Here is a 72,089-nt window from a genome sequence, read left to right as displayed (position 1 = left end):
CTTTTGGCAAGTTATTGAGGATTGCAGTCATTAAATATTAGCAGACATTTAGTTTCAGACTTTATATCCCTCAGTAAGTTTATACTGATGCAAATCCTATTATTCTAACATTTTCTAAGTGGTTAAAATCAATATTTAAATCTATCTCTGATGTTGCACATTAATTACCAAATTAATAACAATCTTATTGTTTAAATTATAGTTCAAGTTGGTGATATTAAAGTTTAAAGTGGCTGACTTATATTTACTGTTTATTTATACATATGTGCTAGTCTGAGCATAAAGTAAGGATTAGCTACTTTTAAATTGTTAAATTCATCTACATGTTCTCTTTCTCCTTCACATATTTAACCACTGCTGACACTGTGGGAAGGAAAAACAATTTTCTACAAATAAGATATGCCATCAAGAAATGTAGTGAAAATGGGGAGCATGATTGATCAAGGACAGGTACTATTTTATTATCTTTCAACTGGAACTACTGGACTGTCTGAAGACCTTCCACAGTGAAGTACTAAGAGGGTCAAGCTAACAAATATTAGATTTGGCAGTGTCAGACATCCAGTCTGTACCCAAAAATAATAAAAGGTTGGTTTAAACCCTGCAGGTGTTCATTTCATCTCTGTTGGGTATTCCTCATCAGTCAAGCCAGCTGGGATTGATCACATTGCAAGCACAGAGTGTAGATAAATATTTAACAAGTTTCCCTGAAGCCTACAACCAGGAAGGGCTGGCAAGACTGTTTGATATGAGCATTAAACAAAGGGTTTGCATTGTGTGCTTGAGGCTTGTAATGAGACAGAGGAGGTAAATGAAGACGTTGCAGTCAGAAGGGGAATTTCATTCCCCAACCTGATATTAGCTGTTGATATTACCAACACAGTTAGTACTTCTCAGTTAGGGGCTGATGGGAATGATCAGGTCATAGAACAGAACCCTTTGGTAGTGCATGTCAACAAGGTTCAGCAGTTACATGCCATATCCCTCCTTCAGTTAAAGAAAACATTGTAGAAGTGATTAGTTAGACATATTTGATTTAACTGATGCAGATAGGATTCAAAGGATACCAGATGCTGATGAACCAGGAGCCAGGATATTGTTTCTGCACTTGTAGCCCTAGGCATGCATCACACTACCAAAAGTAGGTCAATATCATGGAACAATTGAGTATTTGGCTGTGTACATTTTATGGCAATGAAAACTGAGAAGCATCTATCAAAAGCTCTACCCATGTTGCAACCCTTTCTAATAATCAGGGATATGTATTATCTGCAAGAGACCTAGCTTGGCTTTAGTACAACAAAAGTTTAGGAAACTCAGGGTGGTTAACAGAGATCTAAAATGGGTAGAACTGTATGTAGATTCATGTTTGGTGTTTATGATCAACTGGTCAACAGCATTGACTGATTCAATGGATCACTTGGCAGGAACAATGTTTAAATAAATTTGGGCTTTTAACATAGGGCATTGCCCTTCAACATTATTTCCCCATGCCTGTTCTCAATGAGTTAGAGGACATACAACTGTAAGATGCTGGTTTAATAATACAAGGATCCACACAGGCTCCCCTGCAAGGGATTCTAAATGAGACAAGTCATCTTTTTACAGGTTTATGGGAATCAATTATTTTCTTGACCTGTTTAATGAATGTTTGAAAGTCTGTCCATATCAAAAATGTGCATAAAAAATTACAGATGGTTTCTCTTCAGTTTTATTTTCATTAAATCAGTAGATTCTCCTGTTTTTATTTCCTATAAGAATTTATGGCCTATCCAAGGTAATAAAAGAATAGTGTTTCAATTATTGCACAAAGAGATTGGTGAAGGGGTAATTGCAAGCCTTTTTCAGTCTTCCTGTATGACACCTTCATAGTTTCTGTATTAAATCTGGTCCCTAAAAAGGAAAGTGAGAGTTTTAGTTAGTTCATCACCTTTCATTTCCTCATAAGTCAGTAAACAGGATATCAAAGTACAATACTAAAGTATTATTTGACAATTTAAGGACCCATAGCTGGCTAAATCTGAAGCTGAGTCAACCTTTCAACTCCTTCCCATCTATAGGCACAACTGGTATTTCATGCCCATGTTTTTCAAGGATAACTATTACCTTGTAATGGCTACACCCATAGGCTTTGTAGTGGTATGTGCACTTTTAAAAAATTTAGCACAGTATAATAGGGTTGTTTGGAGCAAACATAATTTATATCTTATGGAGAATAAAGATATCTCCATACATTTATCAATATCTATCTTGCCTCTAAACCCTTTTAATTGTGGTATATATCATCTCTGCATCCTTTTCAATCTTTCAGTTTGTAATGAATTAAACATGCAAAGATTCCCAGCATATTTTACCACAGGTCTTACTATGGTTTTAAATATTGGGACCAAAAGTCCCCCTATCCCTACATACTAAAGTTCTAAAAAATTCTTAATCACTAGATAGCTTCTTCTAATAATATTCATTCAAAATTAAAGTTACAGTCAACTTTTAACATTATTTGCTATGTCCAAAGTGATGTTACTCGATGCATAAAAACAGAACTTATTGTCACTACTAATATGAAATATCTTTTTTCATATTAAATTCCATATTATTAGCTGATGACCACATGTACAACTTATCCAAGTGACCCTGGAACTTTACTGTGAGCCTGAGCTGTAGCTGATGTAACTAATTGATTTTTCATTTGTGATTTGGGAATCCAACAAAGAGAAAATTAACCAAGGAGGCTCACATCTAGGGTTGAGTTCTCATTTTTAGAATGCCTTTATTGAAATTGGCTTTATGGCTCTTTCCCTCTGTGATTCTCTCACATTCTCATGAGACAGTGGAAAAACTCCAAGCTTCTTATTGGTGAGGGACACATGCACAAAGACATGACAGAACTTCTGAAGGACATAGTATGATGCACTCTATGAGTGGCTTTAAACACACATACACACACACACACACACACACACACACACACACACACACACACACACACACATGCACTCTCTCGCATTGCTTATATCAGTCATGTAGACAAAATCTACACAGAGAAAACACAATGAACACTTTAAAACAATAGCAAGTACATCTAGTTTACAAGTCCAGCAAACCATATGTTGTTTAGGGTTCCTATTACATTATCAAAAAGGCATAATATTGAACAGGTTTTCATTGAAATGGAAAAGTCGAAAGCTGAAAATAGCTAAAATGCATATGAGCAAATTCTTTCCCTGGGAAAGAAACCGCTTGACCATCCTTGTGAGTTTGCCCTTTTCCGCACTGTAGTGTGATCTTGTAGTTGGTATATTTAGTTAGGGAGGTGCAGGAGGCCCCCCACATTGGGGGGGGCTGAAGCCCCCCATTTTGTTATCTTTAGATTACTGTGTAGTTGGTGGTAGGGCTAGCGATTTCTTTCCCAGGGAAAGAATTTACTCATTCATGTTTTTGCTATTCTCAGCTTTCATCTTTTCCGGTTCGATGAAAAGCCATTCAATATTACGGCTTTTTGACAAGGTAATATAGACCCTGTTGTATATGCTACTGCCACCAACCTCTACAAACTGGAAAAGGAACAGATAGGTAATGGCAATTTTCCTCAACATGCCAAGGAGAAACAATGACTCTAAGCATCATGCAAGCAATAATGCTGAACAGGTTGTCTGTTAATGTGCATTTAATGCCTGCCCAGTGGTGCTGTGAGGCCCAACGCTGCAGGTGGAGGACTTCTACACCCCAAAAAGGGTATTAATTACATATTAACACACACCCTGAAGAGCACTGTTGCACTTAGAAAATTTGTTTTCTGCAAAATTGCTGTGTTTTACTTACGTATTTATTTTGTTAATTGGGAATGTCCGACTTGGAACAAAGCCAATTTTCAGTGGAGGCACAGGGAGAAATTCTCCAGGTGCATGGCTTTGTAACATGGGAGGAAACCGGAGCACCCAGGAGAAACCTATATAAATGCAGGGAGGACATGCAGACTCCACACAGAAGGCACCCCAGCCGGGAATCGAACCGGAGAACCTCTTGTTATGCGGTGACAATGCTGTCACTGCACCACGGCACTGTCCATGTATATTTTGTATTACTATATTATTTTTTTTTACATATTTTGGATGTAAACTAGTTTGTCCCCCTAATGTTTCAGAGTTGATGTAGTATATGTAAATGGTTTTAGATGAAGCATTTTACATGCAAAATATATCATTTTGAAAAAAATATCTAGATATTTCCTTTATTTTTTGTCTTTTACTGCTAAAATGGTTTCCTGACAGTTATTGTGTATTGAAGTCACTAAATAATGATATACATTTGACTTTCATACTTTATTTCCCCCGCGCTAGTGGTGCTGCGGTAGTGTTGTCACCTCACAGCAAGACATTGTCGCTTTCGATTCTCAGCTAGAGCATCTTCTGTGTGGAGGCATGCGTGAATGGGCGTGCCTTCGTTGAAGGTTGTTCGTCAGGGCTGGTAACTCGGCATGTAAAAATCCACTATCAAACATTAGCAGACCGGAGTTCTGCTGTGGTGACCCCTAACCGATAGAATAAAGACACAACAACTTTATTTCCTTCAAACAATTCATGTTAACACAAATCCTGTTATTTAACTTACTTTTTGTTTTTTTTTTAAGTATAACATTTAAAATCTGTTCCTATTTTGGAGCCTTTGTAACCCCTTTATTTAAGGCTGTATCCACATTTCATAAGCTAAAACGTCAAGAGGTATGCAAACCTCTTATCTCCTGCTGCCAGTGGTCCATCAGTTTCACTGTCTCTAGCCACTAATAAGTATACAGTATTGGTTAGTTCAGAGCACACTCAGAAAAAGAGGAGTGGCTATTTTATGGAATAAAAGTATGCCCATTCCTAAAACCATTAAGTCTTATCAGGATGACAAAGGAATGTTTTGTATGGTTACAATACAAATTAATGGGAAGACTTTCACTCTAATTAATGTATATTGGATACCTGGAATTGGTATTAATACAGTGAAACATCATATTGATAAGATCATATCATTCTCTGTAGGGGATATTATTTTAGCTGGTGATTTTAATTGTATGCTACATGAAAGTGATACTACCACTATAAAGAAAAGAAGAATTACATCTAATGCAAAACATTTAAATGATTTTGCTAATTCTTATCATTTGAATGATATTAATAATCAGATAGAGTCAAAATCATTACCATACACCTTTTTTCTAACAGATACAACACTTATTCAAAAATAGATAGGGTCTTTATTTCTAACCAGATGGTAACATATTTAATTAATTCCAAAATCATTTCATGTCCTATATCTGATCATAACTCAATTGTTTTGAATTCATGATAAAAATACTCATAATGTTCAGATCAAAAGGATACCAGCATACTTAACTCAGCTAAAAGACTATAAAGAATATATACTTTCAGAAGTACAACATTTTCTAGACATAAATAATACTCCTGAAGTCTCCATTGTCTATGTTTGGGATGCCTTAAAATCATATCTATATGGACAAAGTATCAGATGGTATAATAACAAAAGGAAATCTTGGGATAAGGAATTGTTAGATATTCAAAGTAAACTAGACTCTTATAAACATAATAATAAAGAAAATATTATGGACAAGAAAGTTATTGAAGAAATAAATATTCAATAAGCCCCAAATACTTACATAGACTTAAAAATAAAACAAAAAGATTGAATAAACAAAACCATATCAAAGAAATCTTTTCTCTAAGGAAAAAGAAGAATGTTTCTAGTATACCAGAAATACTGGATGAATTTAGAAATCACTTTCACAAGATTAACCATAACAACATTAACATGGAACCTAAAGATAAAATAAAGGAGTTTATAACCACAAACATGAATAAAAAGCTTAATAAACAACAGATTAAACTATTGGACAAGAGTATTTCATATACAGAAGTTATTACACAAATAAATAAGCTTAAATCAAACAAAGCACCGGGTAATGATGGTATTATACCAGAGATATATAAAATCCTTTCTAAAACTACATATTCATTAATACATAAGGTTTTTATTCTGGCCCAAACTGAGTTAATAACCCCCCCCATCTTGGCAATATACATTTATTTCACCAATTTTAAAACCTAATAAAGATCCAACTAGATGTTCTTCATATCAACCCATCTCATTACTTAATGTTGATTATAAAATGTTTATGAGTATTTTTGCTGATAGTTTGAAGACAATTATCCCGGCATTATAGACATAGATCAGGCTTCATTGTAAATAGAAATACTTTTGATAATATAAGAAGAACTTTAACATTAATTGATTTTGCAAATAGGAAAAAGAAAGATTTAACACTTATTAGTCTTGATATAGGTTCAGCATTTGATTCAGTAAGTTGGGACTATCTGTTTACCTTACTGAAATGCACAAATTTCTCTGATGCATTTGTAAATTTAATTGAGCATTTATACAAAGGAACTGGCTTATATTAAGGTAGGAACATATGTTTCACAAAAATACCCATTCTTAAAGGTACAAAGCAAGGATGTCCACTTTCTCCACTATTATTCACTTTAGTAATGGAGCCTTGGGCTAATTTGATTAGAAACAGTACTGACATAGAGGGTTTTGAAATAGAAGAAAATACAACATCAAAATTCAACTTTTGCAGATGATGTTCTAATTACATCAGCAGGATCTAATTCTTCTATGCAGTCTTTATTTGATAAAATGATGAATTTTAAAAGTATTTCTGGTTTAATATTCAATGAAGAAAAACTAAAATACTACCTATATATACACTCGAAAAAAATACTCTCATTAGTGATTTTACTAAATATGTACCCAACTCAGGTCAGATAACTTATTTAGGTATAATACTATCTAAAGATATTAAATCTATTATATATAATAACTATAATACCTGTTTTCTTAATATACAAAATATTTTTAATACCTGGAATAATATGTTTTTACTATGGAGGAGAGACTTACAATTATTAAAATGATAATATTCCCCAAGATTTTATACTTAATACAATCAATAATACTTTCACCTACAAAAATAACTATCAAGAAACTGAATACACTAATGTTAAATTTCTTATGGGCACCTAATAGACCTAGGATTGCATTAAAGAAACATACTAATAGCTGGTCTCAAGGGTATTTCTTTTCCAGACTTTAATTTATATATTATCTCTTCTATTATAAAAGTTATTACTTTATTAATAGATCGGTCATATGTCAAAATGGAAAGATTATTGGGAGCTAATTAGTATGCACTTCATGAAAATCTCCTTAACACATAAAAATATGATTATAAATAACTCCATGTTGTGGTTGCTAAAGGAATTTTGTACTTCACCTATTACACCTAAACATATAGTCTGTTACCCATTAAATATTATTATTAGTTATCGTAACTTTATATTCATGCACCCTAAGTATAGGGAATGGAATTTTATTGTATTCCTATAATTTATACTCAGGGTATGCTTATGTCATCTACTTCTGAAGGAGCTCATTTAGCTATAGATAATAATCTAAAGTACTGGTATCAGCTGATATCTGATAATAAAGTAAAAATCTAGATTTCTTAAAACAAGAATTTGATCTAAGAGAAACTTGCTGGTTAGAGGTTCAGATCTTTAGACAACATCTCATTGATAGAATAGATCTAATGTCTATAACAGTTAAAGAATCTATTCCAAAACTGATTGATTACTTGATAATAAATTTACAGCATAAAGTTTCTGATAAAGGTAAACTTTCATATATACATAAAATTATCAGACAAGAAACTTTTTACAATGTAGATTCATACTGGAATTATTTCACCTCTATTAATGGGGACCCACCAACTCAACAAGATAAACAATATATATTGGAATCTGCTTATAGAACTACATCTTCCATTGTCTGGAGACTTTATACATGGAAATTTTACATAGATCTTTTATACACCTTTGATGATGAATAAAATTAATAATAAAGATAATCTATGTAAGAGATGTAATGTAGAAATTAATGCTGACTGGGCTCATGTTTATGACTGTATGAAGTTGAAAGAATACTGGATGTCAATTAATGAATTTTGCAGGCTCTTTTTACAGATAATTTCATTATTTCTAAGTCTCTTATATTATTCAACACACCTGTACCTCAATGTGTTAAAAAGATTAAGCTTCCCTTGTTATGGTCTATCCTAGCAGTGGCTAGGAAAATAATAACTAGAAATTGGATTTCAGATACACCTCCTTCGTTCAATGAATTTAAAATGTTATGAATATACTGTGTCATATGGAAATAAGCACAATTAGAATGAGAACAACTAGAAAAACATCACATTTTATTGTATGGGATAATTTACAAAATTTGTTAAAAAAATTCTAATTTCAATAGCACAGTATTTTAGTTTAATTAATTGATCTGATTGTAGTGGATGTCTTTGTAAATACTTTAGTTGTTTTGTTGAATATTATAATAATACCTATTTTTAATTATTTGTATAAAATTGTTATGATATTTTTCTTATATGTTAAAACAATAAACTTGTTTTGAAAAAAAAAGAAATATAGTGAAAATGGGGAGCATGATTGATCAAGGACAGGTACTATTTTATTATCTTTCAACTGGAACTACTGGACTGTCTGAAGACCTTCCACAGTGAAGTACTAAGAGGGTCAAGCTAACAAATATTAGATTTGGCAGTGTCAGACATGCAGTCTGTACCCAAAAATAATAAAAGGTTGGTTTAAACCCTGCAGGTGTTCATTTCATCTCTGTTGGGTATTCCTCATCAGTCAAGCCAGCTGGGATTGATCACATTGCAAGCACAGCGTGTAGATAAATATTTAACAAGTTTCCCTGAAGCCTACAACCAGGAAGGGCTGGCAAGACTGTTTGATATGAGCATTAAACAAAGGGTTTGCATTGTGTGCTTGAGGCTTGTAATGAGACAGAGGAGGTAAATGAAGGCATTGCAGTCAGAAGGGGTATTTCATTACCCAACCTGATATTAGCTGTTGATATTACCAACAAAGTTAGTACTTCTCAGTTAGGGGCTGATGGGAATGATCAGGTCATAGAACAGAATCCTTTGGTAGTGCATGTCAACAAGGTTCAGCAGTTACATGCCATATCCCTCCTTCAGTTAAAGAAAACATTGTAGAAGTGATTAGTTAGACATATTTGATCTAACTGATGCAGATAGGATTCAAAGGATACCAGATGCTGATGAACCAGGAGCCAGGATATTGTTCCTGCACTTGTAGCCCTAGGCATGCATCACACTACCTAAAGTAGGTCAATATCATGGAACAATTGAGTATTTGGCTGTACATTTTATGGCAATGAAAACTGAGAAGCATCTATCAAAAGCTCTACCCATGTTGCAACCCTTTCTAATAATCAGGGATATGTATTATCTGCAAGATACCTAGCTTGGCTTTAGTACAACAAACGTTTAGGAAACTCAGGGTGATTAACAGAGATCTAAAATGGGTAGAACTGTATGTAGATTCATGTTTGGTGTTTATGATCAACTGGTCAACAGCATTAACTGATTCAATGGATCACTTGGCAGGAACAATGTTTAAAGAATTTTGGGCTTTTAACATAGGGCATTGCCCTTCAGCATTATTTCCCCATGCCTGTTCTCAATGAGTTAGAGGACATACAACTGTAAGATGCTGGTTTAATAATACGAGGATCCACACAGGCTCCCCTGCAAGGGATTCTAAATGAGACAAGTCATCTTTTTACAGGTTTATGGGAATCAATTATTTTCTTGACCTGTTTAATGAATGTTTGAAGGTCTGTCCATATCAAAAATTTGCATAAAAAATTACAGATGGTTTCTCTCCAGTTTTTTTTTTCATTAAATCAGTAGATTCTCCTGTTTTTATTTCCTATAAGAATTTATGGCCTATCCAAGGTAATAAAATAATAGTGTTTCAATTATTGCACAAAGAGATTGGTGAAGGGGTAATTGCAAGCCTTTTTCAGTCTTCCTGTATGACACCTTCATAGTTTCTGTATTAAATCTGGTCCCTAAAAAGGAAAGTGAGAGTTTTAGTTAGTTCATCACCTTTCATTTCCTCATAAGTCAGTAAACAGGATATCAAAGTACAATACTTTTTCCTTACATCATGGACAAGTATTATTTGACAATTTAAGGACCCATAGCTGGCTAAATCTGAAGCTGAGTCAACCTTTCAACTCCTTCCCATCTATAGGCACAACTGGTATTTCATGCCCATGTTTTTCAAGGATAACTATTACCTTGTAATGGCTACACCCATAGGCTTTGTAGTGGTATGTGCACTTTTGAAAAATTTAGCACAGTATAATAGGGTTGTTTGGAGCAAACATAATTTATATCTTATGGAGAATAAAGATATCTCCATAAATTTATCAATATCTATCTTCCCTTTAAAACCTTTTAATTGTGGTATATATCATCTCTGCATCCTTTTCAATCTTTCAGTTTGTAATGAATTAAACATGCAAAGATTCCCAGCATATTTTACCACAGGTCTTACTATGGTTTTAAATATTGGGACCAAAAGTCCCCCTATCTCTACATACTAAAGTTCTAAAAATTCTTAATCACTAGATAGCTTCTTCTAATAATATTCATTCAAAATTAAAGTTACAATCAACTTTTAACATTACTTGCTATGTCCAAAGTGATGTTACTCGATGCATAAAAACAGAACTTATTGTCACTACTAATATGAAATATCTTTTTTCATATTAAATTCCATATTATTAGCTGATGACCACATGTACAACTTATCCAAGTGACCCTGGAACTTTATTGTGAGCCTGAGCTGTAGCTGATGTAACTAATTGATTTTTCATTTGTGATTTGGGCATCCAACAAAGAGAAAATTCACCAAGGAGGCTCACATCTAGGGTTGAGTCCTCATTTTTAGAATGCTTTTTATTGAAATTGGCTTTGTGGCTCTTTCCCTCTGTGATTCTCTCACATTCTCATGAGACAGTGGAAAAACTCCAAGCTTCTTATTGGTGAGGGACACATGCACAAAGACATGACAGAACTTCTGAAGGACATAGTATGATGCACTCTATGAGTGGCTTTAAACACACACACACACACACACACACACACACACACACACACACACACACACACACACACACATGCACTCTCTCGCATTGCTTATATCAGTCATGTAGACAAAATCTACACAGAGAAAACACAATGAACACTTTAACATAATAGCAAGTACATCTAGTTTACAAGTCCAGCAAACCATATGTTGTTTAGGGTTCCTATTACATTATCAAAAAGGCATAATATTGAACAGGTTTTTATTGAAACGGAAAAGTCGAAAGCTGAAAATAGCTAAAATGCATATGAGCAAATTCTTTCCCTGGGAAAGAAACCGCTTGGCCATCCTTGTGAGTTTGCCCTTTTCTGCACTGTAGTGTGATCTTGTAGTTGGTATATTTAGTTAGGGAGGTGCAGGAGGCCCCCCACATTGGGGGGGGGGTGAAGCCCCCCATTTTGTTATCTTTAGATTACTGTGTAGTTGGTGGTAGGGCTAGCGATTTCTTTCCCAGGGAAAGAATTTACTCATTCACGTTTTTGCTATTCTCAGCTTTCAACTTTTCCGGTTCGATGAAAAGCCATTCAATATTACAGCTTTTTGACAAGGTAATATAGACCCTGTTGTATATGCTACTGCCACCAACCTCTACAAACTGGAAAAGGAACAGATAGGTAATGGCAATTTTCCTCCACATGCCAAGGAGAAACAATGACTCTAAGCATCATGCAAGCAATAATGCTGAACAGGTTGTCTGTTAATGTGCATTTAATGCCTGCCCAGTGGTGCTGTGAGGCCCAACGCTGCAGGCGGAGGACTTCTACACCCCAAAAAGGGCATTAATTACGTATTAACACACACCCTGAAGAGCACTGTTGCACTTAGAAAATGGGTTTTCTGCAAAATTGCTGTGTTTTACTTACGTATTTATTTTGTTAATTGGGAATGTCCGACTTGGAACAAAGCCAATTTTCAGTGGTGGCACAGGGAGAAATTCTCCAGGTGCATGGCTTTGTAACATGGGAGGAAACCGGAGCACCCAGGAGAAACCCATATAAATGCAGGGAGGACATGCAGACTCCACACAGAAGGCACCCCAGCCGAGAATCGAACCGGAGAACCTCTTGTTATGAGGTGACAATGCTGTCACTGCACCACGGCACTGTCCATGTATATTTTTTATTACTATATTATTTTTTTTTACATATTTTGGATGTAAACTAGTTTGTCCTCCTAATGTTTCAGAGTTGATATAGTATATGTAAATGGTTTTAGATGAAGCATTTTACATGCAAAATATATCATTTTGAAAAAAATATCTAGATATTTGCTTTATTTTTTGTCCCTTACTGCTAAAATGGTTTCCTGACAGTTATTGGGTATTGAAGTCACTAAATAATGATATACATTTGACTTTCATACTTTATTTCCCCCGCGCTAGTGGTGCTGCGGTAGTGTTGTCACCTCACAGCAAGACATTGTCGCGTTCGATTCTCAGCTAGAGCATCTTCTGTGTGGAGGCATGCGTGAATGGGCGTGCCTTCGTTGAAGGTTGTGTGTCAGGGCCGGTAACTCGGCACGTAAAAATTCACTATCAAACATTAGCGGACCGGAGTTTTGCTGTGGTGACCCCTAACCGGGATAAGCCGAAAGACACAACAACTTTATTTCCTTCAAACAATTCATGTTAACACAAATCCTGTTATTTAACTTACTTTTTGTTTTTTTTTTAAGTATAACATTTAAAATCTGTTCCTATTTTGGAGCCTTTGTAACCCCTTTATTTAAGGCTGTATCCACATTTCATAAGCTAAAACGTCAAGAGGTATGCAAACCTCTTATCTCCTGCTGCCAGTGGTCCATCAGTTTCACTGTCTCTCCCTCTCTCACACAGACACCAGCCCCACCAACACACACCTGTACTTCAGAAAATGAATGCTAACACAAGTCCTATTATTGCAGCAACTTTGTGATTTTTTAAACAGGAATATGTCCCTGTTTTGAGATTTTGTTCCCCCCTTTATTTTACATTTTATTCAGTTAACTTATCTAAGCTGTGAGAGGTACAAAAACCTCTTGACTGTTGCTGCTCCTGCCAGTGTAGGATCAGTCTCACGTTTTACTTTCTCTCTCTCACTCACACAGACACCTCGCTTTCATGCATGTTTTCACTCACACAGACAGAAACATAAATTCACACACAGAAACAGAAACATATACATGCACACACATTTTTTTTTCTTTTATATGTGTATTTTACACTCGCGAAACAGCAAAAGCGCTGCTTGTTGAATGTAAAATAACAGCTAAATCATTTTCACTTTCACTCACATGCATGCATACACTCACATACACACAGACAAACTCACACACACAAAGACAAACACACACACACACACACACACACACACACACACACACACACACACACACACACTTTTTTCAGTTTTCTTTTTTTTAAATATAATTTATATTCGCTAAATAGCAGAAGCACTGCTTAATGAGGGTAAACTAATGGCAGACATTGTTTCTTTTTCAGTCTGAGCTCCACAACACTTTGATATGCTGCCATGAAGTGACAGACTCGTTTTTCAGACGACATTACTCGTAAATTAATACCTTGATGGAGAACATTTGTTCTCCAATCAGAGTGCTAATACACAGTTTGCCCATTCTATAAAACTAAAGAATGCATTCCCAATGCAACACCATGTCCATGAATGAAAACAAAAAAGTACGGTCTGCCTGTTGTCACTGATCATCATGACCCCTCCACCCTTCTCACCTCTCCACCTCTTTTCTGCTGACCTCTCCTCTAAACTCACCAGTGACTGAAATGGTAACAGTCAATGTCCTGTGTAATGCAGCAAGACCTGCAGCCAACACAGAGCAACTAATCCATACCTTCACATCAATAACTGACCCCAAACGCCAAATTATGAATCACAGATTATTATCTTTACATAGTTCACTTTCTCAGTATGTTTAGTACACAGTATTGTTAGGCACAGCTTGCAGCTGCACCCATGTGTATTATTTACTCCTTCTCTCAGAAGTTGTACTTCTTAATATATTCTGAAAACCCTTTCTAAACAAATTTACAAAACCAATTTACACAACAATTCCCATCCTGCTTGCCAATGCTATTCTGTGTGCAGAGATGCACACTTAGAACTAAGCAGAGGTTGCACCACTCACTACTGAATATATTCTGTCAGGCTGATTTAGTTCTTCATATAATGGGTCATAATGAAGGAAATGTAGTGCTGCAAAATTACTGTCATTGTCTGAAACATGCATTTTAGCTCTGATCTCTTGAAGAGATCAGCATTTCTAAAAGTGGATTAGTGTATTGGTGCCTCTGTCTCCGATAGTGGGTCACATTTTTATTGCATGGCTAGGCTTATAAAGGCGCTAGTGGTCTTTAGCCTAGTATACACCCATGAACCTATGAAACATTCTTACCTGTAAATTGCAGAAATCTGTCTCCTATATGAAGTTATCTGCCAGTCTTTAGGAATGACAGAGGTTAACCTTTCAATCCTTTGATTCTTCTCAAGAAACAAATTAATGCAATTGCTATTCTGTTAACTTTGTAAGGGAAGGAGAAATATATTAAAATAGAAAAGTCCCCATATTTCGAAGAGGAGGCTTTGTTCCTTATTTTTTAACCAAAAGCTGAAAGCTATAATTTGTGGGATGCAATAATTAAATGTAATGAAAAAAAACTTGCATACACTGCCAAATATTGCATACTTAAGGAAAATATGTATTTGTTAATCTATTTATTTAAGTTATTAGAATGTGTTTTGTTGAAATTGACTTTGTGGCCCTGCCCTGATTGCTTCTGTCATGCTCTCGTGAGACAGCAGAAAAAACGCAGAGCTTCTCATTGGCCATGTACACACCCACAGAAATGTGACAGAGCCACAGAGGGACACAGCAGTATGTGCTGTACTATGAGTGGTCTTAAACACACACACACACACACACACACACACACACACACACACACACACACACACACATTCTGAGTCCCTAAAGCTCAACAACAACACTAGACCACTTCTAATCAGGAACACTTTTAAAATGCTATTTCCTTGATAAAATGACAGAATGAGTGTGAATTAATGTACATTTTCTAAAATAAAAAAGCTCCTATGTGGTTCTGTTACATTCCTCGCAACACAGCAGAAAAACTCCTGAGCTACTCATCGGCTAATTGCTTACTTATTATTTTTATCAAGGAATGTGACAAAACCTCAGAGGGACACATATTTTACTTAAAAACTGAAAACAAAAACAATAAAAAAAATTAATAAAGAATGTTTTTTTATTCATTCGCTCTAAAAAATAAAAAAAAAAAATAAAAATATAAAAAAGATTTTTTTAATGAAGCATGTTTTTATTCGGTTGCTCTAGAAAGTAAAAAATAAGAAAGAAGAGTGAAAACTTTCCAAAAGAAGCACAGACAAGCTTATTTCAGAAAAGCATTCAAGCTTGGTTTTGCTGATTCTGTTACTGAGGTAGCAGAAGAAGTAGGAGAACTGAGCAAAATCATCCTCAAATGCTTTTCTGAAATCAGCTTAGCTGTGATTCTTTTCCAAAGTTTTCACTCTTCTTACTTATTTTTTACCTTTTAGAGTGACTGTATTAAGCGCATTCTTTATTAAAAAAAATATTTTTTATAGTTTTATTGGAATATAACCTGAAGAGGTTTTGCTGGCATGTTACCGAGCCATCTTTTGTCATATTTACTCAATCATTTAGGCCATTTTCATGTTTAGATTATTCACTTAGGTGTTAATGATTTAGGGAAATCTCGGGCTATTTTCCAATATTTTAAGAGATCTTGTTAAGAATCAACAGTTATTCCCTAGCTTGTTGGTTGCTTAGTCCTCTCTTTTACCAGTTAATGTTAGAAGTTGCTTTCTGCCTTCTGTCTGCAGAGATCTTGCAAATTTTTATACAATGAGGTTGTTCAGGGTACTCCTCTTTTTGGGTTTGCAGATTACTGTTCATTGAGACTTTGGATATAAAGATCTAATGTGGTATCAAGATGAAGGTGTCCATCTCCCAGATATGGAGTGGGATCTAGTCATGCTTGATCTAATCTTCTTTTGCCATATTTTACGAGCCACAAAGGTTGACACTCCTCAAGCTTAGTCATTTGAAACAGGTTACCTTGATGGTATTTTTTGATTTTTCACTTAAGTGGTTATTTATGTCACTCCAGAAATGGGAGCACCATAATGACTTTGTTTTGTCAGCCTGGTATGTGGTTGCTGTTGCCCTTCCCTTGTTTTCATTCATCACTTTTCATTTCCTGGGTCTGAGGTAGCTACAAGAAGGTAGGATGACCTGTATACAATAGTCTGAATGGCCAGTGTCAGCCTTCCTGAGGGGTCATGGTTTGTATACTTCTTTGTTAAAGAATAGGACAATCAAGGCCAGCACGGGTGGTCTATGACACCTCTTGGTTGTCAGGCTTAGTTTACTTGGTTTACTTGTCAAGGTATGGCTTAAAATTGTGATGTTAATGAATGGCAGTTTAAGACCTGATGAGTTCACTCATGACATGTCATATTTTGTTGGAATTAATAAAATGGTCACAACATCAATTATGTATATGTGCCTTTTGTTGGTTAAAGCAGGGCATAGGGACAAACTGTGCTCATCTCTGTGGTAGAGCTGTCAAATAAAAAATCTTTGAGTTACACATTTTTTTCTACTCTAGCATTTTCCAAATGTGTTTTTAGCCAATAAGAAAGAAATGTATTGCCCTTTATAGGCACAAGTGGATATTTAAGAAATGTATCTATCATCAGTAACATAATAACTTTCAAAGCCTTTGTTATTCCAATTAAATCTATTATATCAAATCTGTGTCCCAGTGTCTGTGTTTTCTGATAGTAGACCAAAATAGCATTTCTTAATTCTTCTTCAGTGTAACATGGGCATACTGCACGCAACTAGTAATCTGAAGTAGCATAGGCACAGTATGTGTGCTAAGTTGCATTTTGCAACATGAACACATTGTATGTGACTAGCTACATGAAGTAACATTGAACACAATGAGTGTGATGAACTGCATGTAGCAACTTGAGTACAAAAATGAACTCATCGTATATTCATTTCAAGAAGAATGACTTGTGTCAAATTGACAAAGACAGTTTTGTTGAATGTGGAATATTTGAAAAATGTCAGCTGTAATGCCCTTCAGCAAAGATTTGAGGAACCATTTATTGCAGGGAGATAGCACCATTGCACACCCACTGTGGGACAACACCCTATAATGTATATATATATATATATATACCAACTCCGTGGTTGCACAATAGTGAATATACTTTGATCTTTTTACACTCACTAAAGCCTCCTTTGGTGAATCGACAAAGAAGTAATATAGGCACATTATGTGAGTAGCTGCATGTAGTAATGTGAGAAAACATCGTCTGTTTTGGTGAGACAACAGGGAACAGAATATAAATATCCATCTATAACTAACAACAGTAGTTGATGATTTCTGGATGGCCCTCAACATGTACTTGTAGAGAATTAATTATTATTGTCAGTTGCAATAGAAGTAATTATGAAATGAAAGACAAGAAAAAGAAAAGAAAAAAGTAGAATTCTGACAGAGAATGATGGTGGGATGAGCCAAGGTTTGATGCAAGGGGCATATATCGCTAAAACAATAAAAAAAAAATGAGAAGATACAGACTAAAAAAAAAAAAACAGATAAATGAACACAAGGTACAGAACTATAAAATCCACTTGTTTCATTTGCTCACTTAACTTCAACTACAGTCCCTAAGCCTTTAATGCATCACTGTTCTGTATTAAGATCTGAACAGACATGCTCCAGTGATAGTATTATAAGAAAGAAAGATTTGTCTTTCTAAATCCTAACAGTTTTCATCATCCTTTTCCTTCTTATTATTTTTGTGTGTAGCCTAGTGATAGAAATTAACCACTATATAAATATCCGAGTTGTAAAGTCCTTTCTGTCACATCAGGTAATTAGCTTCTACTCTGATTTGCAAAGAACTGCATGATTCCCCAAAGTGTGGTCATGGTGATGCATTTTCTGAACGTTTATTGTAAGTTCTCAATCAGAGAACAGATCTGACTGAAATATAGCTTCCAGGAGGATTATTATTAAATGTAACAGAACTATATGTGCTTGCATGCCTGACAGATGTACACAGAGTGGTTACAGACACACACACACAAAATCACAGACACATACACATGCACAGACGCACACACACACACACACACACACACACACACACACACACACACACACACACACACACACACACACACACACACACACAGACACACACACACACACACATGGACACACAGCTGTATCTTGGCCAAATGGGGCCCTAAGCAGGGTAAAGCATCGGGCCCCTGTACACAAGCAGTAGTGTCACATTATTTGGCTATTTCTCCCCAATTATCATAAACACTTTTCACACCTGTCAGTGTGCATACTATTTTCTTATTTACTTCTACAATCATTACAGATATTTAGTAAGTCATTTAAAACTTTTATTTCAAATTTTATAGCACAAACACTGACAGACATTGGCTATACAAAACAATGCAGTCTCACAATGAAAATAGACTTAGCATTAACAGTAAACTTCTGTGCCATTGAAATTCATAGTCATTTAATCAGCACTTAAGTTCACATAAAACAAAATGCATGTGGCCAGTGGCAGATAATGTTTATCTTTGGGCTATTGTTTAGAGATATTTGTAGGACCCTGCAGACAAGCATGCTTTCTTTGATTCTTCTTCTTCCTGATTGTATTAAAATGTATCCCTTGTATAATACAGCACCACTTGTTACATTTTTGTATGTTTTAAATTTGTAGGTTTGAACATTGTCCAGTAAGTAATGAAACAAAATGTATGAAGCAATAATGACAGAACTAGCCATTGCAGAACATTTCCATCATAAAAGAACACTCAATATCAGTCAATAAAGTCATCTGAACAATTACACATTAATGAGATCTGTAACTAATGAAGAGGTTGCTGCTAGCAAACAACTTTACATTTCAGTATTTCAACAAAAAAATTCAGTACCTGTTGCCCTTAAAGGATAAATTGTCTATATTACATTAACGGGTCTATATTATATATTTGAAGGTTCATAACTTCGAACATCATGACATAAATGCTCAAAGTTATAAAACTTTGAACATATGGGCTAAGAAAAAAAAACAAACCCAAAACAAACCAACTCCAAGATCACACTGCAGTGCAGTAAAGGGAAATCTTTCCTTTACCACATTATAATGAGGTCTCAGAGTTGGTATATTTAAAGAGCGGGGGGTGTGGTGGGTGCAGCCCCCCTGCTTACACTAGTCAGGCAAATTCCCTTTTTTTTTTTTTTTTTTTCATATGTTCGATGTTTGAAACTTTGAACATTTAATTTCGATAAATTAACTTTCAATGTTTTCAAACGTCAAACATGTGATATAGACCCACATTAACAACAGCAAAAAAAAAAGGTAAGCTGGTGATATTCGAAGGGAAGCCAACAATGGGTTCATAGTTACTAGGCATGTCATCTAAAGGAGGACAAACTTAGGACTGCAGCACCCCCCTCCCCAAAGTGCAACAATCCACCTACATAGTGTAGGAGTAGAACCCATAGCCATCTGTATCAAATGCAATTATGCTACCTACTGTGCTAGTAACACTACTTTCAAACTGTATAAAACAAACACTGATGACCATTTTCTGAACAAAACAACTGCACATTGAAAACAGACATAGAATTAGTAGCAATACACTTCTCTTCCATTGAAGCTCACAAGTCCTTATAAATGCATCGAAGCTCGCAATTCCTTAAAGATGCACTGAAGCTCATAATTCCTTGAAAATACATTTAAACTCAGTCCCTTGAAAATGCACTTTCAGTGCTCTGGTAGCTGGTGTAGAGGATTCAGGCACTTGTCTCCTGTAACTAAGGTTATAGCCTGAGCAAATTAACTAATCTGCCATCCCTAATTAGGGCATTTTACACACACACACACACACACACACACACACACACACACACACACACACACACACACACACACACACACACACACACACACACACTCACACATACGCACACGCAGTGTCATACCTTAATCCTGAGATGGCAGAGGTTGCCTAGTGCTGGATCTAGCCATGGGTACTAGTGAATCACAAACCATAGTATATATAGGATCTCTCCATACCCAGTATAGAACTAAGATGCTCTCTTCAAAAAAAAAGAAAGCCAATCTGGTGATCCCCTGCCATAAACAAACTCTACAACAGAAGGAGGAAATTGATGCGGAATAAGATGAAGTCCCAAGACTGGAAAAACTCCCTTATCAGCCTCAGCAAAAGGTTGAGATCTCTCATCAAATCCTCTAAAGCTAGCTATGAAAACAGAATTGCAGCAGATAGTAAAGACAACCACAAGGCCTTCTATAGTTATGTAAAGAATCTACATGGCAATACTCAGATTTGCTGAGAGCTACTGCACAATGGTATCTCCTATACTGAGCCAACAGATATTGCAAATATACTGGTGAACAGATTCAGTGCTAACTTTACCTCCCCCAAAGAACTAATCACAATACCAGTAGATTGCCAGGCACCCAGTATTACTGCTGCACAGGTTAAAACAGCACTGTCTAAGGTCAAGAATACAGCTTTTATTGGACCTGACAGTATCCCTTGCTGTGTTTTACATGAACTGCAGAGTGAACTGGCACCTCACCTCTGTGCCCTGTTCAATCACAGCCTCACCTCAGGCTTTGTCCCTACTAAATGGCACACTGCTACAGTCATCCCTCTCCACAAAGGAGGATTGACTACAGACCCTGGGAACTATTGCCCCATTAGCTTAATGAGTCTGATATGCAAAGCTATGGAACGCATCATCATGGACCTAATAAACAAGGATATAGGTAATCTCCAAACTCTGGATCCTACACAGTTTGGTTTTGTGAAGGGTAGATCATGCATGCTCAACTTGGTTGACTTCTTTGAGTCAGTCACCAGTCCTGTGGATAAAGGTAAGGTGGTTAATACAGCCTACCTTGATCTGGCCAAGGCCTTTGATACCATCCCCTACTCAGGAATCATAGAAAAACTTACTAAGCTAGACATCAACCCCTATATCACTAGGTAGGTTGCAAACTGGCTAATAGATAGAACCCAGAGTGTAACAGTAACTGACTCCAAATCAGATTGCCAAACAGTCACAAGTGGAGTCCCACAGGGTTTGGTCCTGGGTCCTCTCCTGTTTGGTATCTACTTCTCTGACATCCAGGCCAACATGAAGGAACTCTGGCTGACAGAGTTCACAGATGATTGCAAGTTTGAGGGCTATTATTAACTCCCCAAGTGATGCTGACATCCTACAGAAAGGCCTCAATGAGACCAACGACTGGTGTCAGAACCATGGCCTTAAGCTCAATGCCAAAAAATGTGCCTTCATCCCCTTTGAGAAAAACCCAGTCCCCTTGAATTACCAGATTGATGGTAGTCCACTGAACACAGAAGGCGTTATAAGAGATATGGGAACACAGGTTGACAGCAACCTCTCTTTTGACCACCACATTGCCACTGTGGTCAGAAAGTCCTTCTATGTGACACATCTCATTGCTAAGGGTTTTGCATCCAGGAAGAAAGAGGTTATTGCCTCCCTCTACTCTTCCCTCATTAGGCCAGTCATCGAGTACAACACCCCATTTGGCATGTACCTCACTAGACACCTTCAACAACTGGAGAGGCTGCAAAAGTACCTCACAAAGAGGATCCTACACTTTAAACACTTGTCCTATATGGACAGACTCAAATAACTCCAATTATTCTCTGTCTCATATCGCCTACTTAGAGGTGATCTCTGCTTGACTTACAAAGTCATATATGACCCAGCTCTGTTAGAAATGCTACAGCTAAAGAAATCCCAATCTACACCACACACTCCAGAGACCTCAACCTCATTACCACAATCAATAGAACATGCTGGAGGGACAAGTTCATAACAAAGAGACTGCCCATGCTATGTAATAGACTTCACATATATGTCAAGTAGAGCACCTCACTGGCCCTCTTCAAGAGAAGTCTTGATGAGTGGATGGGAAATAGAAAATTCACCCTGGGGATCACTTCAGTGGCTCTACTCAACAGAGGAACTAGGAACTAAGGTTGGGTGGCATGATGCCAGGGTAATTCTATGGGCTAGGCTTGTAAAGGTTCCAAGGCCATTAGCCTAGTACACACCTATGATCCTATGAACCTATGTACTTTGAAGGAAAAGTACTCTAGCATATTCACAATGTGATAATTAGCATGGAGGACTAAAGCTCTGATCTGTTAATGAGCTGCTTGCTCTGCCCAGGGTACATGATTTGATTCCTTCTGCCTTCAATTTCCTTATGTGACTCACAGCAAGCCACTTAATCAGAAAGTCTTTCTGCTTCACCTCTAAATAGGAACAATTTCCCTAGTGGGCTTACCCAGTCAACAAATAGGGAAAATAGCTGTGATGTAAGTTGTATAAGGTCAGAAGTTAAATTATCTAATTTTCAGGCCTACAGACCATTGAGGAACACTGATTTTCAAATATTATGACAATGTTTTCTTCTATATACACAGATGTCAAAATTGGATTTGAATGCTGGCTATGGAGGAAAGGTTGCTGATGTGAGTTAGCACATACAAGGGACAGCTGAGAAAAGAGAGCACTACAATGCCAAAGGCTCTAAGAGTAAACAATGTTTACCATCATATAAGACCTACAGTTGGTTGGATTTGAAAGTATATGGAATAGGTTTTACTGCCATACAACAAATACAGAAAGAATAGGTGTGCAGGCATGGGAATTTCATAGGTAGCTGCTTCAGAGAATGTAATTGGAGTATTAATTAAAAGGAATGCAGTAAATTAGGATGAGGTGAGTTGTATAGTCCACTTATTTTGCATGATGTATTGTACATTAATAAACTGCATAGAGGAAATACTAAATGTATTAAGGAAACATATTAGCATTTTTTTGAGTAGCTTGAGGTATAAGACCAAAAGCATGGTACCTATAAACTTATTAGTAAGATTCTGCAAAAGACAAGGAGTGAGATTGACTTTACGCAGTCTAAAATTCATTCAAAATAGCCACAAGCTAACTGTACAGGTATCAAGAAGTAGCAAAATAACACTGAAAGAAGGAGGTTATGTTTCAGCTACTGGGACATAAAATTAAACATTATTTGTTTTTCTTTTTCAGAATTTACAGTTGTAGAATACATAAACATCACTGACCTAACTCAGACTGGGTAGATAAATATGCCTTCAACTGGCTAAGATTGCTACAGTCTCATTACAGTCAGTCTGTAATGCAGAAGTAGCATAACATGGTGATGGTTGCATGATATATTTTCCTGGTATGCACTTTATTTCAAGAAATGTATGCAGAGACACCTGTCAACACCATAGTCATGACTGCATACCAATGAGTTGCGTGTTGCACTGAAATACAAATGCAGATTTCAGCTTGCATGCCATCACAGCTCGGATAATTATTTTTAAGGGTATTACTAATGTTTAAAATCGTTGTTTCTTTTCTGGATTTACTAAATTCAATATTGGTAAAGAAAAATCTGTATTTCTGAGTAGTTTTCCTGGTAAGAAAAGGCATTACACATGTTTTGCAATAGTTAATGGGGCAGTTTATAATTTGGTAGGTTGAAGGAAACAGAAGCTGTTTAAAGCAATGCCACAACTTTGGAATGCAGACAACATACTGTTCTCTTCTGTTTTTAAATATATAAGGATTCAGGTGCATTCACGCATTATTATAAGAATTTCTGTTTCAGTTTACAAAGTCAGTGCTATTTAGAAACCATTATCTTTCCATGGCTTGATGGATGAGAGATTTAGTATCCATTTCTCTATCTGCATGTTACCCCTGGAGACCTGTAACCCAGCCCACATAGGTTCTAATTGTGCTTTTATTTTTTCCTTGCAATGTCTAATAGTGTATTCTCTGAAATGACTTCTCTGAATTCCAGTATGAGAAATCTAGAATAGAATTGGTTTGGATGACATAATCACATTATATGAAAAACATGTGGAAATTTCTCTGTAAACAGCTCTCTAATTCTTGAGATATTAACTATTAATGACTATGCCTTGACAGTTTATGAAATCAGTGCTATATTTGATTTAAGGATTGCCAAGTAGCAAAGCAATCTCATAGGACAATGAGGATGTTTTTAAATCAGTCACTCAATGTGGATGCAAAAGAGCAACAAACCTTGATTCTGGTGTTTAATTTGGGCTGACAGTAACACTTCATGAAAAGTAAATTAATACAAGGGTATCTAAACTGTATGTACCAGTACTGTCTGTCAGTGCAGAAATTTAGTAAACTTTTATGCGATGTAAACTCTGTTTCCTATGCAATATATGGGGAGAGAAAATATCTTGGCCCAATTAATTGTATCTGTTTAAATAAAATTCCTTATATTTTGTTTTTCTTTGCTCAGTTCATAGGCCTACATCTAAAGAAATATATCCTCCTAGCACTGATATATTTGTTTATTTAAGAAGCATGGAGCTGTGAGTGTATTGTGTTACTTTACCTTGCTTAGCCTCCAAAGTGAAGTTAGCAACTGAAATAGGCACCATGAGACTGTATGAAATTCCGGCAAGATTTAATAGTTTACAAAATAGAAAAGTCAAAAAGTGCATTGGACTTCTTTTCCTTTGTTAACATTTTCTCCAGGATTTTGACACCTCTTCATAAAAAAATCTCTGGACAAGTTTAAATGTCAGATCCATAATAATAAGAAGACACCCACAATCACAACAGATGTCGAGCATGCAATTAATTTTAGATAAGCAGCTAAAAGTACCCAAATAATTCATAAGGCAACATACTGCTAGATAATGTATATAAAAGCAGCTGATATAATTCAGTTGACCAGATTATGAGAACATGAATTTCAAGCAGAGGTTTTAATAAAAATCAAAAACTCCCTAACAGCATCATTTGATGTTTCTGTAAACAGAAATCATAGAACAAATACAAAGTGATGTGAGTTACCAAAACATGAAGGGAACAAATATGGTGAACTTATCTTAAACTTAGCAACTTAAAATCTTTGTTTCAGTTTCTCCTATGTTTCACTAGGAGACCTTATTCAAATTAAAGTCAAAGTTATGCTTTATGAATCCTGCAGATTCTTAATGTGCGAGTTTGTACTCCCAAGTGAATAAAGATATTATTTTGAAGGCCTCCCTCTTAGAAGTACAAGATTAGATTTGTGGGTGTTGAGTAATTCTACCAAAAATACCAAATTGTAAGACTCACTATAACACTTTTAAAACATTTCCCATGAGCTTCCTGTAACCTGTAACAGTGGGGCTTATATACTCCATGTATACTCTGTCTCTCTCTCTCTCTCACACACACACACACACACACACACACACACACACACACACACACACACACACACACACACTTTATATATGTAACATCAGTACAACACAAACTAGAGAGAATACAAAGAGATATGACACTCTTGTAATTGGTATACATGCCCCCCCACCCCACCCCATTTACACTTAACTTCTGTCTTACTATTAATCACAGTTATGGTATGGTCTCCCCACATTGTCAGAACAGTGTACCAGAAAGAAGTCACAGATGTGTGCTCACAAATGCATAACTTTCTGAGAGTTGTACCCAATTGTTTTCATATTCAAATTCAAAGCTGTAAGAAATCTATGTAGGACAAATTAGAAAGCTATACAAATGATATAATTTAGCATGCTAACAGTTATTAGAAACACGGTCTGGCTTTTAAAGAGCTATGATTTGTTAAACTGTGCAGTTTACCATGTCCTGTTCAGATTTCAGTTAATCGCACTTTAAGAAATATCATTTTTCACTTTTGTGCTGTTTTTGAATCTACCTCTGCCAGAAAGGAATCTAAACATGAAGGCAATAGGAATGGCTCAGCTGTTTGTAGTAGTTAGTAGAGTATGAGTTTAGAAATTTAAAATTGAATAGTTCATATGTTCATGACAATTTGAGTGTCCAATGAATCTTTGTTATTGCACGAACTTTCCAATAACAAACAGCTTAGGGTTATGAAACCCGATAAGGGGGGAGGGGTCATTATTATGGGGAAAGATGATTATATTAATAAAATGTTAGCACATGTGAATAATAGTGATCTGTATGAAAAAACATCTTTAAGTCTTATCAAATTGGCCTATCAGCATATAGATTTTTATTTACAAGATATGTTGGATGAAGAGGAGATAACTTATGATGTTTTTTGTTTTTTTCAAGTAAAGTACCCAGTGGTACCTGCTATTTTTGGGATATCCAAAATTCATAAGTGTATTAATAATCCACCTATATGGCCTATTGTTAGTGCAAGGAAATCCAAGACCCACCCACTGGGTAAATATGTTGATCTTTTACTTAAAAGTTGTTTGAAATCGTTTGACCATATATGCAAAGATTCTTGGGACTTTTTGATGAAAATGAAGAAAGTGGAATTTTCTGAAAAGCATGTCTTTTTGACCATTGATGTGGTAGAACTATACAATGTTATTTATAATTATATATAGTTCTGGTTTTGTGCACCTGGGTTTTACCTGAAGCCGTTTCTCTCTTTATACATATATATATAATGTTATTCCCCACGAAGTAGGGATAGAATGGTTTCATGATTCCTTTGTGAATGCACAGATCTTGACAATAATACTATAAATGTTTTAGTCATTTGTATGGAATTAGTACTCAAGTACAATTGTGTGTATTTAGCTGGGCAATACTTCAGGCAAAAGAAGGCAGTTACAATGGGAGCGGCTTGTGCCCCCATCTTTACAAATATTACTCTATTACAATGGGAGAGACATATTTTGTTCCCATATTTCCATGTAAAACTATGGAGTTTATATGTTCGATTTCTGGATGACATATGTATTGTTTGGAATACAGCAGTAGTGGAAATTGAAAGTTTTATACATTTTTTAAATACTTCTACTTTCTTCTTGAAGTTTACCCATCAGTGGGATGCAAGTTTTATGAATTATTTGGATGTTATCATTTCTAAGGATGTGGGGAACAAAAGGTGGGTTAGTATGATATATTGGAAGCCCACCTACCGTAATAGTATGTTACACTTTGACAGCAGCCATCCGTTCCATCAGAAAGCTGGGATAGTTAAGGGACAAATTATCCAGCTTGCATGTATGGTTTTTGATTGGAACAAGTTTGTTTATGAATGTGATGAAATGGGGAATATGTTTCAGAGTAGAGGTTACCCTGGTAGTTTAGTGCTGTAAGTTGTTAATGATATCAAACAGAGGAGAACTAAGGGGGGATTTGTGCCCCTTATTAGTCTAAATTTGGACCAAGGGGAATTTGGTCCTAGTAAAAACAAAAATAAGGACCCATTGGAGTTGGGAGGGGGGCTTTATTACTCAGTTTTGTAATGAGGCCAGGAGTATTACGGAAATTATTTATAAATACTGGAATATTTCTCTTTGTTTAAAGAAATGTCTAGTATAGTTGAGGTTAGACCCCGCATTTTGTTTAGAAGAGGAAAAACACTCAAAAATTTCTTTGAACATCCTAGAATTGATATTGGACCCAATGCGTCAAATAAAAATGTGGTACTTATAAATGTGGTCACTGTACCCAGTGTAGGATGGTATTTTGGAAGTTGATCAAGTAGAGGTTAATTATAAGATTTTTAGACCCAAGTTTCATTGTACTTGCAATACTATGGGGGTTATATATGTGAGGAAATGTCTTAACTGCCAACATTTTTATATAGGAAAGACAAAAAGAAAATTCAGGAAATGTCTGTATGAACATGGACTTGATATTAGGAAGGGGGATATGAAAAATGCAATGGCTAGGCACAGTAAGGTGGTTCACACAGCATATCATGACCTCGCCAAGGCTTTCAACACCATCCCCATTCTGGAATTATAGCTAAACTCACTAAACTAGGTATAAATCCCTATGTCACAAGATGGGTTGCCAACTGACTTACTGACAGGACCCACACTGTAAAAGTTGCAGACTGCAAATCTGACCTCAAAGCACTGACAAGTGGAGTACCACAGGGTTCCGTCCTGGGACCTCTCCTGTTTGGTATCTACTTCTCTGAAGTACAGGCTAACACAGAGGGCCTCTGGCTAATGAAGTTCGCACATGACTGCAAACTAGGAGCCATAGTTAAGTCCCCAAATGATGTGGATATCCTACAGAAGGGCCTCGCTGAGATAGATGCCTGGTGTCAGAGCCATGGCCTCAAGCTCAATGCCAAAAAGTGCAGTGTCATCCCCTTTGGTAAAAACTCTGCACCCATGAACTACCACATAGGCAGCAATCTACTTAACACTGAATGTGTGATAAGAAACCTTAGGACCCAGGTGGACAGTAGTCTCTCCTTTGATAGTCACATTGCCACAGCAGTCAGGATGTCCTTCTGCATGGCACACCTCATCCTAAAAGGGTTCTCATCCAGGAAAAAAGAGGTCATTGTTCCCCTCTACTCGACACTCATTAGACCCCATTATAGAGTACAAAGCCCCTTTTGGAATGTACCTCGCAAGGCATCTGCAGCAGCTGGAAAGGCCACAGAAGCACCTCACAAAGAGGATTACTGGCCTCAAACAAATGCCCTACACTGACCGCCTCAAAAACTCCAGCTTTTCTCCGTAGCATATCGCCTACTCCGAGGTGATCTCTGCCTAACATATAAAGCTATGTCAAACCCAGAGCTGTTGGACATGCTATACCTAAAGAAATCCCAATCCCTGCAAGCCACACGCTCTAGGGACCTAAATCTTGTCACCATAATAAACAGGACATGCTGAAGGGATATATTCCTATCCCAGAGACTTCCCATACTCTGGAACAGGCTACCCATCAATGTCAAGCAAAGTTCTTCATTAGCACTCTTCAAGAAAAATCTTGATGAGTGGATGGGAAATAGGAAATACACCCCGGGGATCAATTCTGTGTCTCTGCTTGACAGTGGCACAGGATAATAACTTTTCTTGGGTGGCGAAAGCCAGGGAACTTTGTTGGCTAGGCTTACGTAGGCCCTTGGACCAACAGCCTAGTACCTACCTATGAACCTATTAGTACCAACATTGTGTTGGAATATGTTCTGAGGGACTATACAGGGGGACCTTGGGAAGCCAAGGAATTAAGTTGATAATTGAAATTGAATGCCACAGCCCCCCCCCCGGTCTCAATGGTAATATATCTATAACCAGTGTGTTTAAATTAAAATCTTATATTGTTTAAAGCTACTTCTCCATTTGTAGTATATAGTGTGTTTGTGTTTATGCAATTTTATTTGAATGTTGGGTATTTAATATTGTGTGCTGCTTTAAAATACTGTGTGTGATTTTTAATTAAGGCAAAGAATGTATCGGTTATGTAATTAAGGGTGGGGTATATATATGTGGTGCTGTTCAGTGTTTAAATGATTCTAATGAAGTTTTTTTGAAAGCTCTTAATCCTTGGAGCTGTGTGCTATTAAATTTTATTCAACCTTCTTCCTTCATTGTTTGGTTTACTATCCTGGTTGAACTGCTGCCTGCATCTTGAGTTTGGTGTAACTTTTTTATAATGTCCCAGCTTATTCATGTCACATCAGACACAAAGACCACTTTTCATATGTTCCAATAAAAGAATACAGCTTCTTTGCACTATTAAATGTAATGTTTTTAGCTTCTTAAGTAGTTTGCTATTAATTTACATTGGGATAACAAAGAATCAGGTCCTTCTGTCACACAGCAAATGTTATGAAGGATAGGCTCATCCCTATAGTATGTCTGATCCATTAGCATGACAAAGCTACCTGTTGTACTGTGTTCAAGTGACCCAAGCTGTACAAGCTTGCAGGCCATGCTGTACAAGAGACCAGTTTGTATAAGAAGTAAACTGTAAACAATCCCATCATGTTAAATAATATAAAATGTGTACAATTTGCCATAAAACACATAGTTTACACCAAGGCATGATGGGACACTGTAGCTTATGCCACACTCAAGACCATGCAAGTGAGACAAGGTGCACGGACTGAATTAACATATATCAACACAAAATAGTCCAGCAACAAGGAGATGTTCAGAATAGATATTTGTTATTGTAGCTACCCAAAACTAGCAAACCAGGTTCGGCAATAATAAAGCCTTCTTCAGTGAATTGACTAACATGGATTAACATCTCATTTAAATAATAAATTGTTAGATCAAAGTTCAAAGCTGATTGGTACATACCAAATTAGATCAATTCATTAAGGCCTGGCTTAAACAAAGCACCCGGCCTGACAATCCAACTAGATTCTTTGTCATTTAAAATGGAATGCCATCCTGTTTTATGTGATTTATTTCTTTGGATTTTATCTATAATTGTGAATTGAAATGTAGCAGTCCTGTGGGTCATTGTATGTTTATAAAGAGCATTGGATATCCTGATGTCACTATGATATTCACTAATCCTAAATCTTAGTGGCTGAGATATTCGCCTTCCATAAAAAGCAGAGCAAAAACAGGTGGCCAAATAGATGACCCAGTCGCTGCTACAATTGCCAAAGCATCTTATTTGGTAAACATGTGGGGTATTGACTGTCTCAAACCCCAAATCATAATATCTATACTTATTCCCTAAAATACATAAACATCCCAGTAAACCACCGGGTAGACCAATTGTATCAGGTCGAGGATCTTTGACAGAACCATTATCCGCTTTCCTTACAGATAATTTACAACCATTACTTCCTTTAATCAGGTTCAGGATCAAAGACACCACCCAATTTCTAAATATCATTAATGATACTCAGTTGGATCCACGTTGGCTTTTATGCACACTAGACGTAACTGCCCTATATACCAATATTCCACTCTGGGCAGGATTGGAAGCCATTCAATTTTAGCTAGATAAAGCTGATTTATACACTCCTGGATTCAACACCTTACTAGTTTGTTTAACTGAACATGTTCTCACCAAAAATGTCTTCTACTTCCATGGGAATTGCTACTGGCAGGTACGAGGTACAGCTAATGGATCGTCTTTCGTTCCCATCTATGCAGATCCCTTCATGGGCTACATCGGAGAGCAACTGATATATGATGTTAACCACAACATATTTCTGGATAACATGGACTTCTGGAGATGTTATTTAGATGACTGTTGGATGGTGTGGAGGGGTCATGTTGAGTATGCACAGGAATTTGTAGAATACCTAAATGAAAATAAGTGGGGGATTCATTTCACACTCAACTGGGATTATAATCAAATCACATTTTTGGATGTTCACATCCTTCCTCAGGATGATAACACAGTCCAAACGGAGGTTTTTAGAAAATTTCCCCAGTTTAACACCCTACTTCATGCTTCCAGCCATCACCATCACCACATCATCCAAAACATCCCCAAATCTCAGTTTTTATGCATCAAGAGCATTTGCTCTTCTGATCAAGCCTATATAACCTGCAAGGATAATCTATCTCAAAAATTTTTGAACAGAGGTAATCATGTAGACGACATACACAGGGCATGTTCTTTTGCGACTGGACAAGATCGAAAGACTTTATTGACATATCGTAAGTGACCCAAAAATAGTGACAGACAATCATCCCAACCCATTTGTCTGGTTACAATGTATGGATGCAACACTAACAATTTCAAACATATTGTAAATAACCATTGGGACATTTTGTTGGCTAATGAAAAATTAGCAGGAATGCTTTCCTCACAATGTTTATTCTCTTACTGAAAGGGGCATACAATAAATTCTCATTTGACTCACTATAAATATTTTATTCCCCCTACTACACAACAAGTTACTTTATTTGGGGATAAATTAGTTGGCAGCATTTCTTGTGGTCACTGTAGTGCTTGTGTACATATTCTTAAAACCAAAGAATTTACTAGCAGCAATACCCCACATGTTTACCAATAAGATGCTTTGGCAATTGTAGCAGCGACTGGGTCATCTTGTTTTTGCTCTGCACTTTATGTTGGGCAAACATCTCGACCACTAAGATTTAAGATTAGTGAACAGCTTAGTTACATCAGAAATAAAAGGATATCCATTGCTCTTTATAAATATACGATGACCCACAGCACTGGTAAATTTCAATTCACAATTATAGATAAAATCCAAGGAAATAAATCATATAATACAGGATGGCATCCATTTTAAATGACAATGAATCTAGTTGGATTGTCAGGCTGGGTGCTTTGTTTAAGCCAGGCCTTAATGAATTGAGCTAATTTGGTATGTACCAATCAGCTTTGACCTCTGATCCAACAATTTATTATATAAATGAGATGTTAATCCATGTTAGTCAATGCACTGAAAAAGGTTTTAGGTACTTACGTATTATCGCAACCAGATTTTTGCGATAATACCGCTTTCTTTGCCGTGGGTAATTTAAACCAGAAATGTATGCAGAATCACGCAGGAAATGTTACCTTTTAAAAAAAACTTTGTTTAGGTAGGAATAGCAGTGTAATATTTGAAAAAGTAAGATTTGTTTGAAGCCATTCCCAAAATCATGTCACTCATACTACATTTTCAAGTCCTGTTATGTGTTAGGCACGCTCCAAACAGTAAACAGGCGACTGAACAATCCACAAGTATGCTGCCATAAAGCATCCACTAAAAAGTCCAACAACAGTAAGTAGTATCAACAAGGATAATACCATCTGAATCCAAAAAATAAACCATTACTGTCAATGACTCCAAAGAAATTATTATCGGACTGCCACATAACAGAACAGCATCATTGTACAAGTACTTTATAAAGTGTGCACATACATATTCGCTTACTTATTCTCCTTAACTTCAGTTCTATTCAACATTTTGCAACAATAAATCCAACAATTTACCAAAGATTTGCAGGTCTCTGTGCCTTATTCTCTGAAGAAAGTATTGTACACTTATAAGTAATCCATGTTGCAGAACAGCAGAAGTTCAACCAAACATTTCCCAGGTGTCCACCTTTCATTTTCTGCGACACGACAGCAGTGTGACCAACTTGATTTACCTTACGAAATGTAAGGACAAACTAAGTCATACCCATTGAAAACATCAAATTCCACCTTAACACAACTCCCACTATCCGTTTTTAGGCAAACAATTTATTATATAAATGAGATGTTAATCCATGTTAGTCAATGCACTGAAAAAGGCTTTATTATTGCCAAAACAGGTTTGCTTGTTTTGGGTAGCTACAATAAAGAATTACCTATTTTGAACATCTCCTTGGTGCTGGACAATTTTGTGTTGATACAGTGTAGCTTATCCCAGTACATTGTCGAAAAATGATGAAGACACATGGTGCATGTATAATACCAGATTTACAGATCTTTTTCTGCCTACTAAAGGCAATTAATCACATCACAGGGAGGAAGTTCTTTATTTGTTTTTTAACTTAACCTAGTGGATCACTACTCAGAGATCATTATAATAACATGACAATTCTCACATCCTCATTTACACAGCTCACCTTCTTACCTTCACAAATTAACTGCACCAAACTATATCATGCTATGTCTAATGATAATATGTCAATATTTCACTTTCTACAGACTTGCACTATTCTTCTCTTGGAAAATAACTTCTTTATTTTGTGTGAAAACACAACTGTTATTAACCTCTCTTTACATTTAAAGTGCATCTTACAAAATGTCTTATCCCTGATGAGACAGCATTTCATGCAAACTTATTATAAAATTAAAAAGGAATATTTGCTATTCTAAAAATTAGCTAATATATTATTTCTACATTAACAATTGCATACTACAGTCTATGAAAATAATTGCTTGTGTTATAAATTCTGTAAATTTCTTTTGTGCTTCGCATGTTCTAATGTATCAATTTATGCTACACTCTATGCAATGTTCTATTGCTGGAGCTTTTCTCCTTCAATCCTCACTAAATCAAACAATCCCAGATTACAAAAGAAAATAAACAAACATTGTTTCTGTCTAACTTATTTAAATTTATACCAGCCCAGGTATTTAACTATCTGTATTTTGTAATTTAAATTTACTGCTGTGTTTGTGTCACAGCATATTCATAATTGCACTTCACTAAATGACTTCACACACCACAACTATTCCACTAGGAACTCAAACCAAAGGGATCTTTCATGTTCAGACCTTACTTCTTCAGTTTAGAAATATAGTGCATGCCCAGTTTTCCACACTGTAATAAGCACAAGAACACTCTTCTATCTATACCTCTATACCATGTTAGTCTCATATTGTGGTCTGTCCTTATAAAATTTGTGGTTTTCTGGCAAATCATTGATTGTCATTAAATAATGACAGATTTGAGTTTGAAACTTCATACACTTTAGAAAATGCATGCTAATGCAAAATTTGTTATTATGTCATTTCTTAAGCTTACAAGAGCAATATTTAAAATCTGCCACAATTTTATGGCTTTTGCACTAAATATTGTTTTTGGTTTTGTCTAGATATCTTGTGCCAAAAGGTTGAGATGTGTGCTTCTAATTTCTGTAGGACTACAGCCTGTCCGTTCTTACAATAAAGAGACAAAGGCAATCCTTTCCCTAGACCTTTGAAAGTCTTCCAAATGTAGGACTTTATTGACAGTTGTCATATATGACTACCCTAACAGTCTTATGCAAACCTTTTGCCAGTGATCAATCATCCTTTTTTTCCACATCCATTATTTCCACTTGATTCTTGCTCCATCCTTGCACTTGGAAAAAAAGATAGTATAAAACATCTATCGATCTCTCTATGATTCAAACATGAAGTTATTTTCCAGCAAACCAATAAAATGTGTGAATGGATACTTAACATAAGCCCAGATACCCCTGTTCAGGTCTTCTTGACTGTGATCTCTCCTGCTCAATGTTTTTCTTCATGATGTCATCTGTCACTAATTATCTGGACAACCTAACAAAACTTCTTTTGCTTTATTACATGCACTGCTTCATACTGGGGTTTCCTATTTTTCAGAAAACTGGATCCCTCTTTGAAAAGCTTCATTCAGCCAAACTCTCCATAAGTCATGACAATCTCCCTGGAAATAAAGTCACTTAGGCTTCCATTGTTGTCATAAGCTAGCTGCAGCCAGTAATATTCAGGCCCATACATGTAGTCTGCTTTTTCATAATTCTTTTCCTATTTTTATTCATTTACACGGCTCTAAGCAAACATATATAATGCAACAGATAAGACCTCTCCAAGATAGTTATTCCCATTAATGTATTGGGACTACAGGAGGAGGGGACCACATTTTTGCAATTACATTGTCTTTTCTGTTGTTGTGGGTTTTTCAAAATATACATCTATAAACACACACACACACACACACACACACACACACACACACACACACACACACACACACACACACAAACACACACACACACACACACACACACACACACACACACACACACACACACACACACACACACACACACACACACACACACACACACACACACACACACACACACACACACACACACACTTATTTCCCTTTTTATTTTCTTTAACTCTGGTTAAGCTACACATAGATACATACCATTATGACAGACAATACGTGCATAAGATAGGCTCTTCAGATAACATCAGCTACACAGGGAGTCAACAGTCATCACCAAATCTACATTTTAATTTGTTTTTCTTGATTTTGTAGCCCTGTCCATAAATGCTGGCTTGGCCTCTTCTGTCTTGTTAACTTCAGTTCCAGCCCATCCTGTAGCTTGACTGCACAATACATCACTCTTCTTTTTTATCTGAATACTATTTTTCTTCCACTTGAACTCCTGTCTTCACTAAATGTGCATCACACTTGAGAACAAGCACACACACACACATACGTGTGTGTGTGTGTGTGTGTGTGTGTGTGTGTGTATACTGTATATATGTGTGTGCAAGCCCTCATGTGCATGTGTGTGTGTGTGTGTGTGTGTGTGTGTGTGTGTGTGTGTGTGTGTGTGTGTAAAGATCAAAACAGAGAGATGCACAGATAAATGAACCAAAAAACAGACATCCTATAGATGAATTCTATACAAACCGTATTTGCTACAATGCTTAGCCAGTTGATGGTTTGGTTCCAATCTTTTTCTTTTTTTGAAAGGATGCTGAGGGCTTCTTTTTAGGTTTCTTTTTTAGGTGTGGATTTAATATACCTTCATATAGTATGACCTCATGTCTTACATATGCAGTGACAGGTGGAATAAAACTGAGCAGTTTACTTTACAACATAGTAAAGCAGTGACAGTACCCATTTCAGGTGCTTAATATCAATTTAAGGGTTAATAATCTTTAAGCAAACCTTTAATGTCTACAGTCTACCAGAAAATAAAAAAAATCTCTTTTAAGAAGAAATGTCTCTCAAAAAAAATACATGAAATAAACAGTTCAAAGTCTCATGTTACCAGGACTTCTACTGTTGTTCTAGAAGTCTTTTTCACTAACATTCTTCCTGGTACTTCCAATCTCCAGTATCAACTTCCACTGGCAGTCATGGACTGCGCAATGGATTCCCCATCTCAGAGATGACTGACTTCCTGGTGTAGAGGTGTGTGTCTCTCTCTTTATCTTGGTCTTAAAAGGCAGAGAGAGACAGCTGCTTCCTTTTTTCATGAGCTTCAGTAATTTCATCTTAAAGGGACCAGTCCCTATTTTGTTAGTTTAAGTCTGATACACCAACAAAACCTACTAGAGGTTTTGCCTTTCTTAACTATCGGATAGGTTAGGGGTAGAACCATCATTCTATGCAACTGCATACCCACAGACACACAGATGCACTGACACACAGACACACACACACACAGACACACACACAGACACACACACAGCCACACACACCTATTTATCTCTGTTGATATCTATAGCTACGTCAATAAGCTAACATACTTGTGTGTCTGTGTTGTGTATGCGTGTGTCTGTGTGTGTGTGTGTGTGTGTGTGTGTGTGTGTGTGTGTGTGTGTGTGTGTGTGTGTATGTATGTGCGCTTGTGTGTTCATGTGTATAACTCAAAATACATACTAACACTGCATCAGTACATAGCCAGTCAACAAACAATATGACTGTCCTGTTAGTAAAACCCAGAAATGAGAGCTAACATGACTAATGGGGGTGGGGGTTGCCCAGTTTTCCTCACATGTAGAAGAGAAGTTTTTTTTTAATTTCAACATTTTAACATTTCAGCATTTTGACATTTCAATATTGCACATTCAGGATTATGACTTTCAGTATATTGCTTTTCAGTAAGTAGCCATAGACCTGTATTTTTCTATTGATACATACATATAGATTTACCCCCAGATTTAATAAACTCCTTTTAGGAATAGTGTAATTCCTACACGGAGTGAATGGTGTCCTTGGCAGCAGGTTCTCCTTGGCAGAGCACCTTGCATATTTAATGAAGGTGTGCTACTGAGATGGAGCAATGTACATGGTTACTGAATCAGTGCTAGTGGGTGTGTTACAGTGCTCGGAGATGTGTAAGACACCCCCTGTACTGTGAAAGTCCAGTATGGCACTAAAACATTAAGGGAAGTGTCCTCAGACACCTATTTATAATTGTATATATGAATGTCATACAGGAGGTATGTTAATGTCCGTAACACCCCTCCCCTGCACTGTGAAAGTGCAGTATCGCACTAAAATATTAAAGAAAGTGTCCTTGGACACTTATTTTCAATTTTATTTATTTTTTGCTACACAATACCATACGGCACTAAAATATGAAATTATAACTGCCCAGGCCAGTATGTAAAATAAATATGTAGGGGTGTGTGCCATATGGCAGTGAAATTAAATATGGAAATGTCATTTTGTACCTGTGTATTAATTTTTTTAATATTTTTTTTCTGTTTGCTTGACGCAGTGCGGTACATAGCAATGAACATGTGCCAGACATCTAAAACCAGAAACCAAATGCTTTTAATTTTTGTCCAAAAGGTCAAGTTTAAGCATAGCTGAGTGGGCTTGTGTGGCATGGCGTGGTGATCAGCAGTGCTTAAACGTACGTAAGTAGTATATAAAGTAATTTATCCATAGATCCTCACTGGCTGAATGGTTAGAGTGATGGCTTTGTGTACAGCAGGTGCATGGGTCGAATCCTGACCATTGAGCTTTTTACATGCTATAGAGACATTTATGTTTTTGTTATGTATACATTGAAATATGTTAACTGGGTTAGTCCAGCCTGACCAGAAGCCCATTTACAGTAGAGACCCGAGTATAAAAGCCCCAGTTACATACAAGTGTCTGCTACAGTAAAGTTACAGTAATAGATAACGTAGTGAAATGCATATATTTAGGAGATATGAAGTAAAATAGATACACCTAACAATGAAGCATCATTAATGAGCAATTAGTTTCAATAGTTTATTATGTATGAAATAACTGAACTTTCCCCATAGCTAAGCCCTGCTCGGCATTACTAAACCATGCTAAGCAATGCTTAAACAGGACCTGGCTTAGCAATACCTAGCAATGCTCAGCTCCACTTATCTGGTTTGAGCATTGCTAAGTAGTTCCACGGTGCTAGGTGGAACTACGCATTTTTAAAAAATGGCCTGTGGTGGCAAACGGCAGGAAAATAGCCTTAATTAAACTGAACAGGCAGGAATACAGGCAGAACCTGCTGGATTTTGATCACTGCAGAAGCTATGGCTGGAGTTGGAGAGGGAATGCACTTTTGGGCACAGTGCTGGAGCACGTTGGAGTCCAGGGTCATGGTTGGACTCCTAGTGAAAGACCATGATGCCAGGTTGCTCCAGGGCCAGTACCAGGGCCCTGAATACAAGTCTAAGGCTTGGGATCATCTGGCGCATGACCTCACCAATGCCACTGGAATCCCCTGCACTGATGAGCAGGTACATCATCATTATGATGATCTGAAGCGAAGGAAGGGAGGGCTCTTGGCCCAGTGGATCCAAGATGCTTGGGACTGGAATGGCCCAGAAGTTTGTAAGTATCGCAACTGGTGATTTACAAAATTTTAGTATGAAGATCTGGTAGACAGGTATGCATAATGGTGTGTTTTCCCCCACAGCTGGAGAGGAGAGGACTTGCAACTTAGAGGCCCACACTGGGTGCCTGGTGAGGATGCACAGACAGTGTGGTGAGTATAGACCTATCTTGCAATATATAGTACAATAAATAAGAAAGAGTACATTGTTTACTGCCACTACATATAGTGTGTTCTGAGTGTCCTGCAATAAATGTGTTCTTAGATCCACATTGATATAAGTGAGTAATGCTAGGTGCTGTGCAATACAGGTTAAGGCATCAAACCTGCTACTACTGATGCAAGAAAGCTAATATTGTAGTAACGGTGTGTAGGAATGACATAAGATATGATATATTAATACTAAGGATCTTGCAATAAAGTACACTGTGATTGAAACTGTGAGGGTAATAAATGACATTCGTTCATCATCTACAGTACATACATTACAACTGCAGTCAGAAATTTAAATATAATAAACCACTGTGTTATGTCACCCTCAATAAAGTTCTTTCCTCTGAGTGTTGTGCTTATTCTGGTCTGTTGGTGAAGAAACCCAACAGTACAGGTGCTCCACAGCAAATATGGCTATGACACCATGAAGTGACTGAAGTTTGGCTGATAAAGAACTGTTATGCTAAAGTGTAGATGTGTAGCTGTACAAAAATATACAATGCAATTTGATATATGTTATCCACTAAGATCTTCACCTTGAGTAGTAATGCGTAATGTATTATAGTGTGTTTTCCTCAGGATTGTCTTGTGTTAACGTTTACATTTCAGCTATATGTATTACTGAATGTAAGTACACTGATGCAGGCTAGTATGAGACTATAACTGCATGGAGACTGCAAATGTACCATGCGCAAATGTATATGTGTCGGGTATGCAACTCAGCACCCGGATATGGTTTGTACAGATCACACATATTCCCATCCTCTAGGGGTTAAATGTGTACACCTGCATTGCAACTATTAAAACACAGTGAGCTAACTATCTCTGTCATGCATGAATCTCATGCATGCATGTTCAACTGTCACTGCAGTCTTCTGTGACAATCTACCTATATTACCAGGTCAAACTTTATAACCAAGTGAGCTTTAGGCACAAATCAATCAAACAGCCCACAGCAGTGGCCCCATAGCTCAGTACGATGAGAAATAGATGTGTTATTCATTTTTACACACACAGACCAGGGTTTGAATCAAGGAACCGGTACTAAGATATATTTATAGTAACAGACAAGTAGTCTTGGCTATTTGTACAAACTGTCATGTAGTGTTAACAGATATTTTCACCACAGGACTTACAGGTAAAGAAATGTTTGTAGTAGCTGTATAAAGTGTATACTAATAATCTGCATCCAGATGTACTAGTGTGTAAACAGCAGTGCTCAGCAAGTTGGTAAGACTCCATTAAATAAAATCTCATGAAGTACAATACTATTCCAACTGAATTAAACAAACTAAATATTCTACTGTTGGTACAGCTGTATGCCTGGTGCATCTGTGAATGTGTGCTGACAGTCCAACCCCATGCCTACAAATGACAGTAGGATAGTTATATACACCATGCACTGTGCCTGATGCATGTCTCTCAATTGTCACGCTGTCATGGCTAGTGATCACTGTTGCCATTAACCTTGTTCACAGATATAACTCCATTTGAAATATGCCAGTAGCACACTCACAGACATCACTGCAGGGTAAACCTTATTAGTCATATATGCTACCCTAACATGTACAGGTCCCCTGTAGTTATGTACCTATAGTTCTTGCAGCTTGGTCCATACCATTCCATGTTGACAGCTTGTAAGGTATATATGTACTACAGAAGCTTTAGGGCACACATAGATGTAAAGTAAGGGCAGACCTGTAGAGTATTGAGCAGTACTGTTATGAAAAATATAGCCTACATAGTTGTTAATGGAATTTTTTTCTCTCCTACCACCCCTTATCTACATCACAAAATATTATTGTTATCCTACGTGTATGTTTTCATTTACACATATATTGTTCTCAAAACATAATGTTGGCCCTTCTTTTGTATTATCGGTTATATATTTCAATGGTTGCATACTAACATACCTTGTTGAAATTCCACCATTATTGGCCTTTTGCCATAACTGTTACTAGCATGCTGTTACAATAATGTTATCCCATTTATGCCTGTGTTCCATACGCTATGCAATTCTATTGTTCTGGTTTAATTGGAACACCCATGCATGCTGTTATAACTAATGTTGAAATGTTTTGCTCATAACTAACCAATACACTTTGACAAACCTCAACACCATAGCAAATTTGGGTAGGCTGATCCCAGTGGATCTACCTATCCTGTCTCATCTGGCCTCAGCACCAGGTCCCAGCCCATCTGGCACCCAACCTGGAGCTTCCTCCTCTGCTGGTCCTGCACCATCCATGAGTGGAACGACCTCAGGGGATGGGGCCCATCCTCCCCTAGGCACAGGCATGGATGGGACCCTGTCACCTGACACTAGTTTCCGTGGATGGTGTGCAGGGTCATCCATCAGGATTTGGATGTCCATCTGCACCAGATCAAGGGCAGACTGGTGCACATCAAGGGGCAGGCTGGTCCCAGCACCCAGCCCCCAGCACAGTCACCTTTGGGGCTGTGTAGTGGCAGTGGTGATTGCCCATGGGTGGGGACTGTTTCCATCTGTGGGCACTTGGCCTCTGATTCCCAACCACCCTCTTCATCCAAGATGTTTGCCACCCCTCATGTGTCATACACGACCCCTGTCCACTGTCTTGTCTGTCTTGACTATCTGTAAATGCAACTTCTCCTACACAACTTACCTCCCCAAATGTACCTACAGCCCTTCCCCAACATTCCGCTCTCATACATATCTCTCCATTTTTGCCACCAGGTACACTGCCATGAATCAATCATCCCATCAATTAATGAACAAACTTATGTTGCCTACACCCCTCCCTGTGGGATGTGAGGCTCCAAATTCCACATTGTCCACATCATGCACAGAGGTTGCTGCACAAGAAATGGAGAGCTATGATCCATTCCTACACCTGTCCTGCACATCCCTAGCTTCCATTCGTATTGTTTTTCCCACTGCTTGCCTCCATTTCACCAATTTACTATTATCCCTTTTTTCTTTTCTTTTTTTGGAAATAGCATGGATTTAAGTGGGGTAAGTGGTGTTAAACAGAACTAAGCAGGGATAAGCGTGTCATGCAAACCCACTTAAAAATTCTTAAATTGCTTTAATTGCCCTATCTGATTCAGGCACTGTTCTGCCCAGCAACAAGACCATCCCTGGCCAGTCTCAAACTCAAGACTCCCTACTCTATAGATAGAACAACACAACACCATGCCCACTGACCTCTGAAGAGCTGCTATTGTTTTCTAAATATAGTATGCAGTACAGTCATGTAACATTAGGGAAAAAAAGATTCCCCTGTCAAGTATTGAGCCCAGGACCTTCTGTTCTAAAGTCAGAGAAATGCACCACTAGAGCTTTGGGGAATTACTGTTGTTTCCTAATTACATTATTCAGTATAGTCATGTAACATTAGGGAAAAAAGACACTCCTGCCAAATATTGGCCCCAGGACTCTCTGAACTACAGTTCACTGCAATACACCAGTTGGGGAATTATTGGTGTTGTTACCAAGATATCCTGAGTACGAGTGACAATACTTCTACATATAATATGATAAATGACAGCGTACTTGGGCCTGTGATGCAGGCACTGAACCAGTACACAGCCAAAGACATGTTGATGCATTGACGGAGGCCTACCATACCAAGTACAGCTGACAACTGCACATGCTGTTGCAGAATGTCCACAGTCATGTTACCTATGTATGGCATGGTTGTCATCAAAGCAATTCTGTGTGTTGACGTAATGGCAAGGCAGTGCAGACTGATTCACAAAAGCATGACAGACAGGTCGGTGTCACACGTCATAGCCACCCAAACACACATGTTCATGCCAATCCTGTGTTACACACTGTATGCATACACATGTGTCTTGCATGTTAAGAGCTGCCAGTTTGCCATGCAAATGACAGTTCAGCTTATCCATGTTGCTATACGTGCATGTTCACTTGTGGTGGGGTTCACTGCAGTGCATCACATTGGTAATCACAGTAGCATATCTGCAGGATCTGTAACATATTAGCACATAGTTATGCATAGGTTTAGCCAGTCTGCTATACAGGGATGCATTACTATTATGTAAATGGGGGCACTATGTGTTAAGTGAAGGTCCATCTCATACTCTGACTTGTGACGTATCTCACAGGTGTATAGTACTAGCAACATTAACTGCACATAGCTGCAGTGCATGTTGTTCAGGGCCTGTCCAGAGCGTGTCTGTTATGGCCTGATTGTGTGTTGTGTATGGCATCAGTCAGAAGGTGTGGTGTGTAAAAATGACTTTGTGACACCTCACGTGTGTGTGTGTGTGTGTGTGTGTGTGTGTGTGTGTGTGTGTGTGTGTGTGTGTGTGTGTGTGTGTGTGTGTGTGTGTGGATCAGCAAACATTATAGTGCAGGTATTCATGCAGTCTGTTGTCTTCCCCTCACAGGTGACCATGGGGGTATGAGTGTGTCCCCCTCACAACCTGATGTCAGTGTGTCATCAGACTCTGATGATGATGGTGGGCATTGTGAGGCACAGGTGGGGTTGTTGGGGACTGAATCTGTCCCATTGGTTGACATCCCACTTCCACCCCTAATGTCCCCGCACACGGTCCGTATAGGTTCATAGGTTCATAGGTAGGTACTAGGCTATCTGCCCAAAGGCATTTATAAGCCTAGCCAGAATGTGTTGGCTTTCACCACTCCCTTATATTAGATTATACTCTGACACACTTACCCACTCCCCATCAGCCACAGATATTGGGCAGTCAGAGAGTGGTGGTATCAGACAGGGGAGTGTGCAGACTATGGCATGTGTGACTGTAGACACTAGCCATAGACAGAGAGCTGGCAAAGGCTAGTGACTGCAGTCACACATGCCATAGTGTGTGTGTGTGTGTGTGTGTGTGTGTGTGTGTGTGTGTGTGTGTGTGTGTGTGTGTGTGTGTGTGTGTGTGTGTGTGACTGTAGACACTAGCCATAGGCAGAGAGCTGGCAAAGGCCCCACACAGGCAGGTTGACAGGGGTGTTCAAAGGAGGACTGCTGGCCATACAGCACCTATCAGAGGTGTCACAGCATGTGTCACCTGATGCATGTTCCGGTCCATCGTAGAGGTACAAGCATGTTGTAAACAGTACATCAAGTGGATGCTCAGGGCATGGATGCCACACTTCCTGGCATGCATGACACCCTCCACAGCACTGGTAATGCCTTACATCATTTCGCTGATGTAGATGACAGATGGTGGGGTGAGATATTGTCAGTCCTTAACTGTGTTGAACATGTTGTGGGAGTAGGGCTTCAGACACGTGGACATAGGTCAGCAACAATATCAGTTAAGAGCCCAGGTATCCATGCACAGTCACACTTCCATAGCGGCAGTACCACCAGCACTACCAACAGGGGTGTGCTGTCCACACCACAACATGGGAGGCCATGGGCACATGGTCCTGGGTGGTCCTCTGAGGGACACAGACCTAGCAGACACCGGTCACCATCAGGAAGTAGTACCACATCTGGCCTTGGGCATGGTGTTGCTAGTGCCACTCCTGGCAGAACCAGTTCCCATGTTCATGGCCAGAGATGGTGAACTGTACATTCTGCTATGTACAGTCCATGGCTGTCCAACATACCCTCATGTAGGGCTAGCACATGGCTTGACTTTGTGCATGCACACACTCATACATCACTGTTACATGCACGTCACTGACAAACCCGCACATCTCCTCTCTATGGCCCAGCTGACCAGCAACCCTCCAAAGACACATATGATGTCAAATGTATGGCACTGCCTAGGCCTTTTCCAACCCCACATCACACCCTGTGCATGTGATGATACCTGTGCCACATCCCTGTTATTCATACCATTGATGCAGGGACATACTAATATGTGTCTGATGCACAGAATGAATGTAGTACAGGTAATGGCAATTTGTAGTGTAGTAGTCTTATGGCCTGTAAGGTGCTGTCTGCTGGCAATTGTCATGCGTGCACATCAAAGTGTACATACCCTTGTGCCATGATGCTTTATTGCTGTTAGTACTGCTGACTGACTGTTGTCTCACAGACTTTATTCTGTTTCCATTCCAGGTCTCTGTGTGTCTAAGTCATGGTAGGCCGCTGCCATTGCAGGAGCTGAGGATGGAGGAATAGCAACACAGAGACCTTTTCATTGCCAAGGTATGGCTGTATATGTCCATGTTTACCTAGGACATATGCGTGGAACAGTGTGTGAGGGGCAATGGGGGCAGACAGCGTACCTTGCATGCATACCCCTTGACACAGCATGCTACTCTTGATACATGTCATCTGGGGGAGTTCAGTAGGATCACAGCTTCATAGGTACAGAGGTGGTTACTGCAGTACTGGCCTTGGGTCCCTTACAATCCTATCCACTACTGTATCCTCATCAAAATCATCTATCAGCATCTGTTGCCACTGATATTGTTTGACACACTTTGGACCCCTGGGACAGATGTTTCTTTTTGTCATCCACTCTACCTTGATGTAGTTGATGAGGGTTTGCATGGTACTCTGTTTGACATTTTTGGGGAATGCATTCCTCAGACAGGGCAGCCTGTGGGAGAGAAGTCTGTCTCTCCAGTTGTTTTTTTCTTGCTATGTCATATGTGATTCAAGCCTGTCAAACTGGTAATGTGTACAGAGTTATACTGACATATATGAGGCAGCTGTTGAAGGACTGAGCACAACATTGGCATCTACGCATGCCACAGCCCAATTGTAGACAACCTGTCCAATAACAAGTGGGGTGGTACTGATTAGAGGCTGTATGCAAAGAACAGGTGTTGAAGGCCATGGACAACCTTTATGGGTGTTAACATAGCCTCTCCATTTGGTGCAGATGACTGCATAGGTACATACCAGAGCAGCCATGCTGCTAATGCATTGTTGTAGTGAGCGAGGACTATACAGAGTTTATGTCCACCTTTTGTCTGAAGTAGTCCCTTTACCTATGTGGTGAACCACGTCCATGCCTTTTCTGACCACTGCCACTACTTGATGGGTGAATGCAACAATGTTATCAACCTGAGTAGCCAGATCTGCCAACACAGTCTGTGCGTTTATGGGGTTGTCATTGATGTAGGAAATAGTGAGCCCATGTCCTCACCATATGGCAAGATGGTACTGTTCTCTGCATTCAGCTGGAGCCCAGGACATGGCCACCATTCCATAATCACTGTATGACCCCACTGCAGTGTGTTAACATCAGTTTTTGGGTCAACGACAGACATCACACTACTCACAGCTGTCACAGCTTTAGGCAGTACCAACATATGTGGGAGGTGGCAGTTAGCATTCATGCCTTCATACATGTGGGTCATTGTAGGTGGAAGCTAGTCAGAGGTCATACATGTCTACATATTGCACACACATGGGAAACACAGGGTAGGATTGCCACCTTATCAAATGTTGAATATGGGACATGTCTTGTAGTATTGTGACACTTGGCAGGATGTACCATAACCCACAACAAGTGAGCCAGACAGGACATCCCTAAGTTTCCTAATATGACTGCTTCTTTGTGTCACATCACCATAGGTTATGCTATTTCTCATACCAATAATGTGCTTCTGATGTGAAGTAACTGCTTTATGCAGGTAGTAGACAACCATAGAAGATGTTTGTTGTCCTACAGTCTGGAGACCTCTGTATTGTTTGTATCGTTGTCACAGGTCACACTTTGCTAAACATGGACTGCGACCTGCAGGGTGGGACAGGTAGTGGCCATAACTCCCACCTCTACAGATGTATTTGGAATGTCCTGATGTTTGCCACATATTTTTGTTCCTTTTGGCATAAAATTGTGGTTTTCTGTCAAAGTAGTGTGAAATCATTAAAGACTGACGTTACAAAATAATGACAGATATTTTCCTGTCAGACTTCATACCCTTCAGAAAATGCATGTGAATGCACAACCTGTTATGCTATCTAGTCTGTATATTTGTCTGAGCAATATTTAAAGATTGACCCTAATATGTGGGCTTTGTCCCACTTTTCTTTACGGCTTATTCCAGATGTCTTTCTGTAAGGGGTCGAGAAGTATGTTTGTTGACTTAACACAGGCACGCTGCTGCAAGAGGATATACATATGCACACACACACACACACACACACACACACACACACACACACACACACACACACACACACACACACACACACACACACACACACTCATGAACCACCCTTGTTGATAGTAGATCCCCTACCTGGCTAGTTATGCATAAGAACCACAGAGCTTATACAGTTTTGCACTGTCTGCCACTAATATTTAGGTGGTTGACATCTGCACATGCTGTAAGGATTGACACTGTGGATTAATAGGCACTCAAAATGGTATAACCATGTCACACACATACTGCTGCAGGGGAACATGCATTCCAACAGTCATGCAGAGAGAGTTGCCAGTTTTGGACTTACAACACCTATCTATCTAGTTATGTACAGTATAGCTTGCTGTACGTATTGCATGTACCACAGTGGTATCATGATTCAAATGTGTAACTCTGCATCTAAGGTGCATGACATCTGTAGACCATGAATAGGTTGGTGATGGTGGGGTTAACAGGGTATCACATGCACACAAAATGGTATAGGCATTGCACACACACAGGGAAGGCAGCCACACTGCTACAGAGGATATGCATATACAGACACATGCACTCACACAGTTGCCAGTATTGAGAGTACAACCCCTGCCTATCTTTTTGTATCTAGTATAGTGTTTTGTCCTTACTGCATATGCCACAGAGCTTATATGCCTGGGGCATACCTCTCAACCTGTTATAACAATATATGTGAACAAAGCCATCAATAATGGGGGATACAGGCCCAAAAATAGCAACAGTATTTACATATTACTCTTACAAATGTAAATAACTGATAGAGTGACCGGTTTCATATTACCATTACTTTTGTGAAGGGTATGAAGTCTGACACTCAGATGTCTGTCATTATTGTCTGACTTCAGCTCTTAATGCTTTGGCAATGATTGGCCAGGAAACCATACTTTTATGACACACAGACAAAATATATGAGGGAATCATCTGGACATTCTTTAAAACTGTGTACATTTCAGAGATATGGCCTGCAGAGTGTGAAACAGTGCATCTAAAGTTAATGCAGGCCCTGTCAATTAGGGGGTGTCAGTAGGGTGGAACAGGCCTCAAAATGGTATCACACACACACACACACACACACACACACACACACACACACACACACACACAGATACACACACACACACACACACACACACACACACACACACACACACACACACACAGTTGGCAGTCATGAGAGTAGAACCCCTGCCTACCCAGTTTATTACACTACAGTGCTACATATTTATCATGTGCACCAGAGAGCTCATATGCTTGCCAAGTGTCCAATGCTGTATCTAAGGTGGATGACATCATCAGAACCTGTAAGGTAGGGCAATGGGAGGCAAACAGGGTGGAACAGGCCTCAGAATACATTGGCATTTCACACAAATAGGCAGGAAACATAGAAAGCCTCAGGGAATGTTCTTATATATACATATACACACACACACACACACACACACACACACACACACACACACACACACACACACACACACTCAGTTGGCATTGTTGGAAATTGAACCACTACCTATATACACTCTAGCAGTATATGCTCATCGCATGTGCCACAGGAATTACACATGTTGAGAGTGTCTGGCAGTGCTGTTGGAGTGGATGACATCAGTAGCTACAGCTAGGGAAACCACTGTTGTGGAGGACAGTAGTCACCAGGCCAAAATATGTGTGGTGATCACACAGACATAGGCCTGTTGGGTGTGTGTAGTCTGCTGCACATGTAATACATGCAAACACACACACACACATACATACACACACAGACACCCACACTCACACACACACACACACACACACACACACACACACACACACACACACACACACACACACATATACACACACGGAAACTGATGTGAGAGTAAAGCCCCACCTATCTACTATTACACAATGGGCCTCTTCATAGTATTTGCACATGCCACTGGTTCAACTAGGTGTATATGTGGCTATTGCAGTACATCAATGCATGCCTTTCAGTGTCTCTCTCTGTCTCTGTCTCTGTCTCTCTCTCTCTCTCTCTGTCTCTCAACCCCCATCTGTGCATCTCTGTAAATTATATATTTGTATATGTTACCCATATATCTGTAAGTATATCACAATCAGCAGATCCAGATAAATCTTATATGTACCACATAAGGACAGATGGGGGAAAACATGTCTGATGGGAGAGGGGATAGACAGTTATGGTGTACATAGCTGTCTGTACACAAAATATATATACATACATCCCAGTTCTGCAGTCATATGTGTGTTCAGACATGGGCTGACAAGCTAAGTGTAGGAGCATGCCAAGTTTGACTATCAATAGTAAGAGTGGGACTCAAGTCCAGACCTACCTGTACTTTGGTCCAGGATTTTGGGTGATGTCTTGGTATGTCAGTGGCAGATCAGTAGAGATTAAAGTGAGAAACCACTGACAACTATTTGTCTACTGACTGCATACACTGCAGGGAACCCACGCTACTGCACAATGTGTTGCTGTCTGCACATTCTACATTTGTGTGGCCAGTAGATCCTCCTTCCCCTTATATCTGGCCCTTTGTTCTGCTCTGTCACCATAGGCTTTGTCCACAGTTGCTGCTCTTATATAGTTGTATCCCTGGTGTGACTGTGGTAGACATCATAACATCACACACAGGGTTACAGACTACATACCTCTGACTGTACCTGCTTAGCAGGTTGGCCAGCATTGTGCCCCACACATCTTCTGTGGTGCTCAGACAGTGTGTGTTGCACTGCTCTTCTAAGGCTACATGTTGGCCATACCTGTCTAACTGTTGCAGGCAGACATCTTGACAGGACCATATATCACAGTCAGACACAGGCCCAGACATGGGGACAGCATCTTAATATTGGTCTTCCAAATGTAGATAGTTGGTAGACTGGTTTTGTATTAGCTTACATGTTCTTATGGATATGAAGGTTGCATCTCAACTGTCTGTCATTGATGTTTTCACATCAACCTGTATGGTTTAGCCAATAGTTAGCCAGACAAATGCAATGTTATGACAAACAGAACAGATATATGAGGCATACATGTGGACATTCTGAGTAACCCTGACATTTGTGAGTATGGATGGTGCCCACTGACTTGTTAGTACTGACACAGTTATGTGGCAGTCTTGTATCCTGGCACTACACTGACTTGTCACAACTCGCTGTTCAAGTAGGCACCATCGAGGTTACTCAGAGCTGTGTACTGTCCATATCTGTAGCCCACTGTCCATCCATTGTCCAACTTTCCTGCAGTAAGAAATATTGACATCTGGACAGCCTGTAGAACTCCTGCCATCAGTGTAGCTGACATGCAAAATGGTAGGCATAGCCATTCTCGAACCATGGACCCTGTCACCCACAATAATGTACTTAGCCTAGTGAGCCACAACAGCCACCAGTCAGTGCTGTGTACTTCCTGACACTATTAACCACACTCATACCTAGCACATTGACCCCTGCATATTGTGGAAATGAAACATGTTAGCAAGTTGAGTGGGCCAGCCCTGAGAATGTGTAGTCTGCTGCTATTGCCTTACAAACATAACTGTTACTGCAGTAATATGAGAACACAGGTGTGTTGGGGGTAGGGGACCATACGTCTGAACCTGTCTCCCCTGGGATTCAGGTTATTGGCTAAGGCTCTTGCCACCCCTATAGTGCCTTTTTTAGGCAAACTTCAAAGGACAAAACCACCACCGTAACAGGTACAAGCATGCAAAATCTGAAGGTAATGCTACTCAATGCTAGAAGTCTAAACCTCAAAATGCACTCTCTCTCGAGGCACTCCTAAAAATGGAGAACATCGATATCTGTGCAGTAACTGAGACCTGGTTCAAGGCTCCAGAGAGCACCCCTGCAATACCAGGCTACAACTCTTACCACACTTTTCGGCCACCAAACCAGGACCGAAACACTAAAGGTGGAGGAGTGTCAATATTCACCAAGGATATTCACACCACCAGACTAGTTGGCCAACACAATGTGTCTGAAATTCTCCAAGTGCAACTAACACTAGGTAAGACTGCAATCCAAATTGTAGCTTGCTACAGATGCCCCACCATACCCCAAGATTCTCACTACACCTTTCTAAACATACTGGAAAATATTAAGATAGAACCAAACACCCTAATACTGGGTGATTTTAACTACCCTGCCATTAACTGGGAAAACTACTCATGTCCCAACACCTTTGCAACGGTTCTTGGAATTCATAAATTCCAACGCCCTGGATCAACTAATCCATAGTCCCACCAGGGGCTCCAATATCCTAGACCTGGTCATTACCAACATGGGAAATCAATGCTCCATACCTATGGTCACCCCCTCGTTAGTCAGGTCTGACCATAAGCTAATCACCCTTAACATCCACATCCCACCCCACCCCCAGTAAAGAAACCACCATAAAAACTTCTCCAAAGCCAACTTCATGCTACTCAAGTCAGAAGTGACAAACTTCATGACACCCATGCAGACGGAACTGAAAGTTCAACTGCTGAATCCTACACTAAGGCACTGTACGAGCACATCCACTCATGCATGAATCGTGCCATCCCAAATAGAACCAAAATGCTCTCATCCAAAAAAGGAAGCCAATCTGGTGGTCCCCTGCCATAAACAAACTTTACAACAAAAGGAAGAAACTTTTGCAGAAAAGAGGAAAATCTCAGGATGCAAACTCCCTTACTAGCCTCTGTAAGAAACTGAGATGCCTCATAAAATCCTCCAAAGCTAGTTACTGAAAATAAAATTGCCAAAGATTCCAAAGACAACCACAAAGCATTCTATAACTATGTCAAGAATCTAAATGGCAATGCTCAGATCTGCTCTGAGCTAAAACAGAATGGCATTAAATATACTGATCCGAAGGATATTGCCAATATCCTGGCAGATCGATTCAGTGCCAACTTCACCCCCCTCTCACACCCTAAATGGCCCATCTCAATACCGGAAGATTGCCAAATTCCAGTAATAACGGCCACACAGGTACAAAACGCACTCTCTAAAGCCAAGAATACAGCATCCATGGGACCAGATGACATCTCGGGCTGTGTACTACATGAACTACAATATGAACTGGCACCTCACCTAAGTGTCATGTTTAATCATAGCCTCACCTCAGGTTTCATGCCCACTGAGTGGCGCAGAGCTACAGTTATCCCAATCCACAAGGGGGGATCCACCTTGGATCCCGGAAACTACCGTCCCATCAGTCTGACAAGCCTTATCTGCAAGGCTATGGAGCGTATTATCATGGAACTTATAAATAAAGACATTGGCAACCTTCAAACACTGGACCCCACCCAGTTTGGGTTTGTGAAGGGCCGATCTTGTCTCCTGAACCTGATTGACGTCTTTGAATCAGTCTCCAGAGCCATGGACAAGGGTAAGGTGGTCCACACAGCCTAACTAGACCTTGCCAAGGCCTTTGACACCATCCCCCACTCTGGAATCATAGATAAACTTACTAAGTTGGGCATTAATTCCTATGTCACCCAATGGGTTGCTAAATGGCTTACTGATAGAACCCACACTGTAAAAGTAGCCGACTCCAAATCCAGCTCCAGACAAGTGACAAGTGGAGTACCTCAGGGTTCAGTCCTGGGGCCACTCTTGTTTGGCATCTACTTCTCTGAAGTACAGGTCAACACTAAGGGACTCTGGCTAACAAAGTTTGCAGATGACTGCAAACTGGGAGCCATTATTGAATCCCCAAATGATGTGGATACTCTACCAAAGGGCCTTACAGAAACAGATGCTTGGTGCCAGAGCCATGGGCTCAAGCTCAATGCCAAGAAATGTATTGTTATCCCCTTTGGGAAAAAACATGTATCCATGAACTACCATATAGGTGGCAGTACACTAAACACAGAAAGCGTGATAAGAGACTTAGGGACACAGGTGGACAGTGGTCTCACCTTCGATAACCACATCACCACAACAGTCAGGAAATCCTTCTATGTGGCACACCTCATCACGAAGGGCTTTTCATCCAGAAAAAAGGAGGTCATTGTCCCACTGTACTCATCCCTCATTAGACCCATTATAGAATACAACGCCCCATTTGGTATGTACCTCTCAAGACATCTGCAACAACTGGAAAGGCCTCAGAAATACCTCACTAAAAGAATCACAGGCCTAAAGCAGATGCCCCACGCTGACCGCCTTAAAAACTCCAGCTATACTCTGTCGCATATCGTCTACTCAGAGGTGATCTCTGCTTAACATACAAGGCCATGTCAAACCCAGAGCTGTTGGACATGCTACACTTAAAGAAATCCCAATCCCTCAGAGCTACACGCTCCAGGGATCTAAACCTTGTCATCACAATAAACAAAACATGCTGGAGGGATAGGTTCCTGACCCAGAGACTCCCCAGACTCTGGAATAGATTGCCCATACATGTCAAGCAGAGTGCCTCTTTGGACCTCTTCAAGAGGAACCTTGACGATTGGATGGGAGAAAGGAAATTCACCCGAGAGATCACGTCAGTCACCCTGCTAGACAGGGGTCCAGGAAAGTAAATAATGTGGGAAGAAATAGCCAGGGAATTGTTATGGCTAGGCTTGTATAGGCCCTAGGGCAGATAGCCTAGTACCAACCTATGAACCTATGAACCTATGAACTGCACAGATTTTCACCTAATGTCCAGATGTTTCCCTCACATTTTGGGTCCATTCTTCATAAATTTTTGCTTGTCTGGAAAATTATTGTCAAATCATTGAAGAATTAAGTTATAAAGTAATGACAGACATTTCAGTTTCAGACTTCTTACCCTTCAGAGAATTCATGTTACTGCAACACCTCTTATTCTATCAAATTTCTCTGTTCGTAAGAGCAATATTTAACACTTGTAACTGTTTTTGAGCCTGTGCCCAACATTCCTTTATGGCTTTGTACAGATTTCATGCTGTAAGAGGTTTAGAGGAATGTATGTGACCCCAACATTGCCATCCATGCATCTGTCCTATGACCCCGATGTTTGTAAATCCCTCGCATAGTGCAGTGGATTTTGCTGGCTTGGGGCCTACTGCATTTAGTGGGGTAGCCAGTATTTGGCAGAGAGTTCCTGTTGTCCCACATAACTGTCTGTTGTCTGCTACTATCTCAATAACCCACTCCATTCCCTTGCATACATGCAGCAGTACCATACATATGCTACCACAGTCTATTACCCCATTCATTTGATGTTAAGAAGAGTGACTTACCTTGTGCCAGCAGCAGTTGAGAGGACAGTGCTCAGGGCTGACTCAGTCGAATGCATGCAGTACACAGCCTATACATGGTAAGGTAAAGGTAATGTGATGTGGATGGCATCCATTTTACTGTGTGTATGTGAGTCAGAGTGAGGTGTCAGTCCCTGGGTCCCCAGGTTGTTAGTGTATGTGCTATGCATTGTCTCTTTGACAAGGCCATGGTGTACTAGGCATGCCTATGTCTGCCTACAGGGACAGGCTCAGGGGGATCCTCCTCTGAGTCCCCCTGTGCCTGTGAGGATCTTGGTAATGGTGCAGGGTTATGTGTCCTTACCCTGTGATGTTCCTGCTGCAGTTGTTTCCACAGTATCATATTGTGTAGCATGGCAGATACTATGAACATGTGTAACATACAAGACGAACCAAATAGAACTCAGGTTTATTGCTTGAAAATCGACCAAGTACTAAGCGCTTTCTCCCAAACAGTGGGCATCATCAGAGTACAATGTCACTCATAAAATTCTCAGTTTAAATAGGTGCATCAATAAATAATTATTCAATTAGTTAATTAATTAAGCACTTCTATTTGATGCTGAGACACCTAATATGTAAAATCATGATAAAAATACTAACTAAAAATTACAAAATACTACATACTAGTATACAATTAAAAATACAACCTGATTTAAATACTTTAGTTAGTTCAATAATTTATTAATACTTAATATAAGTAATTAATTAAGCACTTCTATTTGATGCTGAGACACCTAATATGTAAAATCATGATAAAAATACTAACTAAAAATTACAAAATACTACATACTAGTATACAATTAAAAATACAACCTGATTTAAATACTTTAGTTAGTTCAATAATTTATTAATACTTAATATAATAATTAATAATTTACACAAAATAAAATAAAATGAAATAAAATAAAATGAAATGAAATAAAACACACAATGCATAAATAATAAAAACCTGAAAAGGTGTAAAATGAAAAATGTGTATAATAAGCTGTATAACTCTAAAACCTATAAGAATAGCGATTTGTATTTAAGTACACTGGCAATGGAAATACAGTCATTAATACCAGGGTATGTGTTGGCATTAGATCTAAGCTGCCACAAACATTCCTTAACCTCTAATAGTGTTTTTTCATCACCACCCTTATTGCTGTTAAAAGGTATTCTATCAATAACAAAAAATAGAAACCTTTTAAAATTATCGCATCTTGTGCTGTGTAAATACAATGCACTGGTATCCTTCTTATTTTTAATGTCCCTAACATGTTCACCTATTCGGTCTTTTAGCATCCTAATGGTTTTCCCAACATAATATGCCGGACATGTAGAGCAGGTAGCAAGGTATATTACCATTTTTGTTTTGCAATTACAATGTCCCGGGCATCTGATGGTTTTACCATAGTTAGGAACTACTACATATGGACCATCATTAATGAATCTACAGAAATGACAAAACCCACATTTACCCATCTTAGACCTAACATATGTATTCATACTCTGTGTTGATTCAAAATACTCTTTCAGATTCATGCCTCTACTGTATGTAATTTTTGGCAAAAAACCCAGAATATCAGTGTATTCACCCTGGTTCATGAATACACTAGACCAACAATCCCTTACAGCATTTTCTATCTTCATGGATGTATCATTATAAGGGATGACTAGAATGTCATTACCAAATGGTGGTCTGTTTGTACTAGTGGTATTAGGAAGACCAAATTTAATAATAGGTTGGTAAACATGATTTCTTTTGATCCGTATCTCGTTACTGATATTGTTGATCAATTCACTCGGATATCCTCTATCAGAAAACATACTGGACAAAATTTTCATTTAATCAAGGAAAACTACATCTTCACTGATAATTCTGGATAATCTTACCATCTGTCCTTTGACCAAATTCTTCCTTTGATGGTAAGGGTGACAACTATCGAAATGTAAATATGAATTGGAATGTGTTTTTTTCCTATGAATATTGGTATCTAACGTGTCATTGTTTTTATACAATAAAATATCAAGATATTCACAATGATTGTCAACCATCTTACTAGTAAAACTCAGGAAAGTTGTTGTAGTATTCAGGAATGATTCAAACTCAGTAAATCTTTCTTTAGTACCCTTCCAAAAAATCAGAATGTCGTCCAAAAACCTCAAGTATAAAGCCACATCATCCCAGAAACATGAGGAAAAAATCGTTTGTGTCTCCCAAAACGCTAACACCATATTGGCATATATCGGGGCGCACCGTGCCCCCATTGCTACACCTGTTTTTTGTCTGAAATATTCACCGTTCAGGAACATGAAATTATTTTCAAGGACTAGTTCCATTAGTTCCTTAATGAATCTACATTTATCACTACTAAATGTACCAAACTTGAGTAGGCTCGCTTCAAACATTTCCAAACCTTGCTTGTGTGGTATAGCAGTGAAAAGACTCACAATATCAATATTCACCATAAAAAAACCCTGGTTTATTCCACCAAGCCTAGTTCTAATTTTGTCCAGACAGTGCCATGAATCCTTAACAATATGATCCAGATTACGTAAAACATCCTTACAGTGAAAATCAATAAATGAAGCCATAGCCTCAGTTTTGGATCCTCTGGCTGAAACAATGGGTCTAAATGGTGGGTCATGAATGCTTTTATGTATTTTTGGAATACCAAAGATGGATGGAGTAATAGGATGTTCCACATTGAGAAAATTGTATTCATCCCTAGTAATAACTCCATCCATTAAGTATTCATACATGATCCAGTCCAATTTGGTGTATGCTCTATTCATTTCATGTCTTGACACCTTTTCATATGAATTATTGTCATTTAACATAGTTGTAATTTTGTTAAAGTAGTCCTCCTTGTTCATTACAACTACACCCCCACCCTTGTCGGGTTTCATAACCCTATATTTGTCTGTTGTTGTAAGTTCTTTTAAACAAAATTTCTCAGCCATAGTAAGGTTATATGCTGTAATTCTTTCTTTTTGAACAGTTCTCCGAATTTGAGTGTCACATAACCTCTCAAATACATGGATAATAGGATTCTGTGGGGGTATAAATGTACTCTGCCTCTTTAGTGTTAAATACTCATTAACAATCTGCGTGTTCCTATTCTTAAAAAACTATGAACATGTGTGCCCATGTGGCTGAAGAGTACTGCTGGGGTCCACCAGATATGTTAAGGCAGTGGAGCCGTGACTTGAGAAGCCCAAATACAAGCTCTACAATGTTGCTATTTTCTGCATGTGCCTCATTATGGTGTTCTTGATTTGGTGTGTGTGCATTTCTGATGGGTGTCATCATCCACAGTTCCAGTCCATAGCCAGCATCTCCCATTAGATGGCCGTATAGGATGTTCCCCCTGGCAAATGGCTGGAACAGCTGTGATGCATGCCAGATGTGGGAGTCATGATAACTGCTAGGGCTGCCAGCACATGCACTGATAATAAAGCCCTGGGCATTGTACACGACCTGGTAGCTGATGGAGTGATACCCCTTGCGGTTCACATAGACTCTACTCTCCTCATCGGGTGGTGTTTTGAAGTGCACATGAGTGCAGTCTATGGAACCCAGTGCCTCTGGGTAGTATGCTACACAGTAGAGGAGATGCATATTGCTGGTTCTCTCCACAGGGGTGTTGGGGAAATAAATGTGCTCACTGTCTTGTGTTAGCATGACATCCAGGAACTGGTGGAGTACCTTGGATGCAGATGCCTTTGAGACCCCTATGATGTCCCCAGTAGGTCTTTGTAAAGTACTTGCAGTTAGTATTCTTAAGGCTACATATATCTTTGTTTTCATTGGGATGAGTACCCTTCTGTAGGCTGTGGGTCTGAGGTGAAGGCAGCAGAGCTTGGTGAGTTGCTATAGTATGTTCTAGACCACCCTGGAGTGCTCTACTATCTCCAGCTCATGTAGCCCCTGAAAGGTTACCCTGGGCCTGAACACTCTTCTCCTCCTCAGTCTGGGCCTATTGTCAGCATCATCATCATCAATGACCTCAGTCTGCAGTGCATACAGATGTAGCAAAGCAGCAGCAGCCTCTTTCATTGTGTCTATTAAAATTCCCAAGTGTGTACTCCAATGGCACAGAGTATTTGGGAAAAATCAGATTGAAGAGTGTCTGCATACTTTAAACTGGTGTGCTGCAGATGAAGCCTGTGTGATTGGCTGACTATGATACATTCCACCTGACAGGCATATAATCGAGGGGTTTGAATGGGCCATTGTGGGTGGAACAGGGCTTATCAGTCATTTATACTTGATGGGCTTTCCCAAACTATTTCCCCTTTTTTTTTTCATCTCTTCCACTGGTAAGCCCCGCTGTGCTCCGCGTAAGCTCATGGAGCTAGTGTAAACATTACTGAGCAGAAAGGGTTATCCCCTGTACATAGTCATGCTTAGCTTTTCTTTATCCAGCTAAAACACATGCACGGAGCTAAGCACAGCTTAGCAGCCTCAGACACACACCCCTGCTTAGCTGTGCTGAGCGCAAACAGGCACCGCTAAGCTCCAATCTGCTTATACGTGCTGTGACACACTCCATTTTCATGTCTGCTGTCTCTTCTGCATATACTACCATGGTTATAGCCCTTACACAGTTAGTACCTGCAGACACAGTGGCCCATTTTGCTATTCAATAAACTTGGCTCATTTACATACACCCAATTGCATGTACCCTGGATACTGCCCTACACAAGGGCCTATGTCCTAAGCAACCACTATAACCTGCCATTGTATGACTCTGCATACTGGCCACTATAATACAATAATTTTGCATAGCTTTAAAATTCATATTTGACACATTTTCTATATTTTTTTTGCAAAAAGGCATGTTTGCTCGTCGCTGTCGCTTAAACGTGGCATTTGCATTAAAAAAAATTAATTTTTTTATATATTGCATTACTTTTTTTAAATCACTGGCCATAGTTTTGGCCATTTGCATGCCTACTGGATATTATACAACCTTTTATTTGGGCTGTTACAACCCCTGTTTAAATGTTATCCTATGGTACACGGCTTCTAACTGTGTACATTTTTCAGCCTTACACGGCACCTACACGGGTGCCTTTATGCTTCCTGAATCACAAAATCACCTCATTTGCATGGTTTTCACCACCAGATGAGGTGATTTGTATTCTGTGAACATCTCTGTGCCTGCACAGTGTCAGGAAACCCATGCATGTCCCCAGCCTTGTTTCCTGGTCTGCTCGGCGGACATTTTCCGTGTTCAAGTCTTAACAATATTGCTACACAGAGAATCGCTCCATGTAGGGTTTATTGAATTACCCCCAAAAATTTAGCTATAGATATAAATACAGATATAAATATAGTTATAGGTATAGATATAGATATATACAGATATGTGTCTGTGTATGTGCGTCTACAAATCAAAAGATTGAATACTCATTAGACTGAAAAGGTTTTGCAGTTGTATAAAAGAGACAATGCACAAATTGATGAATGCTCATTTGTGTGAATTACATATGGATGAATTTAGTTTTATACACTCTAGGTAAGTAGGAGACTATAGGAAATGTGATGCCTGATTGAAAATGTGGTGGTTGTGAAGGTGTACAAGACTGTGTTATAGCAAGATTCGGTTTTGGGCATGTTTGATGCTGTGTGTCTTTTGTGTCTTTTTGTCTTGTGTAGTGGTATTGTTAAGGAAAGGGTTTTAGTGGTGCATTGTGAATGGTTAGGATCAGGGAGTAAGGTTAGGGTTATAGTTGGGATTAGCACACATCAGTAAGGTGGTGCATAGGTCAAAGATATGCAATCATGCATATATGTATATTTACAGTGAGACAGAAGTAGCACATGGTGCTCACAGCTAGGACAGCAAGCAGTGCTGCCAGATGTAGGTACAATACAGCAAAAGCTGCTGTAGTATCATCTGGTATGTTCAATTAAACAGAAGTGTGAAAGTGGATACAACCCAGGCACTGTCATGTGCCCTAACCCACATAACAATACAGTGCTTTTTTCCTACTTTCATATGTTTGTTTTTTTTTTTTTTTCATATTCCCCCCACCCCCACTGCTTAAATAGTTTTGTTTGGGCTTTTCACCAAAGTAAGGGCTACCTTGCTTACTCTCTGAAAAAGGCCACTATATTTTATTCTAATATTTTAAGTTACAGAGCACCGATGACCCTACTCTTTTTTTCCGCCCACATCGTTCTACACTAGCTATAACCTCCTTATATTTAAAAGGTTATGGCCTCAGTATACCAGTAAAATAATTTAAAATCATGAACCACCTGAAGTCCTTTATTCAACTTCTTTGTTACCAATCTGTTTTACCATAATTATGATGACCTAAGGTAAAAGACAGAGTGATTTTAATAGCCCCCTGAAACCCACCACACACACACCCCCAGAGGCTTCCCTGTGAAGATGACAAAAGCATATTTGTAAGCTTCAGTGCCCTAGCCACAGCATAAACCCATGCTCCTATTTGGATGTAATTTAATGAAAAGTAGATTTATCGCGCTAACAATGATTTCATACTATGAGCTAAAACAGTAGCAAGGACCGATGTTTGGAAAATTAAACAGCTGAATTAATAATAATTTTAAGAGATCAGTTCCCCATTTCTGATTTGCATTCAGAATACTTAACTGTTTGTGTAAAAATAACTGGAAATGACTAAGAATTTTTTGAATAAACATAAAAAGCTGGTTAAAACGATAAAATCATAATGACCAAAGGTTTTCCCGGGCAAACCCAATGATGTCAGTTATTGCAACAGAATAAAAATTGCAAACACATGCACACACCCAATGAAAACTACTGGTGGAGGCCCTGGGACATACCTCTTAAGAAGCTAAATATAAGGAGCTGCTGCTCCATTAGTAAATCAGAACTGAACAGCGCTCAGAGGAATACTTCCAGTAACAGAGGCTCAATAAAGATTTTTAAACGAAAGATCGACTGGGCTGTTTTTTCTCTAACTGAGGTTTTGATGTCTATTATCTCCCATTTTTAGATTTAGCACTGTCTATTTTTCCAGGGAAAGGAGAAATAGGAAGAAAAGGAAGACTAATTGGAAACTCCACAAGGAAACCAAACCAAGCTAACCTAGCTAAGCTCTCCAGGAGTTCAAGGTCAGACCTCCACACAGACCAAACTAAAACCAATTCTGTGATATCCAGAAGACAAAAGGAAGAAGATTAGTGCTATATTTTCTAAATAAATGTTTCCAAGCTAATTAAATTAAGTGATAAACTTTTAGAACTCAACTTTTTTCAGCTAGTTTTAATTCTAAATAACCTGCTTTTACTTTACCCTGCTGCAGAATTAAGGTTATTACTCCTTATTGGAGGCTTTAGTGAGTAGTTGCTAATATACCCTTCATATGATGGCAATATCTGCACTGGGTGTACCTGCCTACTGGGGTGTTGAATCAACCCAGCATCATTTTCCTGCCCTCTATGTCAAGAGTATTCCCCTTTAGTCTCCCATACCTGTTGTCATGGAAACCCCAATCTTCTACATTCCTGCTGGACACTTGTGTTATATTCCCCTACTTTATCCCTGCACAGGACCACAAATACTATACTCCTTTATAACTACTGGTTTATCCTACTGTCCATCATATCAGTCACATTGTCAACCGATCCCTGTACCACCCTGCTATTTGTGAAGTAGCCAGGAAAATATAAGTATTTCACACCTACTGCAATGTTCACACCTACCGCAATGTAGCACAGCATTACCTATCTACTAGCATTGAGTACTGTCCTCTATCATGCAAGTATATCCACTGGCTGGATTACAGAATTTCAACCCTGCCAAGACTGATGTCTTGCTGCAGTCCTCCGAACCTGTGAGTAGTGCTAGCTTAATAGATGAAGTGCAAACCAGCCCCTGTTGGACTGCATGTGAGACACGCTGCTCTATGATGTCAGTACCATGCACTGATCTATGACGTCAGTACCATGAGCAGGATGAATCACCCAACATCGCAATGTCAGAAGGATATCAATGACAAGATAATGTGAACCTCACAGAGGACATATAAAGTAGAGGTGAAAAGGGGTACAAATGCAAGGGGAGTACTGCCTTTGCAACCAGCATTCTTGACATTCCTGTATGGAAGAGATAATGAAATGTGTATCATATTAGAAGGAGTGTGCATAAGCTCAGAGAGTGGCCAGGTGTCTTTATCTCACATGTTGATCAGACTGGTTAGTACTCATACTGTATATGATATATGGAAACTCTGCCCATATTGATGTCAAGAAGTAGACATTCACACTACCCATCAGGTATTCAGACTTGTCATCAGTACCATGATGCTAACACATAGATCAATTCACAGTTCCAAGTCATATTGACTATGCTTTTCTCCTTCCTAGGTAGTTATATGATTATTGCCAGGGGTGTCATTTCAAGTGCTCCAAGATCTGTTGCCCTAGAATATGCATAGTATTGGGGCTCATCATTTCTGTCAAGGATAGCTCCCTTGTGAGTGACAGTACCATCACAGCAATTTCTGGGCCTGTGGCAGCAGACAAGTACACTATATCTGAAGATTACATATCCTTTGTAACCTAATGTATAACATATAGGGTTCCTATTATGTGACTGAAGTTTTGAAACTTCGAACACGACAATATTGAACTTGTCTGTTCAAAGTTTCAAAACTTTGAACACGGAAAAAAAATAAAAAAAACAACATGCAACAGTAAACTAACGGTTGTAAGCAGGAGGGCAAGCCCCCATGCACCCCACACACACCCCGCTCTTTAAATATACCAACTCTGAGATTGCACTACAGTGAAGTAAAGGGAAATATTTCCTTTCCGCACTATAGTGCGGTCTCGGAGTTGGTATATTTAAAAAGCAGGGGGTGTGGGGGTTGCAAGGGTTTGTTTTACTTGTAAGTTTTGTTTTTTTTTGATGTGTTTGAATTTCTGCAAGTTTGACTATATGGTTTCGACCATATATGGTTCGAACTTGTTGAAGTTCGATCACGTAATATGAACCCTAACGGATATGTAATCTTCAGATATGGCACATCAGCTTATCAGTGGTTGAAGATGACAGCCGTTGGCATAGCCAGGCTCAGATATGTGGGCAGTTCTGTATCTTAACAACAGAGAGGCAGGGCTATAATCCTGACACAGGATGTAACAACCTGGAATAACCTAGATATGACTGGTCTGGTGCGTGGCCATCAGATGGATGTCACCAAGCACTGCCAAAGTCAGTATGAGACAACACAGTCCTTGAGATGGCATCTCAAATATACTTTTGAAGTCTATGGTGGCAAATCTTGAATCCATAGTCACTTCCAAGTGGATGTTAAACTGTGCATCCATTAACTCCTCATACCCCATTGGTGGTTCTGCGGTAGCATTGTCGCCTCACAGTAAGACATTGTCCTGTTCGATTCTCAGCTAGATCATCTTCTGCATGGAGACATGCGTGAATGAGCGTACCTTCGTTGAAGGTTGTGCATCAGGGCCGGCAACTCGGCATGTAAAAATCTACTGCCAATCATTAGCAGACCGGAGTTCCGCTGTGGCGACCCCTAACCGGGAAAAGCCAAAAGACACAACAATAACCCCATTGTTGCCTGTGGCTGGAGGCATGGGTGTACCAGTGGTGGCCAAATAGGACAATCATCACAGAGTACACAATCTGCAAAAGCCAATATTCGCATATCTCTATATCCCACACCACCACAGTTGCCACAAAGACATAGACCAGCTAAGGGTGGGGCACTTCATTTACACCAGCCCTACAGGCCATGTTCTATGAACTCCTCTATGTCTGTCTTTTGGGACCTCCTAGGACCCCTACACATGCACATAGTGCTTCATTGTGACCTCCCATCACAGTAGCCACATCATTTGGGCCTGTACTGTTTTCCTCACCTAAGTAACAGAGGGAATCATGTATGATATTGATTATGACCTTCCTAAGACCCATGTTGAAACATCTGCTGATCACTAACCCTGCTTCATGTCCCTACTCACCTGTTCAAATAATCAGGGCTGCAATCCGTACCACCTTCCCTCCTGTATGGTGTAAGTGGAGATGTTTAATGCACAATATGACTTGAGCATGTATAGCCCAGCACAAGCTGTACATAACTCTGCATATGACATTAAGTTTTGTGTGATACTGCAGTGCCACTGTATATGTTAGGGCCCACAGAGATGGATCAGAAAATTTTCACTTTGACTGCACTGCTGTACAATCACCAAAATGCCAACTGGAAATGTTGTTTGGCCACTAGTTGTTTTTCATTGACATTGTTATTATCAATAGAGGACATTATGCAGGAGTTTGAGATGTGTCTTGTTTCTTTAAGTGCGGCAAGTTCTGGTATAAATAGCTAACTAGCTGTAGCGGGAGCACATGTAGTTCACTTAGATGTAGCAAAACAGGATTTCAGCAGGCCAGATGCACTCTGCTGTATTATTGATTTGGTCTAGGATTTCTTTATATTAAATTGTGGCGATGCCTTGTGGGTTCTGTATGGGCATAACCAACCAGGGCTCCAGGATGTATCTTGCACCACCTGCTATATATTAAAGACATACAGACAGTAGGTGACCCTTTGCAATGTCACCACTCAGAAACTGACCAAAGAAATTACTTTTATGTCACATGATAATCATTGGACCTGCCATTGTGCTGTGTGTGCATATGCATTCATTATGACCCACTGTGTATTTCAAATTACATGGACATTGATGGAATGCTAGTCCTTCCTGATGACATCACAATGTCCACAGACACCAGGTTAAGACATTTTGCTACATGGGTACAATTTATAACTCCAAGCTCTTCAGGGAGGTGGGCAATTTCATAAAACTCATTCCTGGTGGTGACAGTTTTCCCCATTGCTATGTTGTGGAAACAGATCTGCTTGGTGACATGGCAGTAATTTATCAAAGATCATCTTTAGTATTACACAAGCTGATGCCTGTGATGTACACAGTATGTTCACAGTTTACCCATCCTTTATCTCAAAGGCCCTTGTAACTAGAAAGGTTATAGCTGTATATGTCTTGGCATTTACTAGTATGAGAAATCCATGCATTCCTATACATCTAGTGTGTAGGTCATACGTCTCAACCAAACCCTTATAGTGCCTCTCTCCAAAGTAGTCCTAGAGCTGCTGGCCCATTGAATGGTATAATGTTAGCCTTGCTAGTACCACATTCACTGGCGTGACCTGATACCATATCAACCGTCTTTGTGGATGCAAACATTGCTTGTAAGATGCTGCTGTACAACAGTCACTGCTGCCTCAAACATATTGACTGTTTAAATGTTTTCAATATCAGATTGATTTTTGCCAATATTCTTATAGTGCAACAACATGCATGGCTTCATGCCTGACAGCTATATAGCACAACCTACTTTCACAGTTCCTAGTTTTCATGTTATTATGCATATCAGACACTTTGTATCTTCAATTGCATGTTATTATATGGCCATTTGCAAACTTCTTTACATGTCTTTTAGGTCATTGCCCTATAGCTCTGTGTAGTTTTATGAAGTACTACTTAACTGTGTTTTTTTCAGATATGGTGCATGAATAGACTACATACATTGTAGTTTGTCTGCAATTACTGTATACTCTTTCCTCTACAAGATGAATAAACTACCTCGGCATAGAACTGAAAAGAACTTGTATTCTGGCAGCTGCTTTGAAAGGAACAACAGATTCTGTTTGTGTTTTAAATGTCTCACCTACATATACTGTACTGAACCAGAGCTGCTGTTGCTATCCATTTCTTTTTTTCTTTTTTCCTTTTTGTCCGGGTTTGTTATTTGGACTTGGGAAATTCTAACTTGCAGATAGTGTTAAAACAAGGATAGTTAGATGATACTGTTGTTGTACTTCATTTTTATCCTGAGGCTTCAATCATGTCTTGTCTGTATAATCAGATCTTTATAGAAATAAAGAGTTTTTATTTGTTCATTCATGAAAGGTTTTGGCAATGTCTTATTTTACTACTGAACAGTATACTTACGAGACTGATATGACTCTTGGTATCCACCCTATTTAAAAAGACACTGTCTGCCTGTCAGTTATTATAACCTCTAATACATCTGTTCATTTGATGAATTATGAGGTACTGTGATTTTCATATCAGATTAGTAATCTGATTGGTAGCAGAGTACTGTGAATGCAGGTAGTGCCCGTGGCTATCGTTACTGAACTCGTATCTTTTGGTCAAACTTGGAAACATTCCGAATGTGTGTAAATGAAAAATTGTTTGGTTAATTCTCAGCTACAGTTAGTAAGGTTGCACTAAGAGTAACTTAAATTAAGCTGAGGTGGACAAAATCATAGGTATTGTCAGTGATATCCCAAGGCAGTAGCATGCACTTGCAGTAAGGCCTTAAGGATAATCCATCCATCCAACCATCCATGCATCCATCCATCCATCCATCCATCCATCCATCCACAACTCATTTGTTCCCATTTGTACCCATGGGGTTGGTGGTGTCACATCAATGAGGCCAATCATCTTGAGCCAATGGACAATCACCCTCTTGCATACATATTTAGTAGGATTGTTTCAAACTTAGACTTCATAACATGTACTTATCACATTATTAGATTATGGGTAGGTTTCATACCCCATCTATCCATTGCTTAACATAGTATTAACAATATGGGTTTAATACCCATATCACTGTCTGTCACATTTGATGGCAATAATAGGATTAAAACCCCACCAGTCCATCTCTTAAGACATTAACAGCCATGTAAAATTTAAGGGTCATATCCCTAAATGTCACACACTTGTTTTGCAGAAGTATGGAAATATTGTATCCTGGACTTTTATAACATGAGGAATACTCAAGATATCAATAGCACAGCAGATTAAAAAAGTAAAGCAATGAACTCCCACATACTGGGTTGAACAGGGATGAATTAATAGTTGCACTGTGTGCAGCTGAAGATCTGTACACTTGACAGACAGAATCTGGCAGCGACTGTATATGTGCAACATGCAGTAAAAGGGCCACCCAGCATTTTCCAAAAATGATCTTAAAAAGAAGATGGAATTAAATGGACCATAAATGAATTACATTTATGATGCTTGGAATCAGCTGAGAGATGGTAACAGACTGCATCACAGAAGGAGGAAATAACATTTTAGGAAAAAGCCACAGAGGGGGAAAGAAAGTGTCAACATGAAGCTAATGAGAGATAAAAAAAGATTGAAAGCCTTCAATAGTACTCCAGAGCCTTTATAAAGTGTATGTAAGTAACAGGGGAAAAAATCAGCTCTCAATGCCAAAACTGTCCCCATCTGAATTGTCTGTATTTAAATGCTCTATAAGGTGACATATAGTAAAGTACTACCCAGTCAGTTTGCAACACTTTGCCTATAAAGATCTATCAATCCCAGAAGCAAACTATACCAGAAAGCATGCCTATAAAATGTGAACCTAGGAAGTGAGATGATGTTGAGTTTTAGGAAGTGCAGAATTTGCTTTCTGTAAGTGTGTTGATACTAAACATCTCATTATTGTGGAAGAAGGAAATAAATGCATGGATTACTGGATTTAAGGAATATGTATACACTAGTTAAATCACAATTATGTTTGCCAGTATAAAACAGCTAGTAAAAAGAAAACTGAAGTGATATCTGCACATAGTAACACAAAGGAATACCTTATAACCAATGTGTAAATAGAAACTTTCTTTAGTAAAGTGTTAAACCAGGCATCTCTAGAGCCTAACATAATGCAGGATTTTTCACTTAGCTAAGACTTTCTCCAGTTTAAGAGCTATGGAAGTTAGAAAGGTTCAATAGGCGACATTGCCATAAATGCTTAGCACCAGTACAGAATTGATGTAGAAGACACAAAATGAGTTAATAACTGGCTCTGTATAAAAGGGTTGATTAATCTAATATTGAGATTTGCAAGGTTCCTGTTGTTAAAATAATGAAATAAGGGTAGAGAAGACGGGTTTTACCAAATTACTCCACGTTAAAGTAATATGAGATGTTTATGATGCAACTTAAAGGATGGGAGCTTTGCCAAAAGGCTGCAGTTTTTGGAGTAATGAGAGGACAATACGGAAATTGTCAGAAAAGGACATGTAGTTAAGATTACACTTACTGAAAAGTTTGTAGACACTGGGGAATAAACAAATGAATCTTATTCTAAAGAAAAAAGGAGATGAGAATCTGAACAGAGTTCTAAACTTCTCCCTGCTATACTACACCAGAGAGCCAAGCTGAAACAGAAGGAGGACTGTAAGTGTAAATAAAATAAGAAAACTATTGAAGAAGAAAAAGGGATATTACCAGTACAATTTTTAGAGGAAAATTATTTTTATCAGTTGCCTTTTATAAGTGACACACTAGATGAAAAAGAAATCCATGTCTCAAAAAGGACATAAACGCAACTTATTCGCAGGAATAAGGATATATTCTCACACTTGATTAGTTTAGCTAGTTTGATCCAGAGCAACACAGAAATCATTCCTGGTTAGAAAGTACATTTGAAAGCACACCTGCCATTAGAATCCTACCACCAAACAGCCAGGGAAGAGGTACATAAAATGCTTAAACTTGGAGTCATAGGAGAATCCCACAGTGATCTGAATGATCTTGTACTAGTTCCCAAGCCTGATGTGTCTGTAAATTTTGCAATTAATTTAGAAAATCAAATAACATCTTTAAATATGACATGCATACATGCCAAGTGGATAACTGCTTGTAAAATTAGGCAGGCCTAGGTTTCTGTATACTTTAGGTCGAAGCAAATCTAGTCATAGGCTACTGATAAATACCAGTAGCCCAACAAGCTAAGGAAAATATGTAATTCTCTACACCAGATGAACCCAATGAGTCCTAAATGTTGGTCTCCATAGAGCACATGTAACATTCCAGAGGATGAAGGACAAGATTCTAAAACTTCATGCTAGATTTGCCACTGCTTACTTGATTAATTTCATAATATTGTCTGAATACTAGGGACGTAATTTAGCTAAAATTGAATGTTTTGAGATTCTTTACTTCAAGGTTTAATGACAAATAACTGAGCTAATGCTAAGTTACACATGGCAGAAGCCTACTTTGTGGCTAATATAATAGGCAAAGGGATTGTGAAGCTCCAACCTGAAGAAGGCTTGGCAGACCAAAAATGGCTTATGACAAATGGCAAGTTTAAGACATTTTTAGGCTTAGGAAGCAATTATTCTAAGATATTTCAAGGTGTTGCTACCACCTCTTGCCTCCTGACTAGCCTAATTGAAGGTGATGCACCCTTAAAGATTCAATAAATTGTTGATGCCAAATAGACCTTCAGGAAAGTGAAGTGTCTGCTGTGTTTGGAACTTATTTGAATAGCCCCTTACTTCCACAAACAGCCCCTTGTTTATACTAGTTCTTTTGATGAGGTATCCACATTGTTGTTCCAAATATAAGATGGGGAGGGACATCCCATCTGCTTAGCAAAGAGTTCAGCAAAAGTGGGAAATGATACTCTCTGGCAATTAAGTGAGAACCTCACAACCTTCAAATACTATCTCTTAGGAAGAAAATGTATACTCATTGCAGCTCTTTAACCACTTATTGGCTTTATAAACAAGAAGACTGAAATTATAATTTTGATGGGAGTTAAACCTCCAGATCATCAACTGAGCTTCACCGACCTTAATTCAAATTAGCTGTGCTAGCATACAGCACATCCACTGTGGCCCATGCCAATGGTTCTATGCAAAGGGTGGGTCATGCAACTTATCTGTAGCTGATTTGACTGCTGATGATAGACAGCACTACACCATTAATAGAAAGCAGGTCAATCTCAACAAGGAACAGGTGCCTCTTAAAAAATGCAATATGCAGAGAAGCAGATAGAAGCAGATTCTTAATTTCCTAAGTTCTGAATGAAGCAAGGATTGTATGAAGGAGTCCCCACAGGAAGTGAAGCAAACCTCTCAACTGTACAGATTTTCGCAGAATGTCCATGATTTTTGCCTTATAGTTTTAGTCCATTTATAATAAAATTGTGGCTTTCTGGCAAATCATTAAAGACTGATGTTAGAAAATAATGACAGACATTTGAGTTTCAGACGTCATACCCTTCAGAAGATTAATGCTAATGTAAAACATGTTATTCTATCGACTTTCTAAGTCTGTTAGAGCAATATATCAAAATTGTCCCTATTTGTACCACTTTTTTTAGGGCTTTGTCCAGATTTCTTAGAGGTTGAGAGGTATGAAGTGAAGTTTGAAGGCAGGATCCAGGATGGAAATTGTCATTACTACATTAGAACTGGAAGCTATCCCAGAAGTCTGAATGAGAAGGAGGTAGAGACATACCAGCCTATTTCTGGGAAAACTTGTTCAGTAGCTGTAAGTGCTGCTTTGCTTTATGACCCATTGTAAAGGACTTCTGTAAATATGTAATGTATTGGTTAATGTTGTTATAAAGTACTGACATTGTTGTTATTTTGTTTGCTCTCATTTTGTTAAGTAGCAAGTTTTCTATTGTTCCATGTAAATTGATATATTAGATGTTCAGAGGAAGCTCTTTCAAGACACTGGCTTATTACTATCAGTTCTACTGAATACTGCAGTATTTACTGTGGGTATAGCATGAATTGAGAGTGAGCATATGTCAGATTGTCTCAATGAAGCAGTTTTTCACAGCTGAGATAGTGCTGTCACAACAGCAATTCCCTTCTTCAGGTCAAGAAATCTGAACTGCATTACAAAAGTTTGGAACCATGTTCACTGCTACACCAGTGTGTACCTAACTGGCAGAATATCATGTAGCTATAGGGACTTGACATGCAATTAAAAGGGCAGAGTTGGCCATTAAACTAAAAATAGTAAAAGGTTTCACTCTGGTATCAAAAATATATAAGGCCTTACTAGACAGAGAACTGGGTAACTTTACTATAGAAATGTATGTTCCCCTAAGGTACATGTCTTTGTATGGTCTCTTTATAAAACTTTGTTGTGGTCTATAGGGGTGGAGTAATGTCAGATGATATATGTTTTTGGTTTTAAAAATTAGTTGTGTGTTTCCTTAGATGTGAAGAAGTTACTGTTTTTTCAACAATATGGAATTGTTTTCTGTAGCATAGAACTGTTTATTGTTAGCATCCTTTCAGTTTCTTGGACAATTTGAATTATCTTAACATGGAATATTAACATTTTCTGAATTCCAACTGTTAATTTAAAAGTAAAGGCAAAATTGTTTGTGCCTAAAATATCTAAACTGCATTAAGTGTACTAAGGAGAACTGTTGTAGTATTATTTCTTTTTGTCTGGGACATTTATTTGAATTGGGGGAAACTGTAACTTGCAGAGAATGCCAAAAGAAAGATTCTTGAAGATTTGTTGGATGTTTATTTTTTCATCCTGAGACTTTAGTCATCTGCAGCAAGTATTTGGAAATAGCAAGAGATGCATTAAAGCTTTCAATGTCACCAGTATTTCCATACAAAATATTTTCCTGGGAATTCATTAAA

The sequence above is a fragment of the Protopterus annectens genome, chromosome 3.part0 (genome assembly GCF_019279795.1).
Source record: "Protopterus annectens isolate FY-2018-M chromosome 3.part0, PAN1.0, whole genome shotgun sequence".
Classification (NCBI taxonomy): domain Eukaryota; kingdom Metazoa; phylum Chordata; order Ceratodontiformes; family Protopteridae; genus Protopterus; species Protopterus annectens.
This window is presented reverse-complemented; position numbering follows the sequence as displayed.